General features: G+C 38.1%; 2 protein-coding genes across 2 annotated transcripts in view; both read right to left on the bottom strand.

Annotated features, from left to right (window-relative positions):
• Nucleotides 1-15,819: 15,819 nt before the first annotated feature.
• On the bottom strand, nucleotides 15,820-61,300 carry vopp1 (VOPP1 WW domain binding protein). Its single transcript, XM_042510903.1, has 5 exons — nucleotides 61,192-61,300; nucleotides 35,018-35,147; nucleotides 21,976-22,053; nucleotides 20,427-20,560; nucleotides 15,820-17,094 (listed from the first exon to the last, which is right to left on the bottom strand). The coding sequence occupies exons 1-5, from the start codon at nucleotides 61,298-61,300 to the stop codon at nucleotides 16,889-16,891; spliced, it is 657 nt and encodes a 218-aa protein (XP_042366837.1). The 3' UTR covers nucleotides 15,820-16,888.
• Nucleotides 61,301-70,606: 9,306 nt separating this feature from the next.
• The window catches only part of stk17a (serine/threonine kinase 17a), a 38,512-nt gene continuing 37,029 nt past the window's right edge, over nucleotides 70,607-72,089 (bottom strand). The window contains exon 7 of the mRNA XM_042510578.1: nucleotides 70,607-71,436. Within this exon, the coding sequence (XP_042366512.1) occupies nucleotides 71,058-71,436 (379 nt within the window). The 3' untranslated portion in view covers nucleotides 70,607-71,057. The remainder of the gene's footprint in view (nucleotides 71,437-72,089) is intronic.

Here is a 72,089-nt window from a genome sequence, read left to right as displayed (position 1 = left end):
TTAGTATAGCCTTTTAAAGCATTTTTATAGTGTACAGTGTTGAAAAAACATCCAAAAACGGCCAAAAGACCCATAAAATAGCACCTTGAAAAAATGAAAAAAACAGCAAGGCTATAGTATGGCGAAAATGTCAAAATTTGTCATGTCCAAAAAACAGCTGAAAACCACTTAGTATAGCTTTTAGAGCATTTTAGTGTACAGTGTTGAAAAAACATCCAAAAACGGCCAAAAAACCCATAAAATAGCACCTTGAAAAAATGAAAAAAACAGCAAGGCTATAGTATGGCGAAAATGTCAAAATTGTCATGTCCAAAAAACAGCTGAAAACCACTTAGTATAGCCTTTAAAGCATTTTATAGTGTACAGTGTTTGAAAAAAACATCCAAAAACGGCCAAAAAGACCCATAAAATAGCACCTTGAAAAAAAAAAAAAAACAGCAAGGCTATAGTATGGCGAAAATGTCAAAATTTGTCATGTCCAAAAAACAGCTGAAAACCACTTAGTATAGCCTTTTAAAGCATTTTATACTGTACAGTGTTGAAAAAACATCCAAAAACGGCCAAAAGACCCATAAAAGCCTTGAAAAAAAAAAAAAAAAAAAAAACAGCAAGGCTATAGTATGGCGAAAATGTCAAAATTTGTCATGTCCAAAAAACAGCTGAAAACCACTTAGTATAGCCTGTTAAAGCATTTTTTATAGTGTACAGTGTTGAAAAAACATCCAAAAACGGCCAAAAGACCCATAAAATAGCACCTTGAAAAAATGAAAAAAAAAACAGCAAGGCTATAGTATGGCGAAAATGTCAAAATTTGTCATGTCCAAAAAACAGCTGAAAACCACTTAGTATAGCCTGTTAAAGCATTTTATAGTGTACAGTGTTGAAAAAACATCCAAAAACGGCCAAAAGAACCCATAAAATAGCACCTTGAAAAAATGAAAAAAACAGCAAGGCTATAGTATGGCGAAAATGTCAAAATTTGTCATGTCCAAAAAACAGCTGAAAACCACTTAGTATAGCCTGTAGAAGCATTTTATACTGTACAGTGTTGAAAAAAACATCCAAAAACGGCCAAAACCCCATAAAATAGCACCTTGAAAAAATGAAAAAAACAGCAAGGCTATAGTATGGCGAAAATGTCAAAATTTGTCATGTCCAAAAAACAGCTGAAAACCACTTAGTATAGCCTTTTAAAGCATTTTATACTCAACAGTGTTGAAAAAACATCCAAAAACGGCCAAAAGACCCATAAAATAGCACCTTGAAAAAAAAAAAAAAAAACAGCAAGGCTATAGTATGGCGAAAATGTCAAAATTTGTCATGTCCAAAAAACAGCTGAAAACCACTTAGTATAGCCTTTAAAGCATTTTATAGTCAACAGTGTTGAAAAAAACATCCAAAAACGGCCAAAAGACCCATAAAATAGCACCTTGAAAAAATGAAAAAAAACAGCAAGGCTATAGTATGGCGAAAATGTCAAAATTTGTCATGTCCAAAAAACAGCTGAAAACCACTTAGTATAGCCTTTTAGAGCATTTTATACTCAACAGTGTTGAAAAAACATCCAAAAACGGCAAAAAAGACCCATAAAATAGCACCTTGAAAAAATGAAAAAAAAACAGCAAGGCTATAGTATGGCGAAAATGTCAAAATTTGTCATGTCCAAAAAACAGCTGAAAACCACTTAGTATAGCCTTTTAAAGCATTTTATACTCAACAGTGTTGAAAAAACATCCAAAAACGGCCAAAAAACCCATAAAATAGCACCTTGAAAAAAAAAAAAAACAGCAAGGCTATAGTATGGCAAAAATGTCAAAATTTGTCATGTCCAAAAAACAGCTGAAAACCACTTAGTATAGCCTGTTAAAGCATTTTATAGTGTACAGTGTTGAAAAAACATCCAAAAACGGCCAAAAAAGACCCATAAAATAGCACCTTGAAAAAAAAAAAAAAAAACAGCAAGGCTATAGTATGGCGAAAATGTCAAAATTTGTCATGTCCAAAAAACAGCTGAAAACCACTTAGTATAGCCTTTTAGAGCATTTTATACTCAACAGTGTTGTAAAAACATCCAAAAAACGGCCAAAAGACCCATAAAATAGCACCTTGAAAAAAAATGAAAAAAACAGCAAGGCTATATAGTATGGCGAAAATGTCAAAATTTGTCATGTCCAAAAAACAGCTGAAAACCACTTAGTATAGCCTTTTAAGCAGCATTTTATAGTCAACAGTGTTGAAAAAACATCAAAAAACGGCCAAAAGACCCATAAAATAGCACCTTGAAAAAAAATGAAAAAAACAGCAAGGCTATAGTATGGCGAAAATGTCAAAATTTGTCATGTCCAAAAAACAGCTGAAAACCACTTAGTATAGCCTTTTAGAAGCATTTTTTATACTCAACAGTGTTGAAAAAACATCCAAAAACGGCCAAAAGACCCATAAAATAGCACCTTGAAAAAAATGAAAAAAACAGCAAGGCTATAGTATGGCGAAAATGTCAAAATTTGTCATGTCCAAAAAACAGCTGAAAACCACTTAGTATAGCCTGTTAAAGCATTTTATACTGTACAGTGTTGAAAAAAACATCCAAAAACGGCCAAAAGACCCATAAAATAGCACCTTGAAAAAAAAATGAAAAAAACAGCAAGGCTATAGTATGGCGAAAATGTCAAAATTTGTCATGTCCAAAAAAACAGCTGAAAACCACTTAGTATAGCCTTTAGAGCATTTTATAGTGTACAGTGTTGAAAAAACATCCAAAAACGGCCAAAAGACCCATAAAATAGCACCTTGAAAAAATGAAAAAAAAACAGCAAGGCTATAGTATGGCGAAAATGTCAAAATTTGTCATGTCCAAAAAACAGCTGAAAACCACTTAGTATAGCCTTTAAAGCATTTTATACTCAACAGTGAAAAAAAAAACATCCAAAAACGGCCAAAAAAGACCCATAAAATAGCACCTTGAAAAAATGAAAAAAACAGCAAGGCTATAGTATGGCGAAAAATGTCAAAATTTGTCATGTCCAAAAAACAGCTGAAAACCACTTAGTATAGCCTGCCTTTTAAGCTTTTTTTATACTCAACAGTGTTGAAAAAACATCCAAAAACGGCCAAAAGACCCATAAAATAGCACCTTGAAAAAATGAAAAAAAAAACAGCAAGGCTATAGTATGGCGAAAATGTCAAAAATTTGTCATGTCCAAAAAACAGCTGAAAACCACTTAGTATAGCCTTTTAGAGCATTTTTATAGTCAACAGTGTTGAAAAAACATCCAAAAACGCCAAAAAAGACCCATAAAATAGCACCTTGAAAAAATGAAAAAAACAGCAAGGCTATAGTATGGCGAAAATGTCAAAATTTGTCATGTCCAAAAAAAACAGCTGAAAACCACTTAGTATAGCCTTTTAGAGCATTTATATGTCAACAGTGTTGAAAAAACATCCAAAAACGGCCAAAAGACCCATAAAATAGCACCTTGAAAAAATGAAAAAAACAGCAAGGCTATAGTATGGCAAAAAATGTCAAAATTTGTCATGTCCAAAAAACAGCTGAAAACCACTTAGTATGCTTGAAAAGCATTTTATAGTGTACAGTGTTGAAAAAACATCCAAAAACGGCCCCATAAAATAGCACCTTGAAAAAAATGAAAAAAAAACAGCAAGGCTATAGTATGGCGAAAATGTCAAAATTTGTCATGTCCAAAAAACAGCTGAAAACCACTTAGTATAGCCTTTTAGAGCATTTTATACTCAACAGTGTTGAAAAAAACATCCAAAAACGGCCAAAAGACCCATAAAATAGCACCTTGAAAAAATGAAAAAAACAGCAAGGCTATAGTATGGCGAAAATGTCAAAATTTGTCATGTCCAAAAAACAGCTGAAAACCACTTAGTATAGCCTTTTAAAGCATTTTATACTGAACAGTGTTGAAAAAACATCCAAAAACGGCCAAAAGACCCATAAAATAGCACCTTGAAAAAAAAAAAAAAAAAACAGCAAGGCTATAGTATGGCGAAAATGTCAAAATTTGTCATGTCCAAAAACAGCTGAAAAAACCACTTAGTATAGCCTTTTAGAGCATTTTATACTGTACAGTGTTGAAAAAACATCCAAAAACGGCCAAAAGACCCATAAAATAGCACCTTGAAAAAATGAAAAAAACAGCAAGGCTATAGTATGGCGAAAATGTCAAAATTTGTCATGTCCAAAAAACAGCTGAAAACCACTTAGTATAGCCTTTTAAAGCATTTTATACTGTACAGTGTTGAAAAAACATCCAAAAACGGCCAAAAGACCCATAAAATAGCACCTTGAAAAAATGAAAAAAAAAACAGCAAGGCTATAGTATGGCGCAAAAATGTCAAAATTTGTCATGTCCAAAAAACAGCTGAAAACCACTTAGTATAGCCTGTTAAAGCATTTTATAGTGTACAGTGTTGAAAAAAACATCCAAAAACGGCCAAAAAGACCCATAAAATAGCACCTTGAAAAAATGAAAAAAAAAACAGCAAGGCTATAGTATGGCGAAAATGTCAAAATTTGGTCATGTCCAAAAAACAGCTGAAAACCACTTAGTATAGCCTTTTAGAGCATTTTATACTCAACAGTGTTGAAAAAACATCCAAAAACGGCCAAAAGACCCATAAAATAGCACCTTGAAAAAATGAAAAAAACAGCAAGGCTATAGTATGGCGAAAATGTCAAAAATTGTCATGTCCAAAAAACAGCTGAAAACCACTTAGTATAGCCTTTTAGAGCATTTTATACTCAACAGTGTTGAAAAAACATCCAAAAACGGCCAAAAGACCCATAAAATAGCACCTTGAAAAAAAATGAAAAAAACAGCAAGGCTATAGTATGGCGAAAATGTCAAATTTGTCATGTCCAAAAAACAGCTGAAAACCACTTAGTATAGCCTTTTAGAGCATTTTATACTCAACAGTGTTGAAAAAACATCCAAAAACGGCCAAAAGACCCATAAAATAGCACCTTGAAAAAATGAAAAAAAACAGCAAGGCTATAGTACGAAAATGTCAAAATTTGTCATGTCCAAAAAACAGCTGAAAACCACTTAGTATAGCCTTTAAAGCATTTTATAGTGTACAGTGTTGAAAAAACATCCAAAAACGGCCAAAAGACCCATAAAATAGCACCTTGAAAAAATGAAAAAAAACAGCAAGGCTATAGTATGGCGAAAATGTCAAAATTTGTCATGTCCCAAAAAAACAGCTGAAAACCACTTAGTATAGCCTTTTAGAGCATTTTTATACTGTACAGTGTTGAAAAAACATCCAAAAACGGCCAAAAGACCCATAAAATAGCACCTTGAAAAAATGAAAAAAACAGCAAGGCTATAGTATGGCGAAAATGTCAAAATTTGTCATGTCCAAAAAAACAGCTGAAAACCACTTAGTATAGCCTTTTAAGCATTTTATAGTGTACAGTGTTGAAAAAACATCCAAAAACGGCCAAAAGACATAAAATAGCACCTTGAAAAAAATGAAAAAAACAGCAAGGCTATATAGTATGGCGAAAATGTGTCAAAAGTTGTCATGTCCAAAAAACAGCTGAAAACCACTTAGTATAGCCTTTTAGAGCATTTTATACTGAACAGTGTTGAAAAAACATCCAAAAACGGCCAAAAGACCCATAAAATAGCACCTTGAAAAAATGAAAAAAACAGCAAGGCTATAGTATGGCGAAAATGTCAAAATTTGTCATGTCCAAAAAACAGCTGAAAACCACTTAGTATAGCCTTTAAAGCATTTTATACTGTAACAGTGTTGAAAAAACATCCAAAAACGGCCAAAAGACCCATAAAATAGCACCTTGAAAAAAAAAAAAAAAAAACAGCAAGGCTATAGTATGGCGAAAATGTCAAAATTTGTCATGTCCAAAAAAAACAGCTGAAAACCACTTAGTATAGCCTGTTAAAGCATTTTATATAGTGTACAGTGTTGAAAAAACATCCAAAAACGGCCAAAAGACCCATAAAATAGCACCTTGAAAAAAAAAAAAAACAGCAAGGGCTATAGTATGGCGAAAATGTCAAAATTTGTCATGTCCAAAAAAACAGCTGAAAACCACTTAGTATAGCCTTTTAAAGCATTTTATACTCAACAGTGTTGAAAAAACATCCAAAAACGGCCAAAAGACCCATAAAATAGCACCTTGAAAAAATGAAAAAAACAGCAAGGCTATAGTATGGCGAAAATGTCAAAATTTGTCATGTCCAAAAAACAGCTGAAAACCACTTAGTATAGCCTTTTAAAGCATTTTATATACAACAGTGTTGAAAAAACATCCAAAAACGGCCAAAAGACCCATAAAATAGCACCTTGAAAAAAAAAAAAAACAGCAAGGCTATAGTATGGCGAAAATGTCAAAATTTGTCATGTCCAAAAAACAGCTGAAAACCACTTAGTATAGCCTTTTAGAGCATTTTATACTGAACAGTGTTGAAAAAACATCCAAAAACGGCCAAAAGACCCATAAAATAGCACCTTGAAAAAATGAAAAAAACAGCAAGGCTATAGTATGGCGAAAATGTCAAAAGTTGTCATGTCCAAAAAACAGCTGAAAACCACTTAGTATAGCCTTTTAAGCATTTTATACTGAACAGTGTTGAAAAAAAACATCCAAAAACGGCCAAAAGACCCATAAAATAGCACCTTGAAAAAATGAAAAAAACAGCAAGGCTATAGTATGGCGAAAATGTCAAAATTTGTCATGTCCAAAAAACAGCTGAAAACCACTTAGTATAGCGCTTTAAAGCATTTTATAGTGTACAGTGTTGAAAAAACATCCAAAAACGGCCAAAAGACCCATAAAATAGCACCTTGAAAAAAATGAAAAAAAACAGCAAGGCTATAGTATGGCGAAAAAAATGTCAAAATTTGTCATGTCCAAAAAACAGCTGAAAACCACTTAGTATAGCCTTTTAGAGCATTTTTATACTGAACAGTGTTGAAAAAACATCCAAAAACGGCCAAAAGACCCATAAAATAGCACCTTGAAAAAATGAAAAAAACAGCAAGGCTATAGTATGGCGAAAATGTCAAAATTTGTCATGTCCAAAAAACAGCTGAAAACCACTTAGTATAGCCTTTTAGAGCATTTTATACTCAACAGTGTTGAAAAAACATCCAAAAACGGCCAAAAGACCCATAAAATAGCACCTTGAAAAAATGAAAAAAACAGCAAGGCTATATAGTATGGCGAAAATGTCAAAAGTTGTCATGTCCAAAAAACAGCTGAAAACCACACTTAGTATAGCCCTTTAAAGCATTTTATAGTGTACAGTGTTGAAAAAACATCCAAAAACGGCCAAAAGACCCATAAAAAATAGCACCTTGAAAAAATGAAAAAAACAGCAAGGCTATAGTATGGCGAAAATGTCAAAAGTTGTCATGTCCAAAAAACAGCTGAAAACCACTTAGTATAGCCTTTTAAAGCATTTTATAGTGTACAGTGTTGAAAAAACATCCAAAAACGGCCAAAAGACCCATAAAATAGCACCTTGAAAAAATGAAAAAAACAGCAAGGCTATAGTATGGCGAAAATGTCAAAATTTGTCATGTCCAAAAAACAGCTGAAAACCACTTAGTATAGCCTTGTTAAAGCATTTTATAGTGTACAGTGTTGAAAAAACATCCAAAAAACGGCCAAAAGACCCATAAAATAGCACCTTGAAAAAATGAAAAAAACAGCAAGGCTATAGTATATGGCGAAAATGTCAAAATTTGTCATGTCCAAAAAACAGCTGAAAACCACTCGTATAGCCTTTTAAAGCATTTTATACTCAACAGTGTTGAAAAAACATCCAAAAACGGCCAAAAGACCCATAAAATAGCACCTTGAAAAAATGAAAAAAACAGCAAGGCTATAGTATGGCGAAAATGTCAAAATTTGTCATGTCCAAAAAACAGCTGAAAACCACTTAGTATATAGCCTTTTAGAGCATTTTTTATACTGAACAGTGTTGAAAAAACATCCAAAAAACGGCCAAAAGACCCATAAAATAGCACCTTGAAAAAATGAAAAAAACAGCAAGGCTATAGTATGGCGAAAATGTCAAAATTTGTCATGTCCAAAAACAGCTGAAAACCACTTAGTATAGCTTGTTAAAGCATTTTATAGTGTACAGTGTTGAAAAAACATCCAAAAACGGCCAAAAGACCCATAAAATAGCACCTTGAAAAAATGAAAAAAACAGCAAGGCTATAGTATGGCGAAAATGTCAAAATTTGTCATGTCCAAAAAACAGCTGAAAACCACTTAGTATAGCCTTTGACAAAGCATTTTATAGTGTACAGTGTTGAAAAAACATCCAAAAAATCCAAAAACGGCCAAAAGACCCATAAAATAGCACCTTGAAAAAATGAAAAAAACAGCAAGGCTATAGTATGGCAAAAATGTCAAAATTTGTCATGTCCAAAAAACAGCTGAAAACCACTTAGTATAGCCTGTTAAAGCATTTTATAGTGTACAGTGTTGAAAAAACATCCAAAAACGGCCAAAAGACCCATAAAATAGCACCTTGAAAAAATGAAAAAAACAGCAAGGCTATAGTATGGCGAAAATGTCAAAATTTGTCATGTCCAAAAAACAGCTGAAAACCACTTAGTATAGCCTTTTAAAGCATTTTATAGTGTACAGTGTTGAAAAAACATCCAAAAACGGCCAAAAGACCCATAAAATAGCACCTTGAAAAAATGAAAAAAACAGCAAGGCTATAGTATGGCGAAAATGTCAAAATTTGTCATGTCCAAAAACAGCTGAAAACCACTTAGTATAGCCTGTTAAAGCATTTTATAGTGTACAGTGTTGAAAAAACATCCAAAAACGGCCAAAAGACCCATAAAATAGCACCTTGAAAAAATGAAAAAAACAGCAAGGCTATAGTATGGCGAAAATGTCAAAATTTGTCATGTCCAAAAAACAGCTGAAAACCACTTAGTATAGCCTGTTTTAAGCATTTTATACTCAACAGTGTTGAAAAAAACATCAAAAAACGGCCAAAAGACCCATAAAATAGCACCTTGAAAAAATGAAAAAAACAGCAAGGCTATAGTATGGCGAAAATGTCAAAATTTGTCATGTCCAAAAAACAGCTGAAAACCACTTAGTATAGCCTTTTAGAGCATTTTATACTGAACAACATGTTGAAAAAAACTCCAAAAACGGCCAAAAGACCCAAAAAATAGCACCTTGAAAAAATGAAAAAAACAGTAAGGCTATAGAATGGCGAAAATGTCAAAATTTGTCATGTCCAAAAACAGCTGAAAACCACTAAAAAAGAATTCTTTAACTTTTTTTGTATACTTTGTCGTTAGAAAACACTAATCATGTCATGGTTTTAAACTTTGATTAAAAAATCATTGAAATGTCATCAAAATGTGGTGTGGTGGTTTGCCTCACAGCAGGAGGGTTCCAGGTTAGAACCTGATTTGGGGCGAAGCAGTTAAAGACGTCATTAAAGTGTCAGATAGTATGACTTTGGAAAATCCTTAAAACGTCACACTACAGTATGTCATTTAAAACAATCCTAAAAATGTCAGAACAGAATGTCATTAGAAAATTAAAAAAAACATTTAAAAAAATAATTGTTACCATATGTCATTTAAAAATTCATAAAAAGGCCAGTGTAGTAAAAGAAATCACTAAAACATGACAATGTAGAAAAAAGTGAAAAGGGTCATAACATTGTATGCATTTTAAAAATGTCATAGTTGTTATGTTGTTTAAAAAAAAAACACACCACAGTATAGTTTTTTTTTGTTTTTGGAGTAAATCATTAAAACGTCATAGTATCTATATCAATAGAATATTGCCATGGGATATATTATGATAGCATACTGTATTGATTTTTCTTCCCTAATGGTTAGATTTTTTTCTGAGAATGTTTGCCGTTTTGAGATTGTTGTTGTGTACAAAAGAACACTGCAAAAATATATAAAAATATATAAAATAAAAAAAAAAAAATAAAATTAAAAAAATAAAAACACACTGTAGTGTGAATAAGTACTCAAGGTAAATCCCTCAGTCGATATGACATTTTATCAGAAGTGAAGTTTATTTACATATTTCACAATGTATACTGGTATTTTCTGTTTGAAGAGCAGATGAAGAAGAAAAGGATGAGGGTAACAAGGAGAGGATAAAAACAGCAGAGAGAAAAAGAGAACACAGGCTGAAATGCTTTAATTACAGTACCTGTTGCATAGTTTGACATGATTAAACCAAAAACCTTCTCTAATATTGTGCTGTGTATTTCAAACTCTTGCGGCACTGGGCCCTGGTCTTGCTCTGAAACCTGCGACTGACTGGGAAACCAGAAACCAGATCGGGGTCAGAAGGGTCCTTACAGACGTGTGTGCACTTTGAACATTCTCACAGTGAATCATCACATCTGTCTGGAGAGGAGGATGGTTGTCCTCGAACTATCTAAAACTGAGAATTAAATGATCCGAACAAAGTGCCATGCAGGCTTTGCTGTTGCAAACATCTTTAAAAACCCCATCTGGTGCCATAAGTGGAGTCCACTGCAGGATGGTTTCTTTGATTTTTATTTTTACCGCAGCTGGGCAGGGAAAGGAGAGATGCACCAAAATAAAAAATAAATAGATTGCAGCAAAATAAAGAAATTTAAAAAATACAATACAATAAAAATTGGTGTCTATAACTGCCTTTAACAATTTTTGTGAATTAATTTTAATTTTTATAATATAAGGACAACATCAGGCCACATACTGTACTGTACTGAAATTCACTTATTAAATTCCCCACAGTATGAATTATTTTTAAGACCTTTGGCTATGGTGGCCCATAGGATTAAAAAAAGTAAACAAAATTCAACATGAAGTTGTTTACATTCAGGGTTTTTATTGAAAAACCTGGAAAAGTCATGGAATTTGCAAATTGTAATTTCATGGCAATTTCAAGGGAAAAAGTTTTGGAAAATTAAATATACCCTGAAAGTTGTTTCACAACCTGTATAATAACACAATGTGTTCAAGGACCATCAGAAATTTGAAAATTTAACAATAATATCTTTTTACAGTTTCCAGCTGTGATGGAGAATTTTTTATTTTTTATTTTTTTTCAAGAAAACAGGTTTTCTTTAGAAACCACCAAAAAATAAAGGGGGGCAAAAAGAAAAAAGAAAAAAAAGAAAAAGAAAACATGCCTTTCAAACCCTCAGGCTCAAGGGGTTTGGAAGTCCCTCCCCAGTGCTTAAAAATATTTGACATCCCTCTCCTCTTATAAATAAATAATATATATCTAAAAAAAGCTGTTATATAGCAGTGAAAAAGAACCAATAAGGAGTTTCAATGGTCATCTTGGGAAATGTATGGGCTTAAAAATGTGCAGAAAAGTCATGAACATTTATTGGTAAAAATGTGTATGAACCCTGTACATCTATTTTCTGGGTTTTATGGATACGAAAAAGCCGTTTCTCACCAGGAAAACGATGCAGGAATATGGAAAGTCTGAATGCAAATTTCCAGCATGACAATAATGCACATGGGTGTGGTCCAAATGATCACTGTTACCGTGTTTCAGTTAGGTCCCCGAAAACATTCCCAAATTGATGCTAACAATAGTTGTTATGGCTAGCCACACATAAAGTTAGTAAATCAGCTGCATTTTTATTGTATCCCAACTGAAGCACAAACCAAATTGATTTGTTTCCCCACTTTTGCCACGAGCTAACTATGACCATGACGTATGATACCAGTCGGAAATAACAGATATCATTGGTTAAACATATATTTCATCATATTTTCCCCCACAACAAATGTGAAAGCATTCATAATAATCAGTTTTTAGAATTTTTTGTGTAAATTTTCCAGATTTGAGAATCCTTTCTCGGTGTGAAACGGGTAAATGTTCTTGCATGAGGCCTGTTGTGATTTCAGGTGCGCACGGACAAATCTACGCTACAGAAAGAGCTCGGCTGCCTCTTGAAACTACCACGTCATCATCTGGATATTTACTGCAGCACAAAAAGTCCAAAGAGAACCAAAAGCACACGTTAACTCCTGGAGCAGTCGGTCTGTTCTTATGCAAAAACGATCACGTCACTGTGTACGTACTAGAGCTAAAACTGTCACCTTTTTTACAAACACGAACTGTAAGAAAGCATGAGTAAGCACGTGAATTCAGCTGTGATCAGGGTTTATTCAGTCACGTGATACTTGAGAGGTTGACCATGTCAACTTTGACCTGATTCTAATGAGATAGTATTTAGATCTGATCTCAGTCTTCATGAGTTATTTTTTGTCTTGTTGTTATGCGACGTTCCTGAATGGCTTGGCACTAAACTGGTCACCACATTCCATAGCCGATTTACAGACCCACTGATATAAACTGGAAATACTAACTCACCAGATAGTGCATTTTATTTATTTCTTGAAAGCTATGGTGGCTGTGAACTAAAGGAAAACATCACACACACAAAGGTCTCTCTCTATGGAAGCCCACTTCTGCCAGTGTTATGAAAAAAAAGAAAGTAATTACAATAGGAAACTTTCAAAATATTGACTTGGTATTTCAAAATAATGAGGGCTGTAAACTTCTGGTTGGTCGAATGATTCTCTGACCAAATCCTCCTTGGTCAAAAAATCTGTGTTATTTTACTAAAACCTTCTACTTAAATTAATAACGAACTAATTAATAACAATAAAAGTGTCAAGCTTTTAGCAAATTATGCCACTTTCTTCCTGAATGTACTGAGTATTTGTATATTTGTAGATCTGTTTAGGGTTGGGACGACGCGTCAATGTAATCGACGTGATTAATTATTTGAATGCGCTGATTCATGTAACGTGCGTCGCACTGTTTCACACAGCGTGCGTCATGAGCGCGTGAGCAGCGCCGAGCGTGTTGTTTTTTGTTTCGGTGCTCATGTTATGAGAGCGTGCACACTGCTCACCCGAGCTGCGCTTGTTAGGCGCGTCTGAGCTGTGTGTCAACTGCAGCCGTTTTTCTACGCGTGACGCTCGCATTTGTTGACTCTATACCACTTTATACTGCAGTAAAGTCTCTCTCTGTCACAGAGAAGAGGAAATACAAAGATGTTTGTTTTACCTCAACTTCCTGGCTTCCATTTCAAAACAAAAGCTTTCTGACTGTGTCTCTGTGGACAGAATGCCATGAGTTGCTGATACAATGCATTTTATTTTGAAACATTTACAGGATGGGGTTGTCAGCTGTGCAGGAGCTTGTATAACTTCATAAATGAGTGGAATATGTGCTTATAAATGTGAAAATACAGCACTCATATCAGCAGGCAGCGGTATGCCTTCAGGCCCAGTTAAGGCTGATCTATTTTGATGGAGAAAGAATGTATTAGTTATTATTATTTCTGTTAGAGAAAAGTTAGGGTGTTATTTTTTAAATTGCACTGATTTTACTGTAAGATGTTTTGTTGGACTGCAAGATTTGAGGTTTGTTACTGTAACAAAGAGTAACTGTTTTGTTGGTAAATTCATTGTTATATTAATCGAGTAATAAAAAAATATTAGATCAATAAAAAATAATCAATAGATTAATCGATTAATCGAAAAAAAAAATCGTTAGGTGCAGCCCAACATCTGTTTATTTTTCTTGTTACATATTTTGTTCGGTTTGTTTTTTTTGCTTTCTAAAAATAAAAAAGTAGACTTTTTATTTTCTAATCTGTATCATTTTTTAATCATTTTTAATTTTTAACTCACATTTATGGCAGAAAATTTTTCACACTCACGCAAGGGGCATTTCAAGCGATTGTAAAAAGCCATATTTTACAAAACTGCGATGGACACATATCACTGTAGTGCATCAGTGAGGCCAGCTCAGTTCATCTAGAGGTAACACATTAGCAGATTTCTTTTCCCCTATCGACTAATCAGTTGGTTGTACAGTAGGTAGAACTAAAATCAACCAAGATTTTCTCATTTCATTAGTCATTTTCTAATGACTTAAGGGCAGTTCCCACGGCAACAGTTCTTGCATGAAACCTCAAACTGTTGTTGTGGTTTGGCCTTTTGTTCACATGACAACGGCGTTTTGGGGGCCTGAAAATGCAAACTTTTGAAAGTGGGTCTCAGAGTGTAATTGTTTGAAAACACCACCCCTTCTGACCGTGTAAACTGGCGATGCATGGATCCTGTGAGAACAGTGATGTCACGGCCGCACTTCACGCATGTTGTTCTTCTATGGTGTGTCAGTACAAAAACATACCACCGAACACTGGCCTGGCATGCACACTACAACATTTTGGGTTGTTTTTGCAGATCCGTTCTCACAGTGTTCTCATATGACATGGATTTTATTTTTGTCAATATGAATGTGGGAAGAATTTTCTGTTTTAAGTAGGGCTGTTCTCATCTTAGTATCTTAAAATAATAAAAAATGATAATTAGTCATTGTTTTGAATACAGTTTCTCATTAATTTATGATACTACTGATAAAGTTCCCCATTATAACGACTTTTTTTTTCATCACATTGATGGAAATGCCACCAGACTGACTGTTTCTTTGCTCAGTGATAACCCTGCTGATTGAAATATATATTGTTGCAAAACTAGTGATTTCTACACAACTTTCATATTTTGGGAAATAAGTTTGTCAGCTTTGCTGTCGAGAGTTGTCGATACAGCCAGCTGGTGTAGCTTAGCAGATGTTTGTTGCTGCACCTGCTACTTAAAGAGAAAACCTTGAAGTGAAGTGCAGTCAGTTCATGTGAACAACCAAACAGAAGCAGTGAGTCTAAAGCGACTGATTTTCTTTCACCGGGTTTCCATTGAGAGAGACGAAGAGATAAAACAGCCATGCTAAGTGCAAATAAGCTGAGTGCAAAGAAACGGTTATCTAAAGTTGCCCCTGAGCCACTCTGGGAGCAGTTAGATGCAAGAGGCTCTAGGCAAATAACACTCAATGATTCAGCAGGAATGTCAGATGAACATGGATGAACATGGATCACTGCTTCAGCTCCTACACAGCACAATTACTCTCAACTACAACATCAAGGTCACAGTCTGAGAGCTCAAAGGCCATTATCTGCCGCACTTCTCAGTCCGCTCCCTGTCTAAAAATCACAGGTTTGCTCATTGAAACATGTCCCTTTAAGCATTTACTCATTTATATAATTTAACCTAAATGTTCCTCCGTAATGTTGGTACGTTCATGCAGCAGCGCCAAAATGGAAATGTGTGCTTGTTTTAGTGTTAGATGCTGATTGTGGTCATCTTCGACTAGTATAAATTCATTGCTGTTCTGCTGGTTAATGGTAATAATAAACCATATATAACTTGTGCTTAACGGTCAACCTGCAGTTCTTAATGGCTGCTGTGATTACGGTGTGCATGAGACCCACCGTGTGGTTCTTGTTCTGGGTTTTGCAAGAAGCATCACACAGCTGCATCATTACCGTTTTAGTGGCGCATACAGTACCAGCGTTTATAATGCTAAAACCATTGTCAGTTGACATAAAATAATTCAACAACAATTTTAAAAGTTCATAATCATTTTAGTCATCTTTCAAGCAAACTACAATGACTGCCACGTGGTTTTATGTCTGCCAAATCTGAAGAAATTCCCTCAAGGTGTTCTTGAGATATTGCGTTCACAAGAATGAGACTAATGAGATCAGAATAACCTTGACCTTTGGCCTATGACCACCAAAATCTAATCAGCTCGTTGTTGAGTCCTAGTGAATGTTTGTGCAAAATTTTTAAAAATTCTCTCAAGGTGTTAAGATACTGTTCACAAGAATGAGACTGATGAGGTCACAGTGACCTTCACCTTTGACCTCCAATAATCTAATCAGCTCGTCGTTAAAGTCCAAGTGAATGTTTGTGCAACATTTAAAGAAATTCCCTTAATATTGTGTTCACAAGAACGTGCCGGACAGACGGAAAACATAATGCGTCTGGCCTCTGCGCAGAGGCATAAAAACAGACCCTACTTTGTCCTAGTATCTTTGCTATGATGATTTGCTCTTTATCTTTGTCAAATTTGATCGTTTTTTGGGGATTTTTTGGCGATATCATGAGTCGTGCAGCCCTAACACCAATCATCAAAGTGATGTACCACTGACACTAAAACTACATCAGCCACTTTTTCACCTCAGCGTCACTGTCTGATTCATCTCGGGAACTAAAGCCGTCTTCGCTGCTAAGAGGAGAATGAGCCAGTGACTGCCGGAGCTTCTCATTATGTCATTACATAACTGGACTACACATTCTGTAATAAAAAATGTATCAAGAACTCATCATTTAGTAAAGAGCCCATCTTGCAGTAAAATGCTGGATGGAAAATAAGTCTGTCATCCTTGGAATTGCTTTTAAGAACAGAGATCATCCTTTCATCTTGTTATAATAATGTGTTTATATTTTTTTTATCTGTTCAGTTGAAGATATTTCAAAACAATTTTGAAATCAATTAATTAAAGCTGCCCATTAAGGCAAATAGTATCCAGCATTTTAATACAGTATGAGTTTGATCTGTGCCATTCAGTTCACAGTTGTAGCTGCAGGGGGAGGGTGGAGGAGACGGGTGACAGTGGGTGAATCCAAAACCTGAATGCGTGCATCCTCACTTGTCCTCAGTTCAACAAGGCCGGCACGCTCACTGTACACAAAGAATCCACACAAACCGAGTAAATAAAGCACTGCAGACGAAGCAGTGTGTGAGTGATGAGTGTCTGTGCATCTAGATTCTGGTTACTGTGCCTCTTTTGGTCTTTTCCACCAGATAAGAGATTGTGTGTTTTTCCGAGTCTTACATCAACAAACTAGCAAACAGTTGGCAGGCAATCCTCCTATTTCATCGCAACTTCCTGATTATTCTGCCTCCTTCCTTCCCCGATTTACCTTGTCAAGTTCCATCTCCTTGCAGACGTTACTTCTTGTCGCTGTTTTGAAATATTTGTTCGTAGGACGGAGGCGGGTGGTTGCAGTAGGATGGAGGTGGAGGGTATGGACCCATCATCATGTGGGCGGAGCCAGGCTGTGCCGGGTAGGCCGGGTGTGTGCTGGTGACCCCTGGGTCGTTACCTGTCATCCCGTTGACCCCGAAGCCCGGCATGCTCCCTGGCTGCTGGGAAACTGGAAATAAGAGGAGAAAATTCACATGCTGATCTTTTGTTGCCTTCACATGCTCATTGGAAATGTTGAATTTTACCAGATTCACGGTGTTATCAGTTACAAGCACATGAACAGCCCTTCAAAGTCGTGATTACAAGTGGGAAATTGGGAAATCGAGTTGGCGAGTTGTGACGATCGTGTGGCGTTTCAGGGCAGCAGAAATGGCAGAAAGCATGGAAACAGTTACAACTATTGACTGTTAATAATATATATTTGGTTATTTTGTTTTATTTCTTTGTACAACAGAAACATAAAACCAGCTAGCTAAACAGATATCAACTAATTATAATGTTATTTAAGCTTCTAAACAAATAAAAATGTAAACTTCATACCTGGTGTGCATTCTATGTGCTTCGTTCTGCTGCTGAAGCTCAAAGGAGCTCTGTGCTACTTATTTTCGGTGAAACATCAGCCATGAAAAAAAATCTTTTCAAATGTCCATGTTTGTTGTTTTTCTCTAACAAGAACACTTGAATGTGTGTATGTCTTAATTACGACTGTACAACTTAGAAGTATGATATTTCCAAGGGGTATCTGAAGGCAACATTTGATCTGCAGACTGAATCCCTCACCTCTCCTCCTCCTAAAGTCCTGCTTTTATGGCCAAATGACTGAAAATTGATCTGTCCGTAAATCTCACTGCCAGATGATTTTGTGTGTGTCCATGTGATCAGCAACAAACAAGACGTTTCTCTGAAGGCCAGGAATTTTCATATGCTTTGCCCCGGGGTCAGCTTGCGGGATGATAGGAGGCCGGGGGCCAATCGATCGACAGTCATTGATAACATTACAGCATAACATTACAACATAACAGGAAAATTTTTGACAAACAAGCTCTATTCTGATGCTTTGTTTATGCACTCTGTCACCTTAATAGAGAATATATCTATATTTTGCTTGAATAGAATACAAAGTCATCTCAATCTCTTTACAAGATGAATAAAAAGGATTTTAGCTTGGACAGTTTTCTTCATATCTGTATAGCACAGCGTTAATTTCGATGAGGAAAACTATGACAAAAAATATTCAGCGCTTTTTTTCCATGACAAGGATGAGACAGTCAGTCAGTCATTTTCTGTAACTGGGGGGTGGGCAGACTATATGGTCGCCAGACTATCGCAGGGCCACAAGGATGAGACATTGCTGGGCTAAAAAATAGATCTGTGATAACAAACTTGGAAAAAGTAAAACTCTAGTTTTATACTTTTTTATGCTCTCTTTTGCTCTCTTTTTATGCTCTGTTTGTTACCACAGTACAAAACTATCCCAGTGTGAATCAGTCACCAAAATGGTCATCCTTTTGCGGGTCAGAATTGGCCGCCATAAATTGAGCATCACTTCTGTAGGCCGTCGCTGAAGTTAGCTTGGCCCTGGTTCCCTCGTCTGAAAGCTTATGGGATTTTTCCATCGCCTTTTGGATTGCTGTAGAAAATAAGTTCTGTGGCAAAAAAAACATTTATGATACTTGCATGTTTTTTTTCAGCAAGATAATCTTCATAAATGAACACCCCTTTTTAGGATGTTTGACGCCTAGACGCAATTCATAGTTTTCAGTCACGTGACCGGCACCGGGCCCTGGAGGGCAAAACAGTGGTGGAAACGCACCACGGAAATGCAGCAAAAACCCATCATATTTCCTTTTTTTCATGCCATGAATAATTGGATCACACCTCCAAACAAGCAAAAAGAAAGATATTGTTAAAAAACTGCAAGTTTCGGGGTTACAGCACCCGACGCAGCTTTGTATCACTAATAACAACTTAGTTCCTGCCAGAGTTTCACTTCAGTGATGTTTACATCCACCTTCTGGAGAGTCGCTCTTCTTACACTGCCGCCTGGATGAAAGTGTACAAAAGTACAGACACATTTATTTGCAACCTGGATGGGTCAGTAATGCTGCCACTTGGGGAGTGAAAGATAAGAAACTCTTCATTGTCAAAGACGTTTATCTTTGATTAAGAGCTTGTTTTCTCATCTCCCATGCTCGTTCCACATAACAAGCTAATCTAAATGTTTCACATGTAAACCACCAACTCGATCTTTCTTCATCATCCATATGTTCTTAATCAATATCTGTTTTTATGTTACTAAACAAACAAGTGCGCAGTTTCACATAAAAAGGGCAGTCGAAAAAAAACGAAACTAATTTTCTATATCAGTCAAATAACACAATAAACCAAATAACCAAATAACCAACAACTGCTCACATTATAGCACATAAGTCCAAAGTGGCAGCTTAATGGATCATGAGGTAAAAGGCTAAACCAAAGCCATTCATCTAATGAATATTATATCTGCTCATTGACATGATGTCCTCACCTCGTTGACTCGTTCTTTTATTAGTCTGAGACACCACTGGGACCGAGAGTACCCATCTTCCTCTGAGATTAAATGTTTGGCCACAATCCAAAACCTCAAATGAACTCGCATGAAATCATTTCATATTCTCTGAGCACAATGATTTCAACAAGCAGGCTCTGACAGCGACTTTATTTTGGAGTTCATCGGGGAGAATTATTATGTCCTATTCTGGGTCACCTTTCTAGTATCTCGGCCGCCTACAGAATTGAGTTTTACATGGTGGTTATTATTGGAGCGCTCCGTCCAATTTTCTGCTTGGCTGACTGACACAGAGTGAAATTACATTCATTTAATATTAAGACATTTTATCAGCTGCCATACTTTCACCCCAAATCTCTAAATTTTAAATGAAGTATCATTTAAGGCCACACTGACGATCACAATGGCCAGGTCTGAGAAATGACTGTCAGCAACAGAGTCTTCTGCTTCTAACATCTATTTTAGAAGCAGAAGACATTGTATTTTGGAACATAAGTTGCCATTTGATTGATAGAAAAAAAAATGTATATACATATGAAAAATATCCAGAAAACTCTATTTCTTATACTCTTCATAAAATATTTTGAGTATGATTAAAAAACAATGAAAAAAAAAGAAAAAATTTTAATACATTTTTTTTAACTCTTTATTGAGACTGTTTTCTTTTTGTTTAGTTTACTTTTTTCTTTTTTTCAGAAAATTTTCTTGTTACTTTTTACTAATGCCTTGCTAATGGTTGGCCATTTTTTGTTAAGTTGCTCGATGAACTCTTCCCATGTTTAAAAAAATATATCAATTTGCTGCAGTTTCAAAGGGTTAAACGGACAGAGTCCAGCTATGCCAGACTAAACTCCTTTTTTTTTTAAATACTTGCTTAATTTTAATTTTTAATATTCACCATTTCTGGCATTGTCGCCTTTTTACTATGTGTATTAGTGGGACTCCTGCCGTACCTGGTGTGGTGACAGGGTGCCTGGTGAAGGACACGTTGAAGGCTGGCTCGTCTCTCAGAGGGGACGGATACATCCTCCTGCGGACAAAGAAGCCAGCACCGCAGCAGAACAATACTCCCATCATCAGCAGCACCCTGAGTGACAGACAAAAGACATCGAAGATGATTCACCAGCCCGACATCATCAACACGGCCAGGCCTGTCTGGAAGGAGCTGAAGGGCTCATCCATTCAGGAAGATGGATGAGAACATCAGCGTCTATTAATAGTTTGACTGTTTTGTGAGTAATATCTGCACACAGTGAGCAGACACAAAGGTGCCACCGTGACCATTCACAAAAAAGCCACACCAGCAGCTTATTGCGGTTAAAGAGTATGTCGTCTCCTCAGACTAAATCACTCTAACACACTGCATAAAACTGATCACACGATGATAATAATAGTAATCACTGTGATGGTGATGGTGCAGATGTTTTGATTGTAAATAAATGTGAAGGAAACCCTGCATTTATATGAGGAAGTTTGTTATTAAAATCAGAAAAACTTTATTGATCTCAGGGGATTCATTACAGTTGCTCTTATGTCAGCATAGAGAACTATAGCAAGTGTATGAAAATATAAAATATGAAATAGATATACAGTAAGAGTAATCAATCCGCACAGTATGTAAGTATTTAAAACATTACATGCTTACAGTATGTAAGTATTTAATATAAAATATGTATAATATGTCAGTGTGTAAAGACACAAATGTAAAAAATACAGTAATAAAACAATTTGTACTAGTCTGTGAATATTCAAATTCTAATACAGTTAATGTGCTTAGAGTGTAAAGCGTGTAAATATAAAACTGGGCCTGATGCTACGATGCAATGTAACAACTAGTATTTTGTGAAACATATAAATGTGTGTGCAAAGCTACAACAATGAACAAGATATACAAAAAAGCAAGAATTGAAATAAAAATATATACAATATGTAACATGTTAAATTTAACCTACAGTCAAGAGTTGCTAGAATATTGCAGATTTGAGTAATTGCACAGAGGACTGCTGCAGTTGAAATAGAAAATTTGTACCAACTATTGCAGTTAAGACAGTGATATAAAGAATTATTATTGCACTTTTAAACCTCATTGCACATTTGAAGTAATAAGAAATAAATTGTGAAATGTGATTGTAGGTAAGTGCCAGTCTATTAACTCAGAGTGCCAGACACTGAGGCAGAGCAGTAAAGTCTGACAGCATCATTCGCCTTCGGCTGCTGCTGCACACAGGCCTAACCATTAATGCAATATCTGTATATCTGTAATATGCATCCAATCTTGACTGGATAAAATTAACTTGCTAGCCTACGTCATCGTAGGTGAGATAAAGGTATTGATGATAAACATATGGGAAACTAATAACAGAGCCAAGTTAAGATCAAGTTCAAAGCAGTGACCTCTGGGTTTAGATACCGGCTGAACACTCAGCATCATATAAGATATGTGTTTTACTCTGTCCCTCACTGTAAGAAAGAGCAGTAGACAAAGGCCGAACTGCAACTCACCAGAAGTACCATAGTCTCTGGATGGACAGGGCTCTGACGCAGCAGCGTGTCCCACAGCAGTCCTCATAGGAGCGACATCTGCAACAAAAAAGCACACAGCCAGTCAGTGATAAACAAATAAAAAAGTATTTATCACTGCACAACAACTACAAAGTTGTACCAGTTGTTGGGAATTAAAGTCTTCCTCTATCAATGCTTATAAGATTTGTGTAAAAAGAAAAAAAAACAAAGCAGAACAGTATTGCACAAGTAAAAAACAACAGAAGACTCCAAGACTTGAAGTAGTGCAAGTTAAATAAAGAATAAATTATATTAATTAGACAGTAAATGGAATGGATAAAGTGAATGTCAAAAGTAATGCAATACATGTATATGCAAAGCAGTATAAATATATAGACAGAAGTGTAAAAACAGTGACTCAAATATGCAAAGGTATTATCCCTTTACAGCCAAGAGTTTCATACACAATCTCCAGCCAAGGTTTCTACCAGAAACCACTTAGATGTTCATTAATCACCACCCATGTGTGAGAGAGCGCTCTCAACATCCATCTCTTTCATCTCTTAGTTCTTAATCCAAGTCAAACAGACCCCGTACTTGCAATTTCTCTCCAAAAATATGTGGAAGGGACATAAATTAACCTCCTCTTTGAAATATTCACAGTAAAAATGTCAACATGAATCAAAGTGGAGTGTTATATGACACCAAAGTGTTAAAAAAAAAAAAAGAGTCAGACACAGGTCAGGCCAATATAAATATCTTTCAATGCCACTTACTGTTTTTAAACCGATGTAGTATCCCTATGAACTGTGATGATTATCTCTATATAGAACAGTACCACTCATGAGTAATGTAGGAAGAAATAGGCCTTTGTGAAAAGTAAGAGTGGGGAGGTTTAGGAGATGGAAAAGCAAAATTGCTGTTCTTGTTTGACGCAAGCAGCAGCAGAAAAATGAAGCCAATGTGGAGGTGTCAAAAACTACAGTTCCTCCAATGTCTGCTAGAGGCTGGCTCCAAGAGCGAGTCAATCCCCATACAATGCCCCCCATTAACAAGTTGCTCCCATGAAAACATTGGTTAGATAACGTGGTCCCAGATTCACAGAGTACAGGTGTAACTGTAGTCACTATTTCAGTGTTTTTTAGGTTGTAAAGTTTTGGTCATCTAAAAAGTGTTTGGTTGTAGTAAAAGACCCTCTAAGGTATCGGCTATTCAGTTCTTCCTAAAAGTACATTTTGTTTTATTGGTTTTAAGCCAGGTTTTGAGAGCAAAAGTGTGTATTAGCCTTATCAACCATAGCTGTAACCAAGCTGGAAATACACAGAGCTGACTAATGGCACTTTTCCACTACATGGTACCGGCTCTACTCTACTCTAGTTTTTTTGGTTTCCTATTAGGATAAAGTACACAAAGCAGTACCACCTTTTTGGTATGTGCTCTCCCGGGGTTCCAAAAACAGCCAACCGGGTACTAAGAGGTACTAAAAGGTGACGTGGACACACTGCAGACCTCTGACTGAAATGTCACTGCGTCATCAATGCCTCTCATCCCTGATGTGAGCCACCAAGCCCATGTCATCTGCATACTTAATACTTAAATGTCATTATTATTGTAGGTTATATTGTTTGTGTAAATGGAAAGTAAAAACACAGCCCTGCGGCAGTCCAGTGTTTACAATCAGATACAATAACCTGAACAGTGCAAACAGCTAAACTACTGTAGCAGCTGCAGTTTTGTATCATTTTTTTCTTTCCCAAAATGGTAACAAGAAAGATCACACTGTGGACACTCAAGGAGGAGCAAACGTTCCTCAACTTGCTGGCCGACGAGCATATCCAGCTAGTGTGAGTGTGTGTGTGCGTAGTTTGAATTACGGGGAGCTAAGGGGAGACGTTCAGGGAGAGCTCTAAAACACTGTTGACTTTTGTGTTATAGATTATATATTTTCTGCACATAAAGGTTCCTGAAATAATAATAATAAAAAAATAGAAGTAATATGTCAATCTTGTGTGTTTCGCTCATTCGCTCATTACTGTTCATCCCTGATGCGGCCATCTGTGCGTGAAGCGGTACTGCGCTCAACTTCTTACATTTACGTAGATATCTGAACTCGTCATCATCCGACAAAAGGGACAGAGAGAGAGAGAAAATGTTGTAGAATCTTTTTTGCAGTAACCCTGATATTGACCGCGCGATGCTGCACACTTTATGCATGTTACATGTTTTAGTAGTGGTGTGCACTGGAAAATGGGGCTCCTCCGAAGTACTCAGGAAGTACTGAGGATGATGAGGGATCCCTCTTCCAGGATGGACAGACGTGCAATAGGCAGATTTCCATTAACCCTCAAATTGCACGTATTGAAATTTGTTTGTTGAAAGTTTTTATGCGTGCATGAAAATGGTATTTCAGGCGATTTCAAAAAGCTGTATTTCCCATAACTATAATGGAAACACTTTTTTGGCTTTTCTAGGTCACATGATGCTATGGCTATGCGCTTGTCAGTAGGAACAATTTCTCAGTGAAATCATTCACTATCACTTCTCAGAAATCCCTCATACATGGCCGCTTCCATGAACAAGGGACTTGCCTTTCCATTATTGCTCATATAACACGCCTACGTGACCTTGGATTGGAAATAATGACAGCTAGTGTGGTGGCTGCAATAGAAATAAAGCTGCTAATGTTTAGAACCTCCATCGCCGTGCTTCTTGGAATGTTATCGTGTGAGAAGTTGCTTCACTCATCACTCGGTGGAAACACAGTCATCTCGCAATTGTGTTTTATTAATTTTTGCAAAGTTTTGCACAAATCTGTAATGGAAACCTGTCTACTGACATGTTATCACCTTACATAGTTATTATTGCTCGCCTGTTGCATGCAGGTATCTAAACATCCAGCACACAGTGAAACATCATGCATTTATATTTGTGTTTAATGAAAATTCAATATTCATCTCTCACACTCTTTTAGCTGTAGTTTGATGAGAAAAACACTGTATGTCCACCAGCTGGTTTGGTGTTAGGAGTACTGAGGGTTTATTAGAGCTTTTTATCTGACAAACAGCTGCCTGGAAAAGAGGTAATGAGAGAGCCAAAGAGAGAACCAAAACAATGAGCTGGAAGCAGCTAAAGCTTTGTGTTAAGCTTTAGAGATCTGCAGAGTCGGTGATAATTCTCTTTGACCCCTAACATTAAAATCATTTGATCCATTAAGCTTAACAACAGTCTGTAGGGGAAGTACACAACAGTGGATGGAACTACAAAGTTTCCTCTCAGGTTGCAGAAAATGACTTTGTGTCTATGTGCAGTTTTATTACAGGACAGAGAACCTCACTACAGCACGCTGACATTTCCTCGCCTATAACAAGCCTCAAAGCAGCACACACAGGTGTATTGTAATGTTGCCATTCATCATGATTTCTGCTACGTAAACAAAACTTTTACGAAGTTTCATTTTAAATGGCAAGCCCAGCAGCCTGAGAGCCAAATATTCAGAACAGAGGCCAAGTGTGATTGATCAGTCTATGGAGAGCAGCAGGAAACCTGCACTAATGCAGCTCAAACAACACCAAGGTGTGTGTGTGAGTGTGTGTGTGTGATAGATGACTGGAGATAGCCAGCATGACAGTGTATACCTCAGACACCCAGTCCTGTCTGGCATTTCAACAAGACATCAGGGATGAGCAACCGTTATCCCTGGAGGCCCCGGGGTCTGCAGTGTGAAAATAAGCAAGCCACAGAGGTGCCAATCTCTGCCAAACTTCCTGTATGTTTGCATATTTAACCCTTAGGGCACGCTTTAATATTACACACACTCGTATTGGTCTTGGAACCAAATGCACTTCTCAAAATCAAGCTTTTAAAAAATATACCTAAATATTAATGATTTTTTCTTTTAATTTTTTCTTTCATTAAGTTTATTTTTTTTAACCAAAATTAGTCCTAATCATAATTATGATATATACGTTAATTTTCAGAAATTTTACACTTTAAATGCCAGGTTTGTGTCATGATGACACTATGTTTTCAGATAAATAAAATGCATGCACGCACACACACACACATGCAAACACAAAATGAATGAATTCTTTTCAAAATACTACATGCAAAATAGATTTTTTTTTGGATTTTCTTGTTTGTTTTTTTTTTACACTTAACATTTTGGAGCAAAACAGAAGACTGACAGCAGAGCACTCGAATTAATTTGTGTGCTAGAAAGACTGTTGTTAATAAACCACTCATTCATTAGGAATTAAATTATTGATTTTCTCACAAGTAGTCATTTTCTTAATGAGCACCGATTATATGCGTAACCCAGTCACTTTTCCGTTTACTGGTTTAGGGCAAAAAGAAATCATGGGTGAGGAAAAATAAGAGTTCTTGATAGTTTAATAGCAATAAATGTTCATTCACTTTACCGGCCTCAAACAGGTCTGTATAATCTTCAGTGTATTGTAGGCTACACTGTATTTAGGTGTAGAGTTACTTTATTGTTCGTGGTTTTCAACTTACATTCTGGTTCTAACAAATGAACATGAAACGATGCAAAAAGTCTATTAAAAGTAAGCAGAATTATCATACTGTTAGCTGTTAGCAGTTTACCGTGGACTCATGAATGTACATGCAACTGTCACTACATCACTCTATTACTTTAGAAAATGTTAAAAAACATGATTATTCTGAGGCAAGCTCCCATGATCTACGGAGTTCTTTCTATGAAGACTTTGGATGTTTATTTATGATGGACAATGGAGATAATGATATCCCTAGTGTGTCGCTCACACTGAATCTACAAATATGTCCATCATATCTGTGTGCAGTTAAGATAGATAGATAGAACTTTAATGTCCCCGTAGGGAAATTCATCCTGGACTCTGTCGCACAGTTACAAAACCAATAAATATATACATAAAAGTCATACAAAATACATAACATTGCATCCTGCAGCAGCAGCATATCCATCTAACAATACACTACATCTACATTAAAAGCAAACATCTGGCAGCAGTGGCATACTGGCATTTTGCACAACCTCATGGCACATCTAACATCACCTATTGTTCAGGAATTTAATGGACATGGGCACAAATTAATGTTTGTAGCCATTCAGTCTGATCTCAGGGACCCTAAATCTTCTTCCTGAGGGTAGGGGGCGAAACTCTGAGTGAAGAATGTGGGTCGGATCAGAAACTATTTTTTGTGCCTGTCTAACAACAGACTGCTCATAGACTGTTGGGAGAGATGGGTGCCTATTAACACCCATGATTTTCATAGCAGTCTGCACTAGACGAGTTATCTGTGTTTTTAACTGAACAGACAAATGACCCTAGAGGCCTGTTATTCCATATCTGATGATGCTTTCGAGGACAGCAGAGTAAAATAACATCATTAGCTTCTGCTGAACTCCAAATACTCTAAGTCTGGCGTAAAAAATACAGTCGCTGATGCAGTCTTGAGCACAGGCTCTCAACGTGGGTCCTCCAGCTGAGCTGAGCGTATTGTAAATATGAACCCCCAGGTACTTGTAGGCGCTGACCTGTCTGATGGGTTCACTATGGATGACCACCACATAAGCCTTGGGGTCTTCCAGGTGTTTGGTGACCAGGTGTGTGATACTACTGATGGCATCATCAGTGCCACGTCCCTGCTTATATGCAAACTGAAAAGGATCTAAAAAAAAAATCAACTTCTGTTTTAAGCCAGGAGACCTTGATCCTGTCAAAACATTTCATTATTACAGGTGTTAAGGCAACAGGTCTGAAATCATTATCTGACTCGGGGCAGGGTTTTTTAGGGACAGGTGGGATTATTGATTTTTTCCAGAGGGTGGGGATTGCACACGGGTCCACAGATCTTTGGAAAATAGAGCAGAAAGCTTGCACCAGCTCCTCAGCTCACATCTTGATGAGAAATGCAGGGATGCCGTCTGGCCCTGTGGCTTTTTTTGTGCAGATTCTCTTGAAGAGTGATTGGACCTTGCAGGGTTCAATCACCAAGCTTGTGACCTGATCTGAAATAATAACAGTCTCTTGAACCTCTTCAAGTTCAGAGGAAAAAATCATTAGTTTCAAATCACATATAGAAATCATTAAACTCATTGGCTTTCTGCAAGTCATCAGATGTACAAAGGCTTTTTTTTTGTAGGGGCCATATTGGTGATTGCTTTCATGCTGTCCCACAGGTTTTTAGGGTTCATAGTAAGAAAGTTCTGTTCAATATTCTCCTTGTGCTTTGCTTTTGCACAGCTTTAAGTTGTATTTTGCCCTGGTTTTTAAAAGCAATGTTTTGCGATTGATGCAGTCCTTCACTTCCTTAGTAATGTATGGTTTGTTGTTAGGGTAAATGGTGATTGTCTTTTCAGGGATTACATTGTCCACACAGAACTTAATATAATCAGTAATAGATTCAGTGGCAATATCCAAATCCATCTCCTGAAAGATACTTCATTCAGTGGACAAAAAACATCCTTTTAGGGTCTCTATGCTGTCGGCTGTCCGGGTCTTGACAGTTTCGGTGACAGGTTTGCTGCGTTTAAGGACTGATTTATAGGTCAGGATAAGGTGCACAGTGTTATGATCCGAATTTGACAGCGGAGGTTTGGCTTTGCTTACGTTAGCGCTGGTCACGTTACCGCAACATTTATCTAATATTTTATTGTCTCTTGTCCCGCATTTGATATAATGATGAAAACCAGGCAGTGAAAATTTGAGTTTGCAGTGATTGAAATCCCCCAGGATGAAAACCAGAGCCTCTGGCATGCATAAAGTTGGTCAGTGATTTTGGCCGCTGCACTCGCAGCCTTGCCGCTGGGTGGAACATAGACAGTGCAGAGAATGAGCTGCGTGTCACAGCCAACAAAGCTGCTGCTGTGTACCATGTTGATCAGCCAAATTAATTAACTTTCCATCAGAACACGGACATGCACATCTGTCCCTATCACCTCATGCTGAATCTTTTCTTCTCATCTTCATTCTTCAGGTGGATGATGTTTTAACTCTTACTGAGGACACATTTGGACGAGAACAGCCTTGCCAAAAACGGGAAAGTCTTTCCTTGGCATTAAAAAAAAAATCTGCCGTCATATGATAAGATTGTGAAAACGATTCTCGTGTACAGGCAAAAACAACCAAAAACGCTGTAGTATGCATGCCAGGCCAGTAGCTGGCAGTGTAATGACTCCATAGAAGAACACCAGGGGGGTCTTCCAAAAAGCATGTTATGTGAAAACTCTGAGTATGTTAACCCTGAGAAGAGGGAAACTCTGCGTTATCCGTTCCAGAAAGCCAGTTAAGTCAAACTCTGAGTCAATCACCATGGTAACAGACTCTGTGAACATAACCTGCTCGCTGGCAGGTTTTCTATAAGACACCCTGAGTTTCTACCTGTCTCCTCCCACCTGAAGCAAGCTGTCAGACACATCTGTTTTTTTGCAATCCGATAGATATTGAAGCAGAATTATTACGCAGTGCTTCATGTCGGAGGAGGATTTTCACATCTCAATTAGATGTACTCTCTTTCCCAGATGAATATTTGTTATAATGGCACAGTTTTTCATTACACTCAATCATTAATCTCAATAACAATCTCTGGCTGTACATATACAATCTCACACACCGCCTCTCTGTTGGCTGAGTACAACTCAAATGTAAGTTTTTTCATAATTAGTAGTATTTTACTGAAATTTCATACAAGACACCAAGATTTTAGTCTACAAATCAATGACTCCAGTATGGTTAAAATAAATAAAAAATAAAATAGAAAATATTAGATTAAAAGCAATAAAATAAAACAAAACTCTAATAATAGATTACCATCCCTACATTTGTATGCACCATAATCTAACACACAATCATCACGGTAATTCTCAGTCCCATGAAGAAAGTTAATATTGCGTTGATGGTTTGTGACTTATATCAATATTAAATGATAATTTACTCAGCAGGATATCAGGCGAGAGGACATTTATGTGTTTAAACAGCATTCTTTTAGGTGTTTGAATGACTACGTGTTGAAAATTTACTTTGTTTAACGCCAAATATGAATAAACCAAAGTGAGGTCGGCCTACAATCATGGCCAAGCGAAATATGCCTTACCTCTCTGAATGATGTTTTTATATTTCAATTTCAGTTGCTTCCAAGTAAATTTTACCCCTGTGGCAATACACCTAAATGAAAATCAAAATTTATTCAATCCACCACTTTTTCACCTGTATGCTACAATTTTAATTAAGTGCTTTTAATGTTAAGTCAATGGACACATGCATTCAAACTTGACAAAAATGACACGGGCAGTGATTTTTCAATGATGCTTTTCTCTCCTTAGATGCTTCAGATGTATTACTTTTCTTTCTAAACATGGGCTCATATTCGCCAGCAGCATAAGGACCTCTAGTTCCAATGGGGTACAGTAGCATGGTTTCTTTTTGTCAGCCGTTGCCATGGTGAATCAAGATATGATGATGGCTTTTTACTGAGGTCATGCACGTGCTGAACTCAGGGTGAACATACTCAGAGTTGACTGAACTAATTCAGATCAGCTGTTCTGGAACCGAATACTCAGAGTTTCCCATTTTGGAGCAAATTAACTCAGATTTCAGGGTTAGACTCAGAGTTTGTTGAATCACCCCCCAGGTACCTGCATATAAAGGCAATCCTCTACAGAGCGAGAGTATAAACAAACAAGAAGACGATGGCAAACATATGCACAAGAGTCGACAGCTTGTTCTGGACAGGCGATGAAGCGGGACCGTTACTTCGAGTGACGCTGGATTATAAAGTCTGCCATTGTTGTTATTGTTGTCCTCCCACTTGCGCATGGCTATTTGTCTGAAACGTAATTTGCATGCAACTGGAATCCGGTTTCAAAAGTTCAAATTTTCAGGCCCCCAAAACGCTTTTCACATCTGAACAAAAGGCCAAAACGCAACAAAGGCTTAACATTTCATGCAACTGTGTAAAAGGCCCCTAAGACAGGATTTATTATTAGTTGGAAGTGAGAAGTTATTTGCAATGTGTCTTAATGATTAGCACATCAGAAAGGCTATTGGAGTGGCATGGCAGGTGATCTCCTGCTGTTCTCCTGCTTTCCTGCTTTTATCATTAAAAAGTGACATGTAAGAGCACTGATTTATTTATTTATTTATTTTACCTTCTGATAACTGGAATATTGGACAAAACTCTATGTTAGTTTCAATTGCTTATTTCCTAACTGTTATGATTTTTAGTCTCTGTATTAAACTGAATCAGCACTGCCTGTGGCATTCACATCACTCTGCACTGCAATTGTTTTAGTCAGCTTCAATACAAAGAAAACATGCCCCTAAATGAATTATTGATACTGTGAGACGGGTGAGGCAACATCAGCAGGCCGAATGCATTCTTGACACAAGGTTTTTCCTGCAGAAAGGAATTTTTGGCACCCCCCAAGGAGGCTTAACCCTGTACCAAAGGAAAACCACCAGTCCCACAATGATAAGAATGTAGAATAAAAATGGCATCTCGAAACCTCTCTGGATGTGTTAAATTTCACTAAATCAAAAAGCTGTTAAACAAAAAGAACATGAACTTACATAAGATGTCTTTGAGTCCCACTTTTCAACTGCCCCATTGCTCTTTTATTCGTTCTTAAACATTTTGATGCAATGTAATATCAGACTGCAGCATCTCCTCTGGTCCCTGCATCATCAATACACATATTCAATGTGCATTAATGTGTAACCATATAGAAAAACCAAAGTTTAATCTGCTTTGTCCACAGTCTCGTATGCACAGTACACTCGCTATCACAAATGTGATAAAATTAAACCTGTCACATGCTGTCACAATGTTAATCTTAGTTTGTCGAAAATCTTAAAATTTGGTACAGTAATGAGTTATAACATGCAGAAATTAGTTAGCATGCATGCACTTCCAACTTTTTTGTCTTGAAGTCAGTGTTTTTTTTAATATATTTTTGGTTATAAGCCTGAAATAACGTAGAATAATGTTTTACGAGAACTGTGAACTTTGAAGCTTATATGTGTCTTAAAAAACACGATTGCTTACAAGTGGTTAAATAATACTACAGATCATCATCATGCAGAGTGGCGCAAAATACAGCTCGACGGACTCAATGTTGTGGTGCCATTAAATCATGTGACTTTGGTGTAATTCATTTACAGTCGGACATTAGCTTCTTATTTCTGGCGATTGCATTCAGGCCTCAAAGTCCTAAAAGTGTCATTTGTTTGTAAAAATTATCAACATTTGTTTACCACAGCTTCGTGAAGCCTCATTTTGGAGGCTGCAGTTTGTGGTGCTGATGGAATTTGTTAAAATGTTGTACTTGAGCTGTTGAGCTGCTTATCTCTCCATAGGACATAGATCCTCTTCAACAGAGTCCGCCATGTTTCTACAGTAGTCCAGCATCAAAAACCCACAAACACTGGCTTTAGATCGGGCCATTTGCATTTTGGGCCAGCCAACATAATTTTCCTATATGCTTGGAATGTGTTGGGTAGCTTACTATCTGCAACCTCACCACCAGAGGCCACTAAATCCTGCACACTGCTCCTTAAAGTGCTGTTACTGGAATCAAGGCAAGGACATAATTTACTCACACAAGTATGTTGTCAACAAGTATGTTGTAGTTCAGATGATTTTTTTGCAATAGATGCTGTGCTCAAAGCTTTTCTTTCCCTCTTGGTAACAAATTTATTCATAAAAACTGGATTTGTGCATTTGCTGAAGCTGAACAGAGAAACAGAAATCGAGGGCTGAGGGGACAGGGAGACAGAAAGTGGAGGGGAAAGGAGAATTTTCCCCCGTGTTGTTTTTCATTAGTAAGGTAATCTCTCCTCACTGATGCTCTCAGTCTGTCTCTCTCTCTTCCTCCTCCTCATGGCTTCTATAGCTGTGGCCTGCAGCTGGAGAGCAAACTAAATAGATGAAAGCTGTAAAAGTGGGAGAAGCCTGTCATTAGTCTGAATCAGTAAAACAAACTGCTTCCTTAAATTGTGAGGCCCAGAGTTTAAAGGTTCAATAAGCCATAGTCTGGAATTAACATTATCTCAAACTGAACTGTGGGGATGTGAGATGCTGTCTAGTTCCTGCTGTGGATCATTCAGTGACGGTGGCCGATCGACACTGCTGTGTTGAGGAAGAACAACCGTGAAGCTGTCTTGTTGCAGTCGGGATATGTGGAGAGTTAAATCGTCCCACAGCCAAAAACCATAGATCACCAGGACCATCCAGAAGCATGGACATTTATAAAGCAGCAGCCAACAACGTAAGACAACGCTAAAAAAAGACTTTATTAAAGAGCACAAGTTGAAGGAGCTTATGGGATCACATTTCACTGGAGTTGTATCTCGTATATGTAGATGTATTGGGTTTAAACTGTGATTGCTGCAATGCATTGAGACTACCTTTTGTTAAATGTCTTTTTTAGCCACACCTGACATATGTCCCTGTAGAACAGATTAACCATTGTGGGTTCGCCCTTTCATATTACCAGTGCTAAAGCCACATCTAAGTACTACATCTTTGATCAGAAGGGTTATTAATTCTGCGTCATACTTTCCTATGACGTCTTCATGTACCACATAGTCAGCTGATACCCATCAAACAGAAACAGCTGTTTATGCTCGGAACAATGACAGGTTTCATCCCCAATAATTGCAGTGCTTGCTAAAGCATTGCTTTTTAATTCAGTTAAAAGAGAGTTTTTTACAGAGATGTCGTCTCCACATTTGGAGAAGGTTACAAGCTGTTTGACAGCAGCATATCTGCATAATTCACAGTTTTTACAATCAGCCACTCTATTTTTGTACCATTCTCCATTGAAGTGCCTTTTTCTTTGGCCAAATGATCTAGCTGTCTTCTTTTTGTCTATTATTAGCTGTGCAGCTTTACTCGTCTCTATGTCCTGACAACTTTACAAGCAGTTTGAGCCAACACCAGAGGTTTTCACAGTCTTAGAGTGCACAGAGCTGCTGCTTTGGGGGTTGTACGGGCTGTGCTGGTTTCACTGTTAAAGGACCAAGCTCCAATGCAGTTGATGATGTCATGGACATAGTGTTAAAGTTCAGTTGAGCTTTTGTTTTTTTGTTGCTGCCACTTCCCCAACCCTGTACATGGGATGATGCCATTTTCATCGCTGTGGTGAGGTCTTTAATGATGCACAGTCTGATATTTTGTTTGTCCTTTTTAGCATTGACATCATGAATGAGACCCAGTCTGAAGGATCAGTCAGTACGTTTACAGGATGTTAGAAAAAGTCAAATTATTGTGTTAGTCCAACTGAAACTGGACTTTTAAAATTAATGTAAACATGTAAGTGCGACTGAAATCGTACCAAGTTGAATTTCTCATTTTCTCAAAGTTGGATTAGTTGAAATAATTCAACTGGAAGTCAGGCTATTCCGGCATGTAGACACTTAAATCACACTTAAACTGGACTTGGTGTTCTGTGCGTGCTCCAAGTTGCCGCGTCAGCCCCCCTTAGTGGTTAGCAATAAGGACTGTTTGTTAATTATGATGGGGAAAGGGGTGCTGCAAAATGAAAAAAATGTAAGCCCTGAGGAGGGACTTATGTTTTAAATTTTGGCTTAACTGAGGGACATAAACCCACAACCCACCTCTAATAAATAAAGCACAGTCCCACAACACCGGCACAGAAGCTAAGCAATGTCCTGCCGTGGACGGGGCGGACGCAAAAAATTAATATCAGTTTAAGTGTTCACTATATTTGAATATTTGCTCCACTTGACTATACACAACAGCTGATGGGGGCAGCGGTAGTGCAGCAGCTCCACCGCTACTGGAGTAAAATAAATGTCTTCCGCAGAAGAGTCGGCTTCAAATCCCCATCCGCAAGGGCTGTTTTATGGCAAGGTAAAGCATTAAAAATATTCTAAATATAGCAAGCACTTAAACTGCCTTAAGTGATTACCAATCAATTAAGGCAGTTTGCTCGGAACCATTTGATTATATGTACACAACGCAGCGATTTATTGGAGTTTATTGGTTTAAAGTTGTAGGAGTGGAACATTGTGGTACTTACATGAAGTAGATAGGGTATCCACCTTCAAAATACCAGCAGTACTTCTTGGCTTCTACACACTGTAAAAGAGAAAGACAGATTGATGCAGTTACAAAAACTGACACTATACACACCAAAAGCAGCTTTAGGCCTATAGCAGTAAAAAATATTCAATATACCACAGGACTTGAAAGTTAAAATATTAAGAGCTCCATCTTCTATCATATAGGAAAACATTTTTCTCCGTCTGATTGGATACAGTTCCACAGTGACATGCAGAGCAGAGCGCTCAGCGAGGATCTCCCTGCACCCTTTGTGTATGAACCCTCTCTTTTCCATTAGTGACTTCAGCTGAGAATGCACAGAGAGCTGACGCCGGCCGACTGGAGAGCGCCTTTAATTAACCGTCTTTGAAACGATCTCCTGTGAAAACGCAGCCTGCTTTGTAGTGGCTTATAGAGGATTTTCACTGTTATCATTGTGCGCCTTGCAAAAAAGCCGTACAGGATAGGCTGAGGGCGTTAAGAAGAGAGAGAGAAAGAGAAAGCGAGGAGGTGAGATAGGAGAGAAAAGGAGCTGGTTGGAGGCTGATAGAAAAGAGCGTGCAAAATGAAGTGAATCACACTGTAGGGACATGCCTTGCCTCAGGGTGGCAGGCAGCATCTCTCTCCATTAAAGCTTAAAAAACATCTTCTCAATGATAAGCAGTTGAACTGGAGTCTCAGTGCAAATGAAAACGTGCACTTTTTAGATATACTTATGAAATTGATATGACATTCACTCACATCATATTGTTATGCACTCACTCAAAAAAGTACTCAAGAAAATAAAATACTGTAGCCTGCCGATGCCATTTTCAGATTCAGCAACACGTGTCATGATATTTGCATGTTTTCTCAGCACCTGTGTCCGCAAAGCATTTTTTTCGGAATTTGCCTGTGTGTTTTATCTGAGCGCTCAAGCTATTTTATGCAGTTGTGTCAAGCATTTCTAGTTGAAAATCTCACCATTTTTCAGGGCTGCCCCTTAAAAGTCGGGGATCCAAATCATCAGTCAGAGACACATCAGTCAACTGAGATAGCTTGAAAGCCATTCTTTCAAGCTTTTTCTGACATTTTTTTTTTTTGTTGCAAGTATTATGTTATTATTTAAAGTGCAGGTCATTATCTTTATTAGCAAATGCATTCCGGAGGCCCCACATTTGGCACCTCAGTCTCAAATCACAAATTCCATTCTCACTTTAGAAGTCATGCAGCTCCCGCACAGCCGACAACCTGGTCCTGTAAATGTTTCAAAATAAAGTGCATTGTATCAGCAACTGATGGGATTCTGTCCACAGAAACACTATCAGAGGGAACCAAGGAAGTTGGAATAAATCTAATATATCAATCTAATATCTAATATAATCATCAAAACACCATCCTCATTGTCTATTTCTGCTGACAAACACGTGTGTTGCATAAAAAAATCGATGCCTTTTCTCTACATGTACAGCAGCTGACATGCAACTCAGACACGCCTGAGGTAGGTGCACATGCTCCAATTTGATAACGGGCACTGACACAAAAAAACAACACGCTATGCGCTGCTCATGCTCTCCTGATGCGCGCTGTGTGAAACAGGCCTGAAACGGGGCATAGACAGTGAAAATGGTGTTTGCAGCACATCTAGAGAAACGGTGGCTCGCTGATTTTTTATGTGCGTTCCGCACGTTTGTAAGCAGAAACAGTGAAAATGGTTTTTTGATGATTATACTGACTCTATACCACTTTTAACTGCAGTTTAAAAGTCTCTCTGTCACAGAGATGAGGAAATACAAAGATGTCTGTTTTAATACAACTTCCCTGCTTCCCTTTCAAAACAAAAGCCCTCTGACAGTTCCTCTATGGACAGAATCCCATCAGTTGCTGATACAAGGCATTTGCTGTGTGCCAAGCCCTTGGGAACAGTGCTGGTCTTTGAAGCCAATTTTACAAAGTGGCCAAAACTGGAATTTGACCATCTAGGTCTGTCATGAAATGCCATGGAGTCCAAAACATTTTTTTCCCCATGGACTTACCTTGGGAAAGAGACACCTTTAAATCAGTGGATAAACTTTTTTGAGCATCAAACCCCCTTCTAATCGTGAGGGGCCTGCCTGCAGGCCTCCAATGTGAGGACAGTTCCAATGCAGAATACGCTCTCAAGTCACAGGAAATAACATAAAAAAGTACAAAATAAATGCACAGAAAAAAATCTAAATAAAATCGTATAGACACTTACGGGGGAAGCAATGTTTTCATTGATTAATCTTTACTTAAATAGTCAACAATGTAACATGAAAACCATTATTCCTCAAGTGTAGATATTGATTTTACATTTTGATTTTGCCTACTCAGTTTGTGTAGAATGTAATGTGGGTATTTATGCCAGTGTAGAAACATGACATCAGTTCACTGAAAAAAAAAAAAAACATTTTGAACAACTGAACAATAATTGAACAATCTCTCTCTCTCTCTCTCTCACTCACAGTCACACAGTCACACACACACACACACACACACACACACACACACACACACACACACACACAGAGAGACATAACCATTCATAATTTCCCTTTGAAGAATATACAACAGCAAAAAAACATTTTTTTAATGATGTCGCTAGGCTATATGGATGGAGTGTATGTCCCATTTTGACCATTTAAATCAATAGTGCATGTAAAAAGATAACGTTACACTTAAAATGATTGAATCTTTGAGAGCGGAGCCTGCACTGGAACGGTCCTCACAGCGGAGGCCTGCAGGCAGACACTCTTATTCTAAACTGCAGTTCTCAATGCTAGAGGCCACTAAATCCTCCGAAATATCACATACTGTTCCTTTAAGAGTTCTCTGGATGTGTTTTTAAGTTGTAAGATTTCATAAATAACTTATATCCTCACGTTCGTTGGGCCTAAAAGGATACAACAAATGTCCATCTGACACTGTGTGGAGAGCAGAGCTGCGGGGGGGGGGGCATGCCAGGTCGAGCTGTTTTGGTGTCTCACAACATGAGAACACAACAGGGTATTTGTCAGGCTAACACTGGAGAATGGGAGCATACTGTGGCACTGTGGCTGAGACCAAATGGCAGGAACACACACGCACAGAGGGAAAAGCATCCCATCCCCTCTCACGGACACAATGCACATCCAATCTGTTTGTCCACACCGTGTTCTGCCATCAGTGTGGACACTGGTGGGAAATCTAACCCACACACATCAGATCTCGAGTTAGATACACCGTCATCTGAGGCACAGTGGGTCAGTTCATTTGATCATTTGTCTCTCCTTCCATCTTTCTGACACTTTTTTAAAACAAACAGCAGCTGAATTGATGCCACTGCTTTTTGTAACACTGAGTATGTTTTGGGTTCTAGGTTCCTGTAAGAGTGGTACCTACAGGACCAAACCATGACCAAGTTTTAGGGGTCAACACATTATAAGCCTGGATGATTACCGGGGCCGATATTTGGCATTTTGTCAATGATCTGTGTCAGCATTTATTTTAATGATTGCCAATAAAATTAATGTGCTGCGTTGGCCTCAGTGCAGCTGTTTCTGATCTGTTTTCACTCACCACTGTCTCACTTAATGTTCAGCCTGTACAACTATGATTCAGCATGGGAGGAATTTTTACTTTGTAAAATCTTAGGGACCTTTTTTTTGTAATTTAAATTTTCACTTGGATTTATGGGTTTTTTTTAAGTTGCTAGGAACTTGCTGTATATGATGTTGAAAGTTTCAGTTTTGATTAAACATTTGGTAAGGGCATTTAAACAAAGTTTTGTGCAGGAGTTTGTTGTATTCCAAATTTTCATCTTTATGGTAAATGCATTTTGGTTCCAAATATCAGTTATCCGTCTCATTAACTAATATTCAGTATCAGCCCTCCTTTTCACTGTTATTTGGTTTAAATTATTGTTGTTAAATAAGATTTTTATTGATTACAGGAATGTGCTATGTGCATTTATTAAAAGTCTTTTGTATTAATTATTTGTATTAATTCATATGTGTACTTTTAACTATTAAGAGGTAATATACTGAATTACAAGTTCAAATTTGCCTAAAGCCATTCTTTCAAGTCACTGACCCTGGTTTTGTGCTTTATTTTGCACTGTTCTTTTTTACTTTATTTTTTCAAAAGTATCAGTTCAGACAAAGTATATATTTCATTTTATATACTTTATTGGTCCCCAAGGAGAAATCCAATTTTTCAACTTTTTTAACTTAACACACAAGCCCAAAATACACACACAAGCACAAAAGGCAGCTATACATGCACTGACTATAGAGATGTCAGAGTGAGTGGGCTGCCCATGGACAGGCACCCCGAGTAGCTGGGGGTTCAGTGCCTTGCTCAAGGGCACCTTGAGGAGGTGAACTGGCACCTCTCCAGCTACCAATCCACACTCAATACGTGGTCCAAATGGGGACTTAAACTGGCATCCCTATGGTTCCCAAGACATGTACCTATGGGCTGAGCTACTGCCGCATCAGGGGCCATTTACACAGCAACGGTTCTTGCATGAAATGTTAAACTTTTGTTGCGGTTTGGCCTTTCTTTCATCCAACAACAGCGTTTGGGGGCCTGAAAAAGCAAACTTTTAGAACCTGGTTCCAGAGTGTAATCTTTTGAAAATGCTACCACTTCTGTCGCTGTGTAAACTGGCAATGCCCGGATCCTGTGAGAACGATGAGGTCATGGCTGCACTCATGCACATCAGACTAATAGCCATGCGTGAGCAGGAGGGCAACGATAACTACAATGGAGGTATACCAAGCTGTGTTTGTGCTGCTGACTCAACTGAGTTTATTAGCGCTGTCAGTTCTCATGCGTGTGTTTGCCATCGTCTTGGGTGTTTACACTCACCGCTCTCATGTGGAACGCCTTTAAGCACAGGTACATGTGTTCTTCTATGCCAACCACTGGCCTGGCATGCATACTGCAGCCTTTTCAGTTGTTTTTTTGCGGATCCGTGTACACGAGGATAGTTTTCACATATGAATGTGGATTTTTTGAAAATGCAAAGGAAAGACTTTTTCGTGTCTAGTTGTGCCGTTTTCATCTAAAAGTGGCCTCAGTTCATCACCGTTTAGGGACTGGTACAGTTGTAAAAGCATCATTTAGGCACCGGTTTCGGAAAAAAAATCTAATCCTAAACAATGCCCACCTCTAACGTTTTCACATCATAAGAGAAATTAGGATGGGGTCCTAAAAAAGGAATTAATTAATTCTCTGGGGGTTATGAATTTTTTTCTTTTTTTAAAGATATTTTTGGGGGCGTTTTTGCCTTTAATTGATAAGACAGCACAAGTGTGAAAGGGGGAGAGAGACGGGGGATGACACGCAGCAAAGGGCCGAGGCCGGAATCGAACCTGCGGCCGCTGCGACTCGGAAACAGTTTCTATACATGAACCACCAGGCGTCTTGGGGTTATGAATATTTAAAGCAAATTTTAAGCAATGCTGAGACACCCTGATGTGGTGAACGGCTTCCACAAGAGAACATTTTGAACTGATAGTGGTGATATGTCAGAGGATTACTACTGTCATAAATATTTATCTTCTTGTGACCATGAATTTAATACTTGCCATCATCCAGAGCTACAGAATAAACACAAGAGCTAAAGCTAGAGAGAGGACACACCATTGACTTCATGCAAGTCATAATTATTAATCTGCATCAATTTGTCCACTTTTCCAGCTGCAGTTAATCCCAGTCGCTACTGAAGCAGATCCCATAAACAGCTCAGGCTCTGTTATCAACACTCTTGATCCTCCCTCTCAATCCTCCTCACAATCTACTAGCTTTTGGCCTCTCATCTCCCGATATTCTGGCCAATGACTCAGTTAACAATGTCACCTCTGGCAGGACGGATATGAGTGTAGGCGAGAGAAAATGTTACTCAGTTATTAGCAGACCACCTACAGTAAAGACACAGGACAAAAACTGAAATACTCATTAATGTCATAATTATATTTCTAATGTGGAAATACACACAACAGCTTCAATAACAAAACCCAAATTTCACAATTTTTGATTTTGTTGCTTCCCATCTACATTAGTTTGCGTTTAATTGTTATCCTGTCGCCGATACTGTGCCAGCAATGGTCACCGTCCAGCTCTGTTCATTGTCCTCTTCTAATTAGAGCTCAGTGAAAGCGCTGACAGCAGAGGAAAATGTCCCTCTGTGCTCCCGCGGGAAAAAATGACCGTTACGCAACCACAGAATGTGTTTTCCTGCTTTAAAAGCAGCTCAGATAGGTTTTGGCTAAAGGACATTTGGGGGGGATGAATAGTTCAAATGGTTCTCAAATGCACATGAAAGCTTTAGAAGCAGGAGTGTGTGTGTGTGTGTGTGTGTGTGTGTGTGTGTGTGTGTGTGGGTGTGGGTGTGTGGTGATCAGGCTGTGTTTAGCCTTTGAAGTTGCAGGATGCTATAGGTGAGACGGTGAAAGGAGACGGGTCAATAAAGACGCTTCCTGTGAAAAGTCAGATGGTACTGAACACTGCTTTGCTCCAGTGCGGGGCCTTCAAACTCATCACAACTGTAGGCAGGTTTCCATTAACCCTCAAACTGCGCAAACTGAAATTGTGAATATAAAATAGGCCTAAGGAAAAATGTCAATTTCAGTGTAAATAGAAGTTCTTACACTAGCATGAGGTGGTGTTTGAGGTGACTGGTTTGCTTTTATACGTGAGGTAGAGTGGCTACAAGAGCTGTTATTACATCACATAACTCTTCAAAAGTTGAGCGAATCATTCAGAAGTTTTGAATCCACAATTCCTCTGTGAAATCCTGGACTATCACCTCCCAGAAATCCCTTATACGTGGCCATTCCCACGCAAGAAATTTCTTGCAAATTGCAAGAAGTTAGTAGATTTAAAAAATGATCTCTTTTTTTTCCTATAAAGCTAGGGGGAGGTTTCGAGAGACAATATTTAAAATGATCATAATAATAATACATTTTAATAGACTAGTTTTTTTTTTAACTATTATAACTTTTGAGTTATCTCAGGTCATTTCTTTGTCTGATATTCTCCCCTTTTTGTTTTGTTTTTTTTAAATGCACATTTTCAGGTAATTTTCTTGTGCTTTTCACTAATTCCTTTCTGATTTCTCGGTCATTTCTTCATAAGTTGCTCATTGTCTTCTTCCTATGTTTTTTGAAAGAAGTCACACCAATTTGCCAAGGTTTCAAAGGTTTAAATAACCTATTTGTCATATTCGCCCTCATTTCAGAATCTCTTTTGCTTGATTCTAACATTCTGTTTCATCTCTTCTGCTTTCTTCCTCTCCTCTCATTTGCCATCCATCCACCTCTCCCCCTCCTCCTGTCTTATTGATCTCCGCTGACCGCGCAGATGCCTCAGCCATTAACAAGCAGCAACAGGCCAGCAAGCATCATTTGATTGTCAGTGTGTGTTTTGCCTGAAGTGGAGACAACAATTAGGAGGAAACAGAGCTGGAGGAAGCCTGTGTTCTTGAGTCATGTATAAAAAGTCCATCTGCTAATCATTTAGTCTGCCTGTATTTGTCTTTCAACAGTATGAAATATTCATGGTATGATAATCTTCTCATTTAATATCATGGTTTCACCTTAAACTGTACTATATGCTGTACTAACAAAGGCCTTTTTTTGGTTGAATTTCATTTCATTTCATTTTAATTGAAACATGAAACCATTTTTTTTAACCCTTAGGGCCCGCTTTAGTATTACACACATATCACTCTACACACAAAATACACTTTTCAAAAGTTACAAAAAAAAAAAATGGTACATAAAAATTATTTTTATTATTCAGTCCTTTTAGATGAATATATGAAATATATAATAAATTTGAAAAATTAGCAGATTTATATTTTTATTTTTTTTGATCATAGCCTGGGATATGTCAGTAATTAGCAGCAACATTGATTGTGACAGTGATCACCACAGTGGAAATGACACATACGTATTTTCTCCATATGATGTGACCACATGAAAATAGTAAAGCATTACAAATTCCAAGGCAAAAGCCCAGAATGAATGCATGTTTTTATGCTTTGATGGTTGTGGGACTGCAGTTTATTTGCATCTTGAGTCTATGCATTTTTTGTACTTAACAGTATGAATATAACAATTTTGTTTACACAGTGTGTTTTAAGACTTATTGTAGTATCTGAGCTGAGGGATTTCAAAGCCACCACTGAATACAGAGGGGGGTAAACAAACACCAGAGGACCTTGATTATATAGCTGTGTAATAATGCAATCATATTCTAATTACAGGCACAGAAACGACATCCTTGCAAACTGGGAAATGGACTGTTTATTAACTGGATGACTGCACACAAGCTTGCTCTGTAATGAGGAGGGATACAGTAAACTACAAGTAGAAGAAAGCCAGGCTTGTTTTGCCTTTGTTGGCTTGACAAAACCCAGGGTGTCTATTAGAATATACCATTATTTATAGCACACTTGGGGCAGAGACAGCGGTGCAGTAGTACATCAACCACTGGGTCAAAAAGTTTGTATTCACTCACAAACTGCTGCTCCTCTCATTCATTAGTGTGATCTGATCAGCTGTGGACAGATCAACAAATCAGATATCCACCCCACAAGAGACAAATACAATGACAACCAAACCAAACATTATTTTCATAGATCTGAGGAGTACAGACATTGAAAGATCTCAGAATAAAAAGTTACCATACTGAGATGCAGAACCACAAAGGCCATTCAAAGTGGGGTTACTATCTATTTATTATTAATATTTACTATTATTTATTTGGTTCTTTCTTAGCCAATACCAAACGCTGTATATAAAGATGGACAACACACCTACTTACCCCCGCTATGCTTTGGTGAAGCTAAAATATCCCGGATGTAACACATTCTTCTTACAATGTCCAAGAGATGGGAGCAGGAGTTGGGCAGTCAGCATGATGTCAAGTTATGAAAATGACCATAATTACATTTTTCCATCGGATAATTGCAACTGACTTGTGCTGTAAATAATGTGTTTCTGAAGACCACACAGACTTCTGACATCAGCTATCATTACAAAGCTGTAATGATATCATTATAGCTTATAGCTTATGATTTTGCACCCACACACTATTTACTCCACCAATGAAGCAGTGCAAAACTATCCAGTTTAAATGTGTTTCAGTTATTCAGAGTGAAAATCATATCCATTATTTAAAAGGTATGCAACACCATTTTGAGTTGTCAAAAAAAATGAACCCCTTAAATGACTTCCTTCTTTTTCCTTTTGACTCAACATGAAATGAATGGATCATAAGACCACATATGTAATGCTGCCTTCATATCAGATATACTGCATGTAATTAATCCACATATTAATTTATTTGTTTAACTTAAAAAAAGAAAAACACCTTATGCATCATTTTAGGATTAATATATCACTCCCACAAACTGGACTGTACACACAAAGTATCAAATACAGCAGTAAATGTAATTATTACTTTGTGTACATTGAAATCACAATTTAAGTTTGATTGATTAACTCTAACTTACACTGCCTTCACGTGTTCCATATAACATTTTCCGTATTTACAAGTTACAAGCACATAAAAGGTCCTCTAAAGTCATATTTACAGGTGGGAAATTGGGAAATTTTGATGATACAAGAGTTGTGGCGTCTGTGTGACATTTCAGGGCAGCAGAAATGGCAAAAAGCATGAAAACAGTGTCAACAATTGACGGTAAAAAATCATATATTCAGTTATTTTCATTTACTTTTAGTAGTTGCACATTTTAGTAAATGCAACTATTAGCTAGCAAGCAAGCAAACTTTTAACTCTAAAGCACGACAGGCCAGTTTACTAACATTGATACTAACGCTATTTTATAAGTTGCTGCCTTGATGTCATAAATGCATAAACATGGCAGGCAAAAGTCAATGTTTGGTCAATGGTAAGAAACTTTTAAATTAATTCACATATTAAATATCATTTTTGATCACATGTAAAGTTTAATATGGTATTAATGTTAACTGCATCCTAGATTAAATATAAAAATATGTACAAATATAATATAACATAATACAATAATACATAAATAAACTGGAAACAGCTATCAACCTCTTGTTTAAATGCTTTTAGCAATAAAATTTAACCCATTTTTTTGTAGCTTCCATGTTGTTCCCACTTTATGACCTCGGAAACTACTATCTTCCTTTATCACATGAATGCAGCATCACATATTTTACAGCATTTTAACAAGCTGCATTTGATGCAGGGTTTAGAAATAGATCTTTGATTTCACCATTTAACAACTGTTTACTCAGCTGTAGCTGTTAAATGTTGATTTGGTGAGTTGGCTGCTGTTGGTGTTGTCTATACCAGTGCTGGCCACTCAATGGAGGGAGCACGTGCAGCCCCCACGTGCTCCCTCCCTCAGTTTACTAGATATTGAAATAGAAAATTCACTCAAATCCAGCACTATCTCCATCTCATACATGTCATTGGTGTAACAGCAAACCAATGAAACAGTGCGATTTAGAAGTGATTAACAGAGTAACCAACAAAAGCCCACACAAGCAAGGCTGCAGCCACTCAGTCCCGCTCTTTTAAACATAATAACAATTTAATCAGAGGGCTGTGCCACAAAGCAAGCAGCAGAGTCAGGCTCTCTTTGCCTGAGCTGACTCCACAAACCCTGCCGCCTCAGTCAGAGCTAACAGGTACCATGAAGATGGTTATCAGCTTTCTCTGTTCACTCACACTTTCTGCTTCAGGTTCTGAGCGCGTTCACAAAAAACAAGTCAAATGACACATGTAGCACTTCATTTGACACTTAAAAACAATCGATCCATGCCACCTCCCTACACCTCTGAACATTTTTTTTGAATCAGTTCAGGCGAGAAAGGAACCCTGGCAGAAAATGACTAGTTTTGTAAATTCACAAGTTAACAGAGCCTATTTATTCCATCACTCTGGTATTTCTAATGAGACAGCTTCTCATTCTGCAGCTCTGAAACTTTATGCAGCTGATACAAAAACATCATAATCAAGAACTGCATTTAGGTCTTGCAATGAAGGAGACATGTAAATTGCTTCAGTTTCTGGTCAAATCAAAGTAAAATAAATTTTATCAATGAAATTTTCAAAGTGATGAATACCAATAGACTAATCTATCAGCTGTTATATATCAAAGGTGTAAAACAGACTTCAGAAAATCAGAACCAAGCATATAAACATCCACAGTTGCAACATAATGGTACGATTTGAAGGGATAGTACTGCATTTCATGTGTAAGTAATGCCATCCTTGAAAAAAGAGAGAACTGTTAAAGTTGCATGTGATTTTGCAGAAGCTGCTTGTAAAGTCACTGTGGACAAGAACACAACAGACACATTCAGTCACTGAGTGAGAGCAACAACAATCGTGTGAGGTTAAAGCAATATAGTTGCTCAGGTTTTCTGCATCACTGATAAACTGCAGGTTCAGTGTAAAAAAAAAAAACAAAAAAAAAAAACATGCAGTTGTAAGCCTCCACACACCAATCAAGTTAAACTTACAGTTTACATCCATGTCTATGAAAACATGGATGCTTCACACACAGACAGCAGGTGAAAGTGAATGGTGCACACACACTGACTGAGCTGTGTCGAGAGAGAGAGAGCATGCAAAAGAAAGATAAACACATTTAATATGCCAATAAACTAATAAACAGGGAGAGGCCTGCTCGGATCTTTACTTAAATAAACGTTACTACAGGGTACAAATACTGTTAAAAGTAGAAGTCCTGCATTCAAAACATAATTCAAGCAAAATTGCAAAAGATATTAGATTCAAATTATACTTAAAAGTACCAGAAGTGAAAGCACTCATTATGCAGAATGTCTCATTTCAGAAAAAGAGAGATTATATTATTGGACTATAATGATTGATGTATTAATGTGTGGATGTCTTTAATGTTGCAGCTGGTAAAGATGGAGCTCATTTTCATTACTTTATATACTGCTAGGTAGTTTAATCTAGAATAATACATCATTTTACTTGTTAATCTTTATTTTGTAATAATCTGAATCTTCAAAGTAACTATAGCTGTCAGATAAATGTAGTGGAGTAAAAAGTACAATTTTTGCCTCTGAGAGTACCTCAAAATTGTACTTAAGTAAATATAATTACATTACACCACTACTGACTTAAAAACATTTGTCAGTTTTACTCACTCTAGTCGGTGAATGTTTTATCAAATCAGTTATGAAGTAATCTGTTTTTACTTCATGCTAATGTAAATTTCTACAACCACTAACATTTTTAATACAAGTTAAAATTAATCTGGAAAGTAAAAAACTTTTTGGAGGTTTACATCTTAATTTTTCAATTATTAAGACATGTACTTTGAAGGTAAATAAGGTGCATAAAAAAGCATCAAAAAAGAGATTGTTTATCAAAAGAAAAAGAAAATTGTCTTGTCCTCAAACTATTGCAACACCTTGCACCTGGTCCTAAAGTGACAAAAATGCTGCTCATGAGTATGGACAGAAACCTGAAACTCCTGAGACTCTAAACTACACCTGCATTCCTTTCCATACGATATTAGAGCTGAATTCCACACAATATCTTGGTTTCACTGTAAAGTAGTCCACAGGGCAGAGTATCAGCACTCAGTGCCTTTAAGGTATCCACTGAAATTAGGAATACATTATAATATTGGCATGGCATTGGTATCGGTCTTGATATTGGCTTTAAAATGAAATATTGTAGTAGTGTCGGCATATCAGTTAACGGCAAAAAAAATCGCAAAATTGTGCATCCCAGATTTAGATAATCAACTCAAGTAGTATTGAAACTTCTCCAGTCAGACAATTCGTGCATTTGTCCCATTTTTTTACCGCGATCTAGAGATAAACTTCATATTTGTATGGTTTTGCTCATAGCCAATCACCACAAGTATTCTTTAACCACTAAGAACTGTTTGGCCCATTTTATGCCCTTTTCTTTTTTGATATCATTTTTTGATCATTTTGGCTGCATTGTGCATATGACATACATTTTGGCAAGACTGGATATTTTTGTTTAATCTGTGAATTTCAAGCACAGCTCCTACAATGAAACTAAACCGTTACATTCAGACTATTCAGGTCAAAAATGTGCTGCTGAAGCCCATTCAAACTGCAATTTTTGACCCCACAGCCATCAAAGCATAAAAACATGCATTGTATTATTTCTGTGTGTCATTCTGGGGTTTTGTCTTGGAATTTGGCATTTTGACTATTTTCCACCTGATTATGTTATTTTATCCATATTAGGCATGTTATTCTCTAAGGTTCACTGTCACAAACAATGTTGCTGCTTATCATTGACATTGACATACTAGTTTGTGATAATCCAAAAAATCTACTTGTGTAGTATTTTGTGTGTAGTTATGTTTTGTGTGTGTGTGTGTGTGTGTGTGTGTTTTTTCCATGGTGGCATTATGACAAAAACCTGTCATTTTTATTAGGACTGATGTTGGTTAAAAAAATATACTCAATGAAAGTAGAAAATAATATTAATGTATAATACTTTTTAAAGCTCATTTTGTGCACAGAGAGGTAAGAGTGTGTGTAATATTAAGGTGGGCACTAAGGGTTAATGCAATGCAATGTGTGATTGGGTCCATGATTGCAACCACTATAGTCCATACAGTGCTGTCAAGGGGTTGGGTGTTTGAGCCTGCCGAGATGCCACCAAAATATTCAAGGGCTATACTGCATGCCTGTGGCACAGTTTGAGATAAATATAAATGCATAAAATGCAGGAGGATTATTTCAGGAAAATAAAATGAGAATCAGATCATGTGAGCAGAGCAGGGAGTCATAGAGCTGCTCATTCCCTCCATTTCCCCGCTTAATATCGCAACGTGCTCAACTCAGATATTACCCTGCTCCACTCGGATCACTCCCCGCTCACTCAGTTTCCTTTTGGAAATAATTTTTAAACTCCATCATCAGACTTGTAGCAGCCAAATTTTTGACAGGACACAAAATGTGTGCACAATAAGCAGATGCATTCTGGATTGGACATGACTTTGGGCACATAAAGTCACGGTGTGAACGTTACTGAAACACAACCTTTTTAAAAATCTGCTCTAAGCTCCTTCAAAGATCCTTTCATTTGCACTCGCACTCCTCTCACATGCACTGCTGGGACTATGACATGATAAGCACCTCAATCAGCATGAACAGAACGCCATGGTGGAGAGCTGCACAGTCTTCAAAAGGCCACAAAACGGTATGAGATTAACAGTATACCTTTAAATGTACAGTACTGTTATTACTACAGGCAGAATGTTCAAAGATAGCCAACACTACAGCCTCCCAGTGTCTAATTACTGTCCCAGAGGCTTTTCCACCCTGACAGACGCAAGCTGACTTCAGCGTTTGTTGGTCAAAGCAACTGAAATTGAAACAAAACATCAGCAGTCTCATTCCAAATGTACAAGTTGTCAGAACTTCTTATCAGAGTGAACACAGCAGCACCAACACAAGGTCTAAGGGCTTAGCTCCCTCTCGACTGCCTGCTCACATTCAAAATGGATGTGCTCACCGAGTCAGCTGAATGAAATAAAATAATAATGATGAGAATTACAGCTGCTGCGCACCAGTGAGTGGGGCCGGGCATGTAAGGAGGCAGGAGGAGGAGGAAGATGAGAAAAGAAGGAGGAGGAAGACACATGAGAAACACAGAAGGGTCCATCAACATATCTGCAGCAAAATGATCACTACACCTTAAAGTCTTGTGTCTACAGTCCACACAGCATGATAGAGTGGTAAAGAGATGACGCATTTTTGTAGGCCAACACGGAAGTTAGCATCGCACTGGTTCCCTCGTCAAAACCTTCTGGGATTTTTTAACAGGATTTTCAATTATCGCCAAAAATAAGCTCTGTGATCAACACACCTTTATGACAGCTTTGTTCAGCATGACAAACTTCACAGATGAACACCACTTTTGTGTGTGTTGAAGCGTAAATGAAAATCTCTGGAAGCAAAAAGCTATTGTTAGGCTATAAACCAACTACACTGTGGTCGCACGACTTCAACGTCTCCGTGTTGCAGAACAAAACGTCTAAATATCTTTAGCCTGTGTTAACCACAGACCTTATTTAAGGCATTTTACCAAAAAACCATTCACAAAACCCAAAGACTTTGAGATGAGGGAACCAGAAGTGCAAAAATGCTATCAGACTTCCAGGTTTTAGGACTCATTACTTCACCACTCTATGCCCGAGTTGGCATTAGCGTGTTCATGCATCACCCAGGACTCGATCTCACAACATCAGACACCAAGAGCAAGTCAGGACCTATCTGAGCTACCTGCCAACTGAGAAACCAGAGATGGCTTCACACACCATGATTTCAACAACCATGGGCGAGACTACCCCGACCTGGAGAGCTGTTCCTCTACCAAGCCTTCTTCTGTCTAATGTCCGCTAGCAGCAGAGAAAAATGGATGAGATTCGACAAAGGCTCATTCAGCAACAGTGTTTCAACACCATGGCCCCTTCTGCTGAAGCACAACTTTTCTACGATTTATCAGCCCCACACAACAAAAAGTTGTGTGGGGCTTGGACTGGATGCAGCAGACCACGGGAGGGTCCCCACAGACGGCATACGCCAACAAGCCAATCAGACCAGAGGAGAGAAATGAAACTGCAAGTGTGGGACGAAAAGAGGGAGAAGATGACGGTGAGGCTGGTCTGACTTGGACCGGGAGCTGTTCCTCTTCCAAGCCTCCTTCTGTCTAATGTCTGACGCAGGAGAGTGAAGTGGATGAGATGTGATTTTGGCTCACTCAGCAGGCGGGGATCTGGGACTGTTCTGTGCAAATCTTCACATAGTCATTCACAGTCATGATTAACCCCTAACATCCCAGATCAAGCTGTTGCACTGGATGGGTGGACATTGTTGGGAGCCATAAGAACTCTGATGCAAGTTTGCAACCTTACCTTTTAACAAATAAGTCAATACCGATACATCTGTGATGGGCAAATATTGGACGATTATATTTGCTGACCAATATATCAGTCGGGCTCTAATTTTATATTCATGTATTTTTATTCAGAGTGTACAGACATTCTTGCAAGCCACAGTCAACTGTTTTTTTTTTATTTTTGAGCAAGAGACCCTGACACCACTTCAGAACCACCAGCCAAAATGCAGCGGGTAAGGCAAATAAGAGAAGACATAAAATATTTAGAAAATTATCTCAAGTGCAACTCAATTTAGGGGGTCCCTGCACCGTCTCTCTTTCAGCTAATGGGTCCTTGGCCTGAAAACGCCAGAAAACACAGCTTTAGATCGTTGCCGTAGCACCACCATCAGGATAATTACTCCACAGCATCAGATAAGTAATGGCATAGGACTGAAACTATGTTCAGAGTTTGGTTTATTCTCATGCATGGGAAGACAAATTTCCTTGCAGGAAGAAGAGAAAGAAGAACAAGAGGAAGAGCTGCCCGGCCTCTTATTAATAATACATGAATAGACATGGGTGTCAGCGGTACTGGACTGGCAGGAAGAGTGGGGATCGTGACCACATTGTGCTGCCTTCAGAGCCCTGTAACATAAAATTAGAACTCCTTGCCATCCCCTTGTTCTCCTCAAAGGATCCTTAAATCCCCAGAAACATCCAGAGCATTCACATCACTTACAATGATTCTCATTTTTTCCATGTCAAAGCGCATGTTTTAAACAGCAAAGAAAAGAGGAACACTTTAAATAAATTGGCTTCTCAGAGAGCACAAATGCATCAAGCTCTGAAAAATCTGTTATGACAAGACATAAATATCACATTACATACAGACAACGATAATAAGAAATGAAAGAAGAATGTCATTGCCCACAACTGGATCAGCCTCTTGCCTAATATACACCTGTACTTTGTGTGTGTATGTGTGTGTCCTACAGGCCCAGTAACCTAGTGAGTAGGTATGGGGGTCTGGGCACAAGGACAAAGGATGACAGAATCACAGGTACCTCAGGGGAGCCTAATTAGCGCTCTCACAGAGCACCTTACCAAAAAGTGCGGTTTTATAAAAAAAAAAAAAAAAAAAGGACTGTAAAAAGGATTTCTGTGTCCCCAGTCCTCAGCCCAACACACACTATACCACCAGCATCACCTTTCTTGTATTATTTATTTGTTCTGCACAAAACAATGGAGATGGAGGTCGGGATAAACGTGCCACCAATTTAAAAGTTAAGATTTTCTCATTATTAAGTGTTTCTTGGGGTGTCATTTAGATGCCGAAGTTACCAGAGGGTGACATTCGTTTGATAAATATCTCTGTTTGTCCTCTACGGTGTGTGTAATTTGGGCGTTAAGCGATACAATGTGGAATTACGTTACTTTTGAATTGAATTTGGCGAACAACGCTCGAAAAACAATACCGGGCGGCACACAGAGCTACATCACAGGCTGCCCGCTAGCACACCGATAATCCTCCAACAAAACCACTTATTGTCTTTACCCGTTTGAAAAAAAAAAACACTCACAGGGCAACACTGTCTTTTCAAACACAAGCTCCGGTCTATCAAAAGCTCCAAAAAATAACGCTACTCATGACAATATCGGCAGGCTTCGCTCACCTCTAGAAACAGCCAGAATGTCAGGGCTACATCGGCCAGTGGATTCCTCATTTCTCCGCCGGTGGGAGAGAGAAAGCAGAGCTCCGCTGGTGAACAAGTGAAAGACGAGGAGGAGATGCTCCTTTAATCACTATGTCGCTTTCATCCCGCTACTGGAGACGCCCGGAGATCACATCCATCAGCTCCGGTACCGAGTCCTTCGGGTGAGCGGACGGATGAAGGCAACCTGGGTGACAGTCAGACGGTCCACAGACGGAGATTAATGGCATGCTGGGAAGCTGCATTAGCCTGTGATGTTGTCTTATTCCACGCCCCTTTACCAACCCTCCCCCGCCCTAAACAAGCGCGCGCACAAACACACACACACACACACACACACACACACACACACACGTTTTTATAAAATTGTATTTAAGAGAAATTCATACGTGGCACATCTATTGTCCAGTAAAACACACGAAAATGAAAAACGACTTGTGGTTTCGAAATATTCAAAAGACCTTCAAATTCTGGATGTATGCTCTAAAAAGTTTACAGTTTAGGCTTTTATTTTGTCATGCTTTTGCCAGAACCCTGCTAGGCCATCCCTGCTTTCCATTTCAAACAGTTCCACTCCCAAAGCTGTCACAGAGGGTGTCTGCATGTCCCTCAGAAAAGTCATAAAATGTCCTGTCTTGTTTATTTCATAAATATTAGTCCTTCAAAGTCATCATATCTGAATATGTAAGGTCTTGATTGCCACATTTTATCGAATTTTATTCATCTTTTAATTGAATGTATTTATGTATCACAATGAGTCAAAACCCTTTTTCCTAAAGTTCACATTTTACAAAATATTTAAACCTACTACTGAAACAAATACTGTCCTTTTATTTTATACATACACCTATCTGTATAGATTAACCTGACTCACTCTTAAACCATATTCCTGTGTAAAACCTACCTCTGTACAGGACTACATAATGGTATATACTATTCACCTTTAGCCTATACTTACCTGCAATTATGAAAAAGATAAAGACGCTGTTTTTTAACATCTAAAACTCAGTGTTAACCCAAATTGAGCAAATTGGCCTGATTTATGCCACAAACATTAGAAAAAGAGATTAAGCAACTTCACAAGAAATGCCCTCCAAAATGAGCACAAAATTAGTTAAAAAAAAAAAAAACAAACAAACAAAAAAAAAAAACACATTAATCTGCCTGAAAGTCAGCACACAAAAAAGTTTAAAAAAAAAAAAAAAAGAAAAAGAAAAAAGGAATAATTAAAAAATAAAACACAATTATATTTACTCCATATATATATGGAGAAAAAAAAAAATATATATATATATATATATGTATACACATCATTATTGATTTCAGTCAATTGGCACCATATGCCTACAATTACTGTCCCACTGTGTTGAAGATGAGCCTTTATACTGTTTCCTCCACAGCATGAAACAACAACAGAGATCCTCAGCAGGAGAGGACAACATAAAGCTGGATATTACTGTCAGGGATGGAAATGAATGACACACAGTGGTAGACAGACAGCTGTGCTTTGTAGCAGGCCCCGGGGGAGAGACCATGGTGCATGTTTGTGTATGTGATGGATGAATGAATGTGTTATCATGACAGCAGATGAAATGCATCTCTTGATTAATCAAGAAAAACCTAAATAATAAAAATGTCATGTAAAAGACAGCTGGGGATAATTGATTTAGCTCACAATAACTTAGATGATCATAAATAGCTGCTGTCTGACATCAGTGAGATGACAGAGATGCTGGCCACTTAGCTGTGTTGCAGATCACAGTACTTTACATATTCAAAGCGCATGACAATGTGAAAATGCAAACTTGATCAATGTCATGGGAAAATTGTTCAGTACAAAAGTGTTTGAATGTCATTATGTTCAATATCAGTAACTATGATTCATCCATGGTGATAATTTCGGTACTTTCAGAGTCCTTCACTGTCTGCAGGCAGGCATGAGGCTCCAGAGCGTCTGAAGGTTAAGACCTTGTAGATGTTCAGACTCCAAAGTTAGACACAGCCGTATGACGTGTGACATACATTTTATAAGACTGAATCATTATTCTGTTGGTATGTGACTGCTACTGAGAAGCATTACGGAAAGGGGACTGATTAGATGTGGCTCTGGTGCTCTGCTGCAGCCACTTGTTTTTTTGGCTGAGTTGTTGTATTGCATGAGAATTAGCAGTGGTGCTAATGGCAAAATTGCTCTGGGAAGAAAACAGACACACACACACACACACGCAGATCATCACTGATTCTTCAGCGCTTCAATCTCTCATCTGCTCCACTTCCAGCAGTACTCCCAGACAAATGAATCCTGATGTAGTAATTACTGAGTATCAGAGGATTTAAAAACACTCTGGTTGCTAAAACCCTTGTTGGTTATTCTTTAGATTACAGCCTGCTACGTATTGCGTAATTGCTCTGGTGTTGTAAAGTCTTTGTATGACCATAAAACTGAGCGAAATCTAGACGTGAGGGAAGAAGCAGTGAGGATTTATGCATGACTTTGATAAATCTAATGTGGTTTTCCTTCAAAATGACCTTTTTACATTCAAACAAGAAAACTACATTAATCCTTTAGAATTTTCTGGTACTATTTGGATAATAACCATGAGGTACATCCTTGTGTTTACTGCAGAATTAAAGTCCAGGGGACAGTGTTATGGATACTGTCAACCTCTGAAGACTGTCTCAGCTGTCGTTCACTTCACCCGCAAACATCGGGGCTGTAATCTAAATAACAGCTAGTTTTCCCCACACGTTCTCATCCCAAGTCATCTCATATTGCCGCTTTGTAGTGGACTATTGTGTCTACACCTTATGTTTTGGCAGCTCTTCTGTGTCTGCTGTTGACGTTCCAGGATGGTGCTAGCAGGACGTAAACAAATGCATCACAAGGTGCTGCTCTGTCAGGACACTCTACATCTACCTGTCATGTTTTAGCTATTCTTCTGCATCAGCTGTTTACGCTCCAGGATGCCGTTAGGGCGATGTCAACAAATGCACATGGTGCAAGAATATCATAGTGGGATGACACAGCGTGCAGAAAGCAGCAAAGTCCTTATGTTTACACAACAGCATGGACTGCCATGATGATTAAGATTAAGCAACAAAGTCACGTATGGTTAGGCTGAGCATAAGAGGCACATGGTAAGGTGTAGAAAAAAACCACATACACCCACCAAGGGAAGTGAACTTGAGAATCCCATTCGCAAGTCTGCTGCTTTTGGGAACCATCCACCCTCCCGACCTACCCGCCCTCTCTACTAGTGCATGTGCACTCCTTACATTACATGGTTACCGGCAGTCTTATAGCTGATGCTGACTTTCAACGATTATGCGCGCGCACTATCAGTTTCATCAAGCCACATTGTCAGGTGGCGCCGGCTGTGTGCGTTGCACAAGTGCGCACATCTGCTGCCCTCCAGCCATCCGCCAGTGTACATTAACAACAACATCCTCCAGCTGCGTTCGGTTGGATGTGGAAGGTGTCTTTTGGCGTCATGCTCAGTGCTGAAAGCTCTGACAGACAAACACGGGGTCTCTGCTACATACTTGGCACGTGTGAGATGTTTCAGTTGGTGGAAGTCTGTAACGTCACCCCTTGATGCCACTGAATCCTTTACACTCAACCTTTAAAGCAACAATAGTCAAACAATAACATGACAAATGGCAGAGCCATTAAAAATATGATTCACATATTGACAGCAGCAAGACATTCCACAACTGGATTATGAAGAGAACCAATAAAAACCCATTTCTTTGTTACAGATGTATAGAGTGAGGAGTGAATAGTGCCCCCTAGAGGTCCGCTCTTACTAAGCACCCTGGGAGCTTTTTTCCACAACTTGAGAAATGTACAAATGCACTTTCACACAGTGAGTTTCAGTTAACATTTAACAGCACAATATACTTATACTCTTCCACATCTCTTTGTCATAAAATATTTACACCGGAGATGAAGGCTAATAGAAACATAAAAGACAAAAAAAAAAAAACTAAATAAATACTTAAAACAAAAAGGTTCTGCAGTTCATTCTTATGCAGCTCACATATTTAAGGGACAGTTCACCCCAAAATCAAAAAAAAGGTTTTTTTTTTTCCTTTTGCCTGTAGTGCTATGTATCAGCCTGGATAAAATTTCAGGCTATTAAAAAACAGCATGTTATATTTTCTTAATGCAGAGCTACTCGGCTGTATAACATACCCAACTTGCGATGAATCACAATGAGGGAAAAAACAGTCAAAAATAGCATGAAAATAAATGCTTGATCATAAAAGGCCAGCCACAGATGAAAGTCAGATACTGATAAGTGATTAGTGCACCTCAGCACAGAACTGTCTGCGATGTGGAGGAGTCAAAGACACTGCACAGATGATCAGACACCAGGAAATGTTAGAATCACACAGAGATATTAATAGCCAGGTTACGGTTCCAAATCATATCCTGAGCATGAATAAAATCAGAAGACAGGAGCTAGTATTTATGCACTGCAAATGATGCTGACATGAGACGGCCCCGGGGCAGAATTTAAAACAATATAATACTATAAAATGATTTTAATTGTCATTAGAAATTATAATGGTAACAGTGTCTGGTCAAGGGTACCAATAATTCCCAAATACATCTCTAGTTAAGCTGTCAACCACATCAACATATTCTAATAGAATGGTTTGTATGATATCCTACCAAAATGCATATTCAACAGTTCATTTGATAGTTAATTCAAATTAGCACCCCCAAAATGACATTACATCCTTAACATACAGTTACATAATTAACATAGAGGTTAGGTTAAGGAAAGTAAGAATGGTAAAGACATGACTCAGTTTAAAAGGTTACAACACGTGTCTCCAGGACAAAGTCAGGATTGAGGGAAGTCAGGATTTTTGTGCATTCCACAAACCCAACCTGCCTCCTTATAAGAACCCTCAGGACTTCTTCCTTGTTTACTCCCGACAGCGCACTGGTCATGTGATTGCAGCCGTTTAAAATACATAATGAAATACAAAATACAAATGTGGGTGTATTACCCACACATGCATGTAAATAGAAGCAGGTGAAACTTGAAACCTTCCCCTAATGCTAACCATACATGACTGTAGGCGGGTTTCCATTTACCCTCAAATTGCACAAATTTAAATTGTGAATATAAAATATGCCTAAAGGAAACATGTCAACTCCCATTTATCGCTAAAAAAGTCCCTTGAATGAGGTGGTATTTCAGATGATCAGAAAAAAACACACTTTGCAAAACTGCAAACCGTTTTTTCGCTCTCTCCCTGGATTCTGCACAGGTAGCCAGTTTATAGCTTTGGCTTTGCACTTGTCAGTAGGAACTGGCTCCCTTGGCCATGATGCATCAGGTGCCACAAGAAGTGTTACTGCATCGCATAACTCTTCAAAAGTTGAGCGGATCATCTGGAAATTTTGAATCCACAATTCCTCTGTGAAATCATGGGCTATCACCTCCCAGAAATCCCTCAGACTTGGCTGCTCTCACATATAAGGGCCTTGCCTTTCCATTATTGCTCGCATAGCACGCCTACATGGCCTCGGATTGGAAATAATGACAGCTAGTGCGGTGGCTGCAATAGAAATAAAGCTGCTAATGTTTTGAACATCCATCACCATGCTTCTTGGAGTGTTATCACCAGAGGAGACATCGCATAACATCACTCAGTGGAAACAGTCATCTCACACACAGTCAATTGTGTTTTATCGACTACTGGAAAATATTGTTTTAAGTTTAGCGCAAATCTGTCATGGAAACCCGTCTAATGTTGCCTAAACCTAACCATCCCTAGCAACCTGCGTGTGCCATGTGCTTGTGTTGTGTAAACAAAACCACCTGCAGCAGCATCCAACCATGTGCTCTTGTCGACATCATCGTAGCGGCATCCCAGAATGTCAACAGCAGATGCAGAAAATTACCTAAAATGCAACAGATGTAGCAAGATGTAGACTTGGAAGTCCACTGCAAAGTGACAACATGTGACAACTTGGGATGAGAACATGTTGCTGCTGTAGCTCCTCTTAGTGTCTCTAGGACCACATTTTTCCATGATAACACACACACTCCCACAAGGTGAAAACAATACCAGTCACTGCTATGTTGTCTCAGCTATTAAATCTGAACACATGCCGACACTGCTGTGCTTCCATCTGGATACCGATTTGTTTTCTTCCTCCGTAGCTTCACATCGCTCACATTGTCCCGTCATTGCTCACATATTGTCAGCTCGTTTGTGGCCTTCAGGCTCGTCTGTAGTTTGTTTTCAGTTTGTCCTGTTGTCAAGCTGATTTAATCTCAGTTTAGTGTTATTGTTTCCGCTCTCTGTTGCTGCCTGTTGGTCCCTGTGGATGGTGTGTTGTACTATCTGTAATTCAATGTGCTGCTGGTAATGTTTGGCCTCCCTAGAAACAACAAGCAGTTTTAATTGTGTGTTTTTAAATGTTTGTTGGCTCGGCCGCTCAACTGTGTGTCTGATATGTCTGTTTAGTTTTTTATTTTAGGGATTTGATATTGTTTTATTGTACTGACAGTTGTTTTTTGAATATTTAGTACTGCCTTTTTAATGCACAGAACTCTCTCTTTAAATGTACTGAAGTAAGGATGAGAAACGGTATTTCGTTTCATACTCGCAGAAATGACAATAAAACAAATCTTGAATCTTGAATTGTGCTATTGGATAAAATTCTAGCAGCTTTACACTGCGTAACCACTGTCAGCAGTGTGGGTTTTGTAATATCTGTGCACCTGACTGAACAGGGTTTCTGGGGTTTTACCGGGTGAAATGATAACTCATGACTCTTTATATATTATTAAGGCATCAGTTGCATACCATTAGAAAGGCTTGGTTCTCAGGTCTTAAAGCTTTCGGAGCTGTGCCCGAGACACACCGCTCCATGACACAGGAGGCTAATTGCTGTCAGGTTAAATTAGCGAACGAACTTGATAGCATTGCTGAACTGGTGACACTTTAAAGGGGAATACCCCCCTAATTAAGAACTACAATATTTTATTTCCAAGGTCTAGAAATGATCCAGCACATATTTGTGAACGTAAGCTACTCTCTGCAAGTCTGGAGCTGCTCCATAGCCAATAAATCGGGGAAGATGTTCCAGATCATTGGTTTCCAATGGTCCAGCCTCGGGGTTCAGATTTCACCTTAGTCATTAGTTCACAGGTGACAAGGCAATTAAGTTAACATTGGTTTTGTGAGAGAAGGAAGCTTAGAATGGCGTACAGTTGTATTTTTCAGTTTGATATGGAAAAAAGGGTAAAAATATGCCAAAACGGAGATCTCAAATTAGTGAGTGTGACACACAATACACTGAAACAACTAACAACAATCGCCATTTTCTTCTATACCAGTAAAATGACCACGACCGAAAGTTCAATGTCATTTCTAGTCATTTTATTTTTTCATGGTGCTCTCAAATGTCATCTAGAGCTGTGGTTCCCAACTGGTGGGTCACAATCCAAAAACAGACCGTGGGCCAATTCCAACTGGACTACAACTGACTCGAGAACGTGTGGAGTTTGTGAAATACACTTATATACACTTATTTTGAGTTACAATAAATTTTTTTCACCGGAGCTTTTATTTTGAAGTTCCTTTTCTGTTTATTCTTGAATTGTGTTTTTTTTACTTTTTGTTCCAAGGCGGCATGTTTTACTTCATGGAGTGTATGGTGAAAATTGGGAATATCCATGTTTAAAATCATAAAACATTCTATGAAATTAAGGAGGATCGGAGTTACTGAGTATGTCTGATGGGCAGTTCTGGTGTTGCTATTGTTGCTCACACTTTATTTTGTTGTCCTATTTTATTTGGCAACTAACTAACTTTATTTGAAATAAATATGTGGTAATTCATATAATGTGTGAACCTTGAACTAATGGCTAAGAAAAAAATTGAATCCTGAAGCTGGACCAGTTGTAAACCATCTTTCCGAATTATTTCTCTATGGAGCATCACAAATTTAGAGTTTAAGCAATATAGTTTTTGGTTTTGGGAAACAATTGTTTATGTGTAAAAATATTTTTGGTCTGTCTGAGACCATAGGAATAACATGTATGAGTTTTAAAAATAAGCGTAGTTCTCCATTCACCCTTTTTTTTGTCTATAACATGTGTTGAAGGCATTAAGTATCAAAAAAATGACACGCACACACACAAACACGCACACACACGCGCACACACACACACACACAAAGAAAAACAAAGAAATGACTTTCCAAAAAGTGCTTACAGAAATTATAATAATTTTGCTAAATAATTTCAAATATGTAATAATGATAATCATCAATATAATTTTTTCCTCGTCTTATTTTTTCCCTGCACATTTTTCTCAATTTTTTTCTAAATCTACTAATTTGATGCAATTTGTATAACACATCTTACCAAACTGCTCATTGCCTTTTGTCTTCATGTTTTTGAAAGAAATCACACCAATGTGCTTTGGGTTCAAAGGTTAAAATACTTGTGAAAGGTGTCTAAAAGTGATGTTGCTCTATGATTCAAAGGGTTAAAACAAATATTTATACACATCGACACTGCCAGTTTTTCTACTTTGAGAGTCTGAGTGAATCTTCCCGGCTGCCTGGCAACATCACTGTCTCGGATCTCATCTGTGGGCACATGCTGTACATTCATTCTCAGAAAAGTTACACACACTTGTGAATGTTAACCAAGTTGAATCCCAAGACAAGACAGTTTGGAGAACATTCTCATGGAAAGTTTGCGAAGAACATTCTTTTCACACCGCAAGCAGCTACTACTGAGGTGCCGCTGAGCAAGACCACGAGAGCGCAACAGAGACAGAGCAGCTGCGAGCGGTGCAGTTACAGAGCTCTGCTGAATTTCCATCATCCAGTTAAAAAAAAGGAAACAGTCGAGATGACTTCCTGCAGTGACAGAGGACGAAAATAGATCTTTGTAAAGACAAACATTTGACAAATGTTTTCTCAGCATCTCCTGTTTGTGACTCACTTTGTCACAAAAACACAATCAACGGAAGTTGCCGTTTAATTTGCAAAATCTTTTAAAAACGCTCCATATTAAATGGTAAATGAAAACGTCAAATGTAAAGTCCTTCACTCCTTCTTGACTTTAACCCTTCATTCTTCCCTTCGTTTTCTTTTGCACTCTGAACGGCCAATCAGAGTGATTTTATTCATCGGCAGGATCCACCATCACCTGCGCAGATCCAACATGCTGAATCAGCAGGAAAAAAAAGGAGTACTGCCAACAAGCACCAACAGTGCCGCTCACGCTACAGCAACTAGGGTGACGGACGCTTACTGACAGTCCAACATTGACACATTTATTTTTATTGAAATGTCTGTTACAGACGTTGACGCCCGTATTTGACAGGAGATGACTTATGTTTTATCCTAAGGGCAGGTGTAATTTTTCTCCCATCAACTTTTACGTACCTATTTTATTAACACTGCTGTTTTTTATTCACCTCAGTACACTGATACCTATGTGATGTGTTGTCTATTGAACTACCAGCCTGTTCATACTGCTCCCTCTTCAAATAAGTCCACTCTGTCTGTGCTTTCAGCGTGAGAGCATGACGCCAAAAGCCACCTTCTGCCTCAAACCGGAACGCAGCTGGACGGCGTCAGATAAGAATGCGCTCGGACAAAAGCTGGTGTTACAGGCCGGCAGATGGCTGGACAGCACCAGACACATCCACATGCAAGGCACACTGGCAGCATCACTCGAGAACATGGCCGGACACCACAATATAAGGAGTAACAAGTGCACCATGTGCATTCGTTGACATCATCACAACAGCATCCCAGAGCGTAAACAGTTGACGCAGAAGGATACCCAAAGCGCCAACAAAAAACAAGTTGGGATGAAAACGTGTTGCAGCAAATTACATATACAGTATATGTCTATTAGAAGCAGTGGAGAACGTCAAAAAACTGAAGTTCCTTGGAGTCACCCTCACAAAGTGACTGACATGCACCTCCAACACCTCAAGCCTGGTGAATAAAGCCAAACAGAGTTTTTCTTGAGGAAGCAGAATCAAGCCCAGCTTCCCCAGAAACCATTAAATTTCTACAGGAGCACCATTGACAACATCCTCACAAACTGCACAATCATGTGTTATCCAGCTGCAGAGCGGAAAGACCTGCACCGTGTGGTGAAGACGGCTCAGCACATTGTGTGGATGGAGGCCCGACACCTAGACATCGTCTACACCAACCGCCTGAGGAAGAAGGCCAGCAGCATCTCCACAGACACTGCTCACACCGGCCGTCCACTCTGTGAACCACTGCTGTCTGATAAAGGCTTTAGAGTAATCAGATCACACACATAGACTGAGACGAGCTGTGGCCTTCATCACCCCCAACAACCCCCCATCCCCCCTTTACAATAACTCAGACCGTCAGGACTGACTGCAGACACAGTGTTGCACCATTAGATTAGTGCCTCTCCTCGGGGACTGTTATTACACTGTATACTATATATGTTTGCACACTTTTGCACAGTGACACACTGCTATTCTGCTGCTATGTGGCTATTCTGCAGTTCTGCAGATTGTTTTATTGCAAAAAACACTTAGTTTTATTACACCATGCATAATAACAGTAAAGTGTATTCTATTATATTCTATTTATGTGTTGTCTTCTGTTGTCTATTGCACACCATGTATGTACTTACAAAGTGCCCAAGACAAGTTTCCCTCTGACGACAATAATGGCATTTTATATATAACCTGATTATATTCTTCTAATCCACTTAAACTATCACTATTTTCCATTCACTTTACTATTTTATTGCCCTTATTGCTTATTTTGCCATAAATTAGTTTCTTATTTTTTGTGATCAAGTTTTTATTAAGTTTTTGTGCAGGGTGCATCTAATCCATATGTGCACATATGTTTTACAGCCACTCAGTTTTGCAGGTACTGATACTCCAGAACGAAAGTCAACTTTCTGTCTAACCCTCCCCTCCCTTCCTCTTGCTGGCTGGCTTAGATTGACCTGTGATGTCATATAAAAAATAAATAAATAAATAACAGGGAAAGACAAGTTATTACAAAAAAACCTAATTTCTTCATGAGAGATTAAAACATATTCTCTTCACCAAAAAACAAACCAAAAAAACTATACAGGTGTTAACAATGCAAAAAACAATCCCTTTTTCATTTATAGAATTCATTTGCACCTCAAAGAAAAATCTGCTTAAATCTGAGTACAAGTATGTGAATTATGCAGCACATGTTCACATCCTCCTCATGCATCTGATAGAAATACTGTTGCTTCCATCTAGTGGTCGCTGGAGGTACTGCTGCAGCTTAATGACTTACATGCTAATAGAAGTAGCCTGACTGACTGACACCTGGTTTGTGACCTCTGACCTTTTTCCAGTGGATGCTGTAAGTGCTTATGGTGTTCATAGACAGCTGAGCAAACTCCATTAGATGATGAAGGCCATGACATACAGCTGAAGGCTCCTGAATCTACTATGGCTTTTTTTCCCTTTAGTTTCTTGCATGTTGTGAAGTGTCTCAGGATGACCATTATGTTGTGTTCAGGAAGAGAGACCACAAACCGCCAAGGTCAAGATGTGTGGACAGTTGAGTCATGCCACATCCAGAAACCAGGGATTACCAGAACCATCAAGAAATATTTATCTGTGTAATCTGACAGTTTTGTCACCATCAGATGTACTTTGACATTTCACTACGTGACAGTGGTGGTGCCACAACTACAGCTGTGATAGGCACAACATTGTCCATCAACCGCAGCCTGTTCCTTGAAAAATCATTTTGCTATGAAAACTTAGGAACAGCAGTTCCAATATGACAAAACAAAACAAAAAAACGTTATCATGTGCTTTATGTACTGCAAGTCTTTGATAACAGAAACGGTGGTAAACAGAGAGCTAACATAGTGGAACAGTAGTGATGAAAACATTATCATCATATAAAAATGAGAGCATACATGAATATCTATCAGAAACCCAAACTGACAAGACTGTTTGGCAACTTCACAAAGATATGTTTAGCCAGTCTGCAGTAAATGAGTGCTAACCAGCCTTAGCATTGTAAACAACGTAACGTTAGCTCCACAACATCACAGTAACATAACGTACAGATACAGCATTCATTACAGTCGTTACAGTGCATTCATTAAAAACATTATTTAGCTGTAAAGCAGAAATGAGGCTAACTCACCGCCATGCGTCCTTTCAGCTCCCGTTAGCTCGAGCCACTTCAGAAAAGCAGCTCTGGTGTTCAGCGTTTTATCTCGGGCTCCTTGAATTCTTCCCTTTTAGCTCACTTTTCTGTGACTCTGTCTTCGCCGTGTATGCTGTTCTTCAGCGAAGGAATATGCTGAATTTTTATTGTTGGTGGTTGTTTTTCGGCCATTGTATATCTAATTTTCCTCCTGAAGCCCCGCGCGCTGACGGTAGTGAGCGTAACTGAGCGCGCGCGAGGGAGGGGGCCTGCGCACACGTGTAGCAACCACGGAAGAATCGCTGTGCGACCATGCTCATGTGATTGGCTGAAAAGTAAAACCTCACGCACGTTACGCACGTTTTTTTTTTTTATGATGGGCTAAAGGGAGGGAGCCATCTGATTGGCTACAGACAATTCCTTGTTGAAAAATGAACGCTTTTGTGAATCAAAGCCATGGATGTATTATAAGGAAGCACGCTCGGGGAGTCTCAAAGTTCACAAACCACAAGCAGTTTGACATTGCAGATTCAACGGTTTGTGTATGTCACAACATACATATATGTTTTTGATGAAAATAGCCAATTATTTTAAATACATATATTTGTGGATTTCCATTGTAGGTATTTTAAACAGGAAATGTTTGTGTGTGCATCATAAATACATTGTGAACCTTTTTAATTTATGTGGATTCTTTTTGCATTTATATAGAAAAGAAAATTATTTGTTTGTGCATTGCAAAATATTTTTGTGTAAATAGTCTTTAACATATAAATCCCAAAATGCATTTCTCAATCCTTCTCTGTGCATTTACTTATTTTGAGATCGTTCTAACTCCATACATTTAGCAGTAAAAGGTGATACTGAAGACACTACCAGAGGTCTGCTCTACAATGCTCCCCCTAGTGGTCAAAACTGGAAAACAACACTTTAGTGGTCTGTTAAAAATCTGACTTTTAAGAATATTTATCGTAAAATCTTAACAGTTGTGAAAGCCCAACACAAGTGTGATTAGGGTGAATGATTTCACCTCTTTCTATACACTTAAAAAAACATTATTTAATGTAAGAAAAAAAACTTCAACCTTTCAGAAAATTGAGGGTCCCGTATGCAACTCTTCCTGCACCAACTTTAACTTAAACTTTCGTGTTGGTTTTCTTATATATTCTTTCAGTATATTGTTTTCACTGATATGTGTTCATGTCTGTGCTATATGGTATATGTGTAATATGTGCGTGCCTGTACATGCGTGAATGTGTGTACAGACTACATTTTCATATAGATGACAGAAAATGGAGAGCCATACAGGGGTGGGGTTGATGCTAGGTACAACTCCTGTTTTTTCTTGCCCAATTCTAATTATTTTAGATCTGTTTGTAAGTTTATATACATATGTTCGTGCCTCCAAAATGTCCCTCAAGTATTAGTACATCTTCTCTATAGATAAATTCAAGCATTAGTATCCCTGTTGTCAGTGTTTTTGTTTGTTTGTTTGTTTGTTTTTGGCCTATTTTCTTTTGTCTTTGATAACTATCTTTGTACTTTTATTTTTTTCCTTTTTAAAGTAATTATTTTCAAATGCACAAATGGAAGTCTGTATTTAGAACTGCATTTGCACTGTAATTTGTTAATAAAAACAAATCATCACAAAAAAGTATGATAAAGGTGGTAAGTTGTGGAGAACAGCATGAGTATTTGTCTCCTGAGAAACACTTTAATGTCCGATTTGTTTGTTTAATTTCCGACTGACACCAGCAACAGAAAGGACTAAAAGGAAACCTATATGAATCTTGATCACAGTTTATTCATATAATAACCTCCCTCTCATATGAAGTAAATACAAAACTAAAACTTCAAAAAAAAGAAAAAACAAAAGTTATGAGAGGAATGTCTGCTTGAATAACAATTTGTCCAACTTGAAACAATCCTCCCTTCAAAATGCACACATAAAAACCAGGAAAAAGCATGGCAAAACGCATGGCAAGAAAAATATCCAAAAAGGGAATCAAACTCACTTCGGTGGAATCAGGAAAAGGAACAATCCAGCCTTAACATGACGGCTCGCTCAGTCTTTTTGGTCTCTCTCTTCCCTCACACACACACACACACACACACACACACACACACACACACAAAGCTTTTTATGACTGCTGTCAGTCATAGAAAGAAACCACCATTAAAAAAAGTGTAAACTTAAAAAATTAAAATTAAAAAATTAAAAAATTTTAAAAATTAAAAATGGCCTCCCCAAACATTTCCCTCTTCCCTTGTTCCCAAAGGCCACACCCCCTTCACCTGTGTACAGCAGCACACCTGAGCAGAGCCAACCAGAGAGTGACAGCGAGTCAGAGTTGGCCTGACACACAGATACTAGGACTTATTTTAGCAGTTTTTTTCAAAGGTTTTTTCATAAAACCAATTCAATATATACTGTATTTTTTCCTATCAACTTTGGCACTGTCATAATCTTTTGTATGAACTTTTTATCATGTAGCATTGATGATGATGATTTTTTTCCCATGAATGTAGTAGGGTCAAGGTCGAAGGTTTGGTCAGTTTGGAATAATAGTTATGATAATAAAACATTTGATACTTGGAGCAACATCACTTTTCTTGTGCAGCTTTCAGAAGGAAAAAAAAGAAAAGAAATTAGCATCTTGGTCAGAGATGTTCCACAAATCAAAAGGAATTTGGAAAAAAAGTAGGGGAAAATGATATTTCTAATTATCATAATTACATTCTTAGAATTATGTTACAGAATTGAAATTTTAAAGCACTTTATCAAGGGCATGTTCTTTGTTATTTTTTGTTTTGTTGTTTTGTTTTGGGTGGCACGGTGGCTTTGTGGTTAGCACTGTTGCCTCACAGCAAGAGGGTCCCTGGTTCAAATCCTGGTTGGAACGTGGTTTGGTCCAAGTGGGGGCTCTTCTGTGTGGAGTTTGCATGTTCTCCCCATGTCCACGTGGGTTCTCTCCGGGGTCTCCGGCTTCCTCCCACGGTCCAAAGACATGCAGCTCAGGTTAATTGATGACTCTAAATTGCCCTTAGGTGTGACTGTGAGTGTGTATGGTTGTTCGTCTATATGTGTCAGCCCTGCGATGGTCTGGCGAACTGTCCAGGGTGTACCCCGCCTTCCGCCCGATGACAGCTGGGATTGGCTCCAGCCTGCGACCCTTACAAGGACAAGCGGTTACAGAAAATGACTGACTGTTTTTTACTTTGTGTGAAAGAGACATAAAAGTGTATACATTTGAAGGTTAACGTATCAGTCACAAGAGACACTTTACTGCAGACGGAGTACTTTTACTTTGATATTTTTTTGCATATAAGACATTTGTACTTTTATTTAAGTAGATTTTTAATGTACTGGACTTGTTGAAGAGTATTTTTTGCATGATGTCCTGCATGTGATTATTACCACAATAAGACATGACAGAGGTTACGTTCATGTAAAGGTACAGAGGATGTTGTTTACATGAGACGGACCAGATACACAAAGTACGACTCCTAAAACACACTTTTCATTTCTGAACTCTGATCCCAAATGATCACTCACACTCTCAACACACTTCTGACATGTTTATTTACAGTACGGGACATTCATGTACAACTCAGTTCTCATAGCAACAGAGCTTATAACTACATAAACTAAATCCATTTACAGTACAGACCCTCTGGAAGTCTAGAGTGCTCCTTGTCTACATGTACAGTTTACAATGATCAAATTTTACTGCTTCACGGAGAACTGAATCATGGGAGAGCCACCATACAAGAGGAATGATGGCTCTCTAAACAGTACTGCTGAATATTTGTACTTCATAAAAACAAAATAATTAGCATCATGTACACAGAATTAGAAAACTCAAAGATTCTGTCTCAGAGAGATCTGTAATAGTACAGCGGGGGAAAAAAAATAAAGAGCTAAAAATCATCAAATACTTTTTCCAAGCATGGCACCAAATATAAAACGAGACAAAATACAAAGAGGGTAGAATCAAGAGGAGCTGGTTTCTGTTCATAAAGCAGCACAGAAGAGGACAAGCGAGATCAACAAACATTTGGCTTCTGAATTTAAAAAAAAAAAAGGTAGTCACTTCCTGTTGTTTTGTAATAAGTGCAACAGCAAATCAACTCCTTCACTCATCATGCACATATATGATGACTGGAAGTGTGTTTGTGCTACTGTATATATACACTGTCTATACATACTGGGAGAGAGTTCCACCTGTTTTTGAAATTAGCGCAATTTCAAAACATGATGGTCCAAACATGTCATCATATGTATTGAAACCACACAGAATACCCCATGTGACAGAGCACAAAGTGATGGATTAGGATTAGAGCCTGAGTGATACTTCAGCACGGTGAGTGTTTTCAATATATTTTATAGCATGGCCACTAGCAGTTAGGCTTGGGCGTGATCACTGTATTACGATACAGCGGGGTATAACGAAAATCCCGATGGTATGATTTTCAATAACGTCATAAATGCAGGCGCTCCTTTTTCTTATAAACTCATTGTATGTAGTGCACAGCACGCACCACCAGAGTTTAATTTGTGGTCTCTGCTGGCAGAACAAACAGCTGAGCTGAAAGACACTGTGACATCTAGTGGTGGAGGGAGAAGTTGCAGGACTGTGAACAGCCGGCAGGCAGAGCGAGTGTGGTGAATAACGGCATGTTTTTTATTTTACATTTAACTTAGTGAATTGAGTATTTATCTGGACCAAACTGGAGCTGGTGATTGTTGGAACAGTGGACCTACTAAGTAGATTACTAGTAAAAGTAAAAAGGACAGTTTGGGTTAAGTTTTATTTTGTGTCTGTCCAGTTTGAATAAAATGTGTTTTAAAGTTAATGAGACAATTTAAACCTCATCAGTCTGATCTGTGACCGAGACAAAGTTGAATTCAAAAAGTGTACAGCTGTATTTATCCACTTAATGAGGACAATAGGCATGAGAATAATACTTTTCTCAACAGTTTGTGGGTTTCTATTGTGTGTTTATTAGTCTCAAAAGCTGAAAGTAAGTTGCACACTTGCCATCGGGTGAGTTTTAGCACCACACATCATTTAGCATATACCCTGTGGAAATTTCAGCAAGGCATGAAGGTATGGAATATTATATACCACCCAAGACTACTATATATAAATTATTTTTTTTTAAATTCTGACTAACTGGATGTTAAAACCAGACAGGTTTTAAAGTCCTTTCAACTATTAGGAGTGATGGGTGATGGGTTCTTGCATGAACACAAGCTTCAGGAGAACTATTAAATTGAACTTGAATTAACTTTGTTAAAAAACTGTTAAAAAAAAAATTAGGTTTCAATCTCAGTCAATACTCTGAATTTTGTATGTATACATTTATTTATACATTGGGGCTTTACATTGCACACACTCTTTGAATTCACAAAATGCAAATTCTGTTCATTGAAATACTGTGAGAGGTCACATGGTGCATGTTGCATGCAGCCTGCAGGTTTGAAGGGCTGGTCCAGAAGGTGCATATTTGGATTCAGCCTCGTCTATCATGGATGTCTTCCTGTTTAACCCTTTGATACTTGAGCTAACTAGCTTGATTTCTTTCACAACATGGGGAGAGGGTGACAAACAGCTTAACAAGAACTGCCCCCACTTACTTTACTTTCTGAAGTTGCAGGGCATTTCTTGCCAAGTTGCATCGTGTTTTTAAAAGAAATCAAACCAGTATTCTCAGGTTTCAGGAGTTTTCAATGCTAGTGAAAAGCATCTAAACGCAGCACCAAAAAAACTCATCTTGATCCAGGTGTTAAAGGGTTAATTGTTCAAAGTTGGTCTGAGATGACAGCTGCAAAAAGAAGACCTCACTCTTCAACACCAAAAGCTGAACTTCTGGAAATGTCTCGCTGTCTACATTTGGCCAGTTGCTCAGAGAGAAAGAGAAACACAACAGCAAACCAAATCAAGACATAAACCTGCTGCAGCCGTGTGAGAAGGTAGAGAAGGTGGGTGTCAAGCAAGCAGATGCATTTTGGGAGAAAAACGTGCAGGTCCTTAAAAATGCACTTTAAATCCAACTGCTTAAATAAAATCAGAGTGGCTGTGCAGCAGCATCTGATCATAAACATACAGAATATATGGAGGGGGACTGGTATATTCACAAGGTTTATTCTTGTTACTGTGACAACACTAACTTTCCTCAGACAGTACCAGTCGTAAGGGGGGGGGTCAGTAGATGAACTCTCCAGGGACCTCCTGCAGGGCGCTGAAAGGCTCCTCAAACTTGAAGCGTTTGGAGATGGCCTTCTGCTCTGCAGCCAGCGCCTCCTTTTCGGAGCTGGAGCTGGACGACTGGCGGCACTGACCCAGTGTGTATGCAGCCATCACTATCAGCTCCTCCGTCACTGGGGCTTCTCCCTCCTCATCCTCCTCCTCCTCTGCCGTGGAGGTGCTGCTGGGAGGTTCAGGGCTACTGGTGGAGCTGCTGGTGGAGCTGGATTTCCCTTGGTTCTCCACTGGGAGATTCTGCTCTTCTGTCTGGGTCTCCTGAGGCTCTGAGGACTGAAGCCAGGGGTGTTTGAGACACTGCTCAGCTGTGGCCCGATCCCTGGACACACAGACACACACACAAACACAGACACACACAGACACACAGACACACACACACACACACACACACACACACACACACACACATGAATCCTTAATAATAATAAAGATAAAGATAATAATGATAATAATAATAATAATAATAATAATAATATAATAATAATAATAATAATAATAATAATAATATTAATACACAGTAAGAGTTTGAATGTAAATGTATAGATTTGTATATATTCTTGTGAATGTTGATGTATATAAAAGTGTATAGGAAGACAGGAGTACAAGCACATGTGTTCATGCATGTACCATGTATGTATTCATGTCTGTGCAGATTTGTATGGGAACACTTGTATGTGTGTATATCCCTGTACATACAGAAAAGTGAACAGGTGTATATATTAACATAATGTGTACATGTAGGTACATGCAGGAACTTGTGTGTGTGTATGTCAGTATACATGCAGGTATACAGAGATTATTGAATCATGTATAATTATGGGTACAGTATATGATCAACTGGAACCTAGTCATTACCTATATAAAATTGTCTGCATCTCCTCAACTTTTTTTTTTTTGTTTTTGATATGGCAGATAAATTGGTTATTTATGTTTTTTTTATATACATATTTTGACTTTGATTGAAAACATTTT

The sequence above is a fragment of the Plectropomus leopardus genome, chromosome 21 (genome assembly GCF_008729295.1).
Source record: "Plectropomus leopardus isolate mb chromosome 21, YSFRI_Pleo_2.0, whole genome shotgun sequence".
Lineage (NCBI taxonomy): Eukaryota > Metazoa > Chordata > Actinopteri > Perciformes > Serranidae > Plectropomus > Plectropomus leopardus.
This window is presented reverse-complemented; position numbering and strand designations above follow the sequence as displayed.

Coding starts and splice junctions, on each gene's coding strand:
- vopp1 (XM_042510903.1), bottom strand. CDS start 61,300: ATGAATGTACAGCATGTGCCCACAGATGAGATCCGAGACAGTGATGTT. Junction 35,148..61,191: donor AAAACTGGCAGTGTCGATGT/GTATAAATATTT, acceptor TTACTGCTATAG/GCCTAAAGCTGCTTTTGGTG. Junction 20,561..21,975: donor CAGAGACTATGGTACTTCTG/GTGAGTTGCAGT, acceptor TCTGTCACTCAG/GGTGCTGCTGATGATGGGAG.